The 72,089-nt window shown below is 37.2% G+C and overlaps 4 protein-coding genes and 3 long non-coding RNA genes across 9 annotated transcripts in view; 2 read left to right on the top strand and 5 right to left on the bottom strand.

The window, feature by feature from the left end:
• LOC138906353 (uncharacterized) overlaps positions 1–20 on the bottom strand; it is a 934-nt gene extending 914 nt beyond the window's left edge. The window contains exon 1 of the long non-coding RNA XR_011413615.1: positions 1–20. This exon is cut by the window's left edge and continues 28 nt beyond it. This is a non-coding gene — a long non-coding RNA (uncharacterized lncRNA).
• The window catches only part of LOC104105170 (uncharacterized), a 1,683-nt gene extending 136 nt beyond the window's left edge, over positions 1–1,547 (top strand). The window contains exons 1-5 of one of the 3 annotated variants that reach the window (XR_001971012.3): positions 1–83; positions 171–230; positions 313–546; positions 859–1,039; positions 1,440–1,547. The exon at positions 1–83 is cut by the window's left edge and continues 136 nt beyond it. This is a non-coding gene — a long non-coding RNA (uncharacterized lncRNA). Of the gene's footprint in view, positions 231–312; positions 547–858; positions 1,040–1,439 lie in introns of all 3 variants that reach the window. The other 2 variants (XR_688299.4, XR_011413614.1) reach the window with 2 other exon arrangements.
• On the bottom strand, positions 1,153–3,620 carry LOC104105171 (indole-3-acetic acid-amido synthetase GH3.6-like). The gene is made up of 3 exons (XM_009613427.4): positions 3,192–3,620; positions 2,107–3,029; positions 1,153–1,998 (listed from the first exon to the last, which is right to left on the bottom strand). Exons 1-3 carry the CDS (start codon positions 3,509–3,511, stop codon positions 1,412–1,414), a joined length of 1,830 nt encoding a protein of 609 aa, XP_009611722.1. The 5' UTR covers positions 3,512–3,620; the 3' UTR covers positions 1,153–1,411.
• A 3,593-nt stretch (positions 3,621–7,213) lies between these two features.
• On the bottom strand, positions 7,214–9,678 carry LOC104105169 (indole-3-acetic acid-amido synthetase GH3.6-like). Its single transcript, XM_009613425.4, has 3 exons — positions 9,221–9,678; positions 8,076–9,007; positions 7,214–7,964 (listed from the first exon to the last, which is right to left on the bottom strand). The coding sequence occupies exons 1-3, from the start codon at positions 9,538–9,540 to the stop codon at positions 7,378–7,380; spliced, it is 1,839 nt and encodes a 612-aa protein (XP_009611720.1). The 5' UTR covers positions 9,541–9,678; the 3' UTR covers positions 7,214–7,377.
• Positions 9,679–22,229: 12,551 nt separating this feature from the next.
• Positions 22,230–24,922, bottom strand: LOC104105168 (indole-3-acetic acid-amido synthetase GH3.6-like). Its single transcript, XM_009613424.4, has 3 exons — positions 24,365–24,922; positions 23,275–24,209; positions 22,230–23,158 (listed from the first exon to the last, which is right to left on the bottom strand). The coding sequence occupies exons 1-3, from the start codon at positions 24,694–24,696 to the stop codon at positions 22,572–22,574; spliced, it is 1,854 nt and encodes a 617-aa protein (XP_009611719.1). The 5' UTR covers positions 24,697–24,922; the 3' UTR covers positions 22,230–22,571.
• A 9,493-nt stretch (positions 24,923–34,415) lies between these two features.
• Positions 34,416–36,002, top strand: LOC117278983 (uncharacterized). The gene is made up of 3 exons (XR_004509374.2): positions 34,416–34,527; positions 35,025–35,094; positions 35,701–36,002. It is a non-coding gene; the product is annotated as an uncharacterized lncRNA (long non-coding RNA).
• A 7,245-nt stretch (positions 36,003–43,247) lies between these two features.
• Positions 43,248–45,131, bottom strand: LOC138904242 (uncharacterized). Its single transcript, XM_070192746.1, has 3 exons — positions 44,743–45,131; positions 44,276–44,513; positions 43,248–44,207 (listed from the first exon to the last, which is right to left on the bottom strand). Exons 1-3 carry the CDS (start codon positions 45,129–45,131, stop codon positions 43,248–43,250), a joined length of 1,587 nt encoding a protein of 528 aa, XP_070048847.1.
• Positions 45,132–72,089: the final 26,958 nt, after the last annotated feature.

Raw genomic sequence — 72,089 nt, 5'->3', positions numbered from 1 at the left:
TGTTTTATTTGTACTCTTTTTCGATACATCAGGGTTAACTATATTAAGGAGATGGTCTATTTGAGGTCCACCTGAAAATCAAGGTTTCATAATCTTACACTCTAATTGGGCTTCTTCATGATTTTTTTGGTAGAAAAAAGTGCTGACTGTCCTGACTTATTTAGTCACAGATGAAAGCAATTATACAGCAAACAGTTGACAGTATAACTTGTATTTCGATCCACGACTTGGTAAGTTCACATATATAGTAGCTCTTTTATTATTCTTTTTGTTTGACATATCTCATCTATTTTAATTGATTTTGTGTCACAGACGTGATTGAGCAAGATGCTTTAAATGAGATATCTTGTCTGCAAGTTCTGAAGATACTGATCACCAAAGTTGATTCAGAAATTTCTGAGCTTGAAGATGATATACTGATGCTCCTGAGCCAATTGGCCTGTATCGATGAGAAACGGTCTGGTATGTGCTTTGCTGCATTAAATAAAAAGATTGATTGATCACCTGGAAAGTTTGCCAAGGGCCTTGAAGAATGAGAATGAGCAGGTTTGCCTTTTGGAATTATCACATGCAGAGCTTATGGTCATTACAAGTGCATATAATGTTTTCAACATGTCAAGTTCTTGAAGCAAAAAAAAAATATACTATCATTGGTTTTGCAATTAGTGAAAGATGAAGTTGTTGTATATAGACTTTTTTTGGCCTTGAACAAATGGAACTCCATTATGTCCTTTTCAGGTTGTACATTAAAGTAGAAACTTTGTTGTGTCTTCTTCTTTCAGTGGTTTTAGGTAACTGAGTGCTTGAACCTATAGCCAGACATACTATTTTGACATAACTTTTAATTTTAATCTACAGCCTGAAGAACCTGGTGTCGGAAGTTCAAAACCTGCCTAAAGAATGACTTAACAAATTGGAAGCAATCAACAATCACATTTCAGAGGATATGAAGACTGTAAAATTCAAGGATAGTTTCACTATCCAGGCCAATAATTCAGTCTTGGCATATCAAGTTCAAGTGAGAAATCATCAAAAAACAGTACGTTGATTAGCTGTCTCCCTTGTTCCATTTTAAATTTTTAGATGCCGGGATGTTTATTCATATAGCAGACTTCAGAAATGCAATAGAAAAGACAAGTGAAACCACCAACATAATATGGGCACTAAAAGTGTCTACCAAACCTCTCTTTTTACTTCTTCTCCTCTTGTCTTTGCTCTAAACTACTCGACACAATAAAACCATTACAGAAATAAAAAGTGCCTTATTTTATTTGTGTCAAACACAAATCCATACCATGTTCACGAAAGACCAACTTAGCTAGGATGACGATTGACTAAATAATCCACAAATAGTTGTCTTTTTTCGGGATAGAGAATGAAGCTACAAGTAGAGAAATTGGAAGCTTGACATTTAACTAGTGTTGTTCCATTTCTTGTAGCCAGGAACCCATTTTGGACACATGGGACTGAAGTATCTGGACACGACCCTAGAGTTCAATAGCTCAATAAGGGGTGCATATTTGACACAACGGGGTGTCTTGTATTGGTTCATGGAAGCACCTAAGCTACTGCAGTAGTCCATGAGCTTGTCAAAAGTTCCAATTTCCACCACCCTAATTTCTAGAGGCCCGATGGATGCATTAGACGCACGGCCCTCGCGGTAGAAGTAGTTAAGAGATTCTTCAATTGTGAGGCAGCAATCTTCAAAGACTGAAGGAGGAACTGGGGTAGAGTCATTCGCATTCAGCTCCCAGAATATGACATAGTGGCTTGGAATGGTGGTAATATCGACATAGCTGGTGTACTCGGTTACCTGAGAATCAAATGGCATCAGATCGCCCACTGCATTTTTCACTGCGTTTTGTAGCTCAACTTCATTAGTGAAGTCAGCGCCAATGCTCAAGATTACATTTTCCCGGCATAGGAAGTTGAATCGAGGCGCGTTGTTCTTGTATCCAGCAACCCGAAGCACATCACCGACTCTATATCTGTAGAGTCCTGAAATGGCATAAATTCAAGCAAAGCTAAGCATCAGCAGACGGCATGTTTAACTTATAAATGGGAAAAAAATGTGCCAAGAGATTTTTATTTAGCATTTGAAAATACCAGAATATGTGGTAACAACAAGCTCGTACTCCTGGCCAATCTCGACATCAGCCAAATCAACCAATTGTTGTTGTTCTTTCTCATTAAGCGACTTGGGCATGGAGATAGAATCAATGACTCCACTATTTCCGTGATATGGTAAGAACTCAAAATAGCACATGGTGGGAATAAGGGTGTAAGAGACTTCACTGGGCTTACAAAAAGGGTTCAAGTTGATTCCAAAGTGGCATTCTGAGGAACCATACAAAGTACTGATAAGAGGGAGGCTATTGCTGTAATAATCAAGTATCGGTATATATTGTGACATGGATCCAGTCAAAATAGCATCCACATACTTGGTATTAGGCCACAACCTAGTGATGATTCCTTGCCATGAGTCTTTGCTGCATTCAGCCTCAATGAAATCAGCTAATTTTGGGTCAGGTTTGAGGATTTCCATCACTGCTTCTCTCACTGAAGGATCTGTAATTTGGGTGTTAATGGTTCCGTTTCGGATATCGTTACAAAGTAGAGACCAATGCTTCTCCAAGAAACGGATGCCACGAATGAAGCCGGTTGCAAAAAGCGAGCCAACACGGAGGACTTCTTGGTTTTGGCAGAGGCCACAGAGCATTTGCGAGTACATACTTTGGTAAGAGTCTTGGCAAAGAATGGTTGCCGTTGGACTAGTGAATTTCCTGCAGGGGTATCCGCAGTTGATATAAGGACTCTTGTAAAAACTAGTTGTAAAAAAGCGTGCTAGTAATCCTCCTGGGGTCTTCTGTTCAGAACTTATGAACATGAAATACATTCCTTTACCCTTTCCAAAATCTGGAGCCACTTGGCTCATCACAGACATCAGAAGTTTTAGAAGCTGTAATCTCCTCCCAAGCGCTGCCTCTGTTGATGGTATCAATTTGCTCTCCCCTCCAGACGTGCCAGAACTGCATGCAGTACATCAAAACTTTCCCTTTAGCAAAAAATAATTAAGAGCAACATGCCTGTATTGTTGAAGACATAATTAACTACTAAATAGAAGTGTGTTTTTCCTAATACAGATAAGTTTTCACTTTCTATTCGGGAAAAAGAAAAGAAAGGAGGAGAACCTTGACAATAATTCAGAGATGGGTTGGGAGCAGAGAATAGGAGATTTATCACCATAGGCTATACGTTTGATATCAGGCTGAATATCTTCATAAGTGATGACAGGTACGAGTTTCTTGAATGTCTCTCTATCAGTGCTGCCATTGAGATTATAGCGTTGCAAGTACTCAACATGTGCATTCTGGGAGAGGATTTCAGCAAGAACTCTGCATTGGACCTCATCAACATTGCTAGTCACCTCTTCAATGAACTCAAGATTCTTCTTGTAGTCCTCCACCATTATTGTGGCCTTTGGTGCCTCATTAGCTACACTTCTTTCCATAATTGTGAAAAACTTGTAAAGTACTATATTAGTAATTTGTACACACAAGGTGAAGAAAATGAATATTTGACTGCTGTATCAAGTGGGACTTTATATTAAGGAAGTTTTGGGGTTTTCCAGTACTAGTTCTAAATAAAATATACCCATGTCTCTCTCTCATTTTGTCAATTTGTTTTAGGTAGTTGAAACTTCAAAACGTTTAGCACCTCGCTTTCATACCATGTACAGTACTACTACAATAAAGAAATTGCTTTGAATCCAGATCTCTATCTTTGAAATGTCATAACATTTAATCAATTACACAGAGCAGCTCAGTTTGGATTATTAAATCTGAATTGATTCGTTAAGTTTTATTATTAAATGATTGTTTGACTAATAATAGTTATTATGTTAATATGTGATCCTTGTCTGTATTAACGTTTTACCTACCACATAACATGTTGCTAACACGTGTCTTAACAAAACAGAAGCAATAGACAATCACAGCTCAAAGGATATCAGGACTGTAGAATTCAAGGATGGTTTCACTATCTAGGCCAATAAATAATTCAGTCTTGGCATCTCAATCATCAAAAAACAGTAAGCTTATTAGCTGTCTACCTTGTTCCATTTTAAATTTTCAGATGCCGAGTTGTTTATTCATATAGCAGACTTCAGAAATGAAATAGAAAATACAAGTGGAACCACCAACATGCTAAAACATCTTAGCTTGAAGATATAGTCATTTAACCATGTCTGACCCCTAGGTGGATTTAAAGATAGAGGTTCCACCTTTGATTTGATGTTTAAAAGCCAAGATGATATTCAGGGACCAGCCCTATCTTCTTTCAAACTAAAATTAAACTTAAACAACCGTATTCGAGTAAATTTCATGGGTGGTCTTCAACTTTGTGTTCGTTACCCAAAAGTCATTTTTCTTTCTTTTGTTATGTAAAAGTCGTTCAACTTTATGTTCATTACCCAAAAGTCATTTTTTTTTCTTTTGTTACACAAATTATTTTACTATCCTCTAGTTATCACAATAATCATTTTGACCAGATTTTACAAATTATTCACCTGAAAAGTCTATATGCCCTTGACATTACAAGTCATCTCCTTTATGTAATATCTTCTATATTATATGCTATATAATATACTTTTACCCAGGTATTTTACTTATAATTAAAATAATTTTATATTATTTTATTTATTATTTTTATAATATATTTGTACATTTAATTTTTTCTTAACGTTAATTTTTAAGATACATAAGTAACATTATTAAATTTGTCAGTAATATTACTGTGAACAAAACTCAAGTCCATATTCTTAATCAAGCTTAATAAAATATTTTTAATGAAAATTATAAAATCAAAGTTTACTGCTTTATCAGCCAAGCCATACTCATTAATCCAATAAATAAAATACCCATATTTAGCACAATGACACATCAGATTAATACTTTCAAATAAATAATATTAGCATATAAAGCTTTAAAAAATCTTAATAGTAAACACAAATATTTTTGAATATTTATAAAACATATTTATTGACTATAAAAAACTATCATTTGTTACACAAATCTGTTTGTTATTATTTCAAATAAATATTAAAAAATAAATATTTTATTATTATTTTTATATTTAAAATATGTTCATGTTTAAATATGATTAAACAAAGTGAATGCCATGAAAAAAATTAAATGTATGAATATATTATAAAAATAATAAATAAAAAAATTTAAAGTTATTTTAATTATAAGTAAAATACCTAGATAAAAATATATTATATAGTATATCATATAGAAGGTATTACATAAATGAGAAGATTTATAATGTCAAGGGCATAATAGACTTTTCAAGTAAATGTATTATAAAATCTGGCCAAGGTGACTTTTGTGATAAATAGAGCAAAGTAAAATAATTTTTGTGTAACAAAAAAAAAGAAAAATGACTTTTAGGTAACGAACACAAAGTTGAATGATTTTTACGTAACAAAAAGAAGAAAAATGACTTTTGTGTAATATGAACACAATTCATTAATGACCGCTCATAAAATTTACTCATTACAATTCCTAGCTTTCTTTTACAATAGAACTTAAAGAATCTTACACTCCCAGTTCAGTTTTCGTTCATCGTCCAATCTCTTCTTGGTATTTTGAACAAAGGATTTTAAATTTTTATACGATCAATTTTTCTCCTAAATTTAGCATTTCAGGATAATAAATTGCAAATATTATGAATGTTACAGTTCTTAATTAAAGTCCAAGCATGAATAAACTACTTTAAGGTGATGCCTGTATTTGCTTAATTGAATAGCCTGCAGGAATAACTCTAAGAGGACAGGCATGCTTCAGAACAAGAAGCCAAAGAATATAGCAGCAGACGAACGCAGGAAGGAGTGAAGGCTGTTCAAATAATGATAAAAAACATCAAAGTATTTTGTAAAGATAAATATGGCCAGCATAAAATCTCCATGTCGAATAAAGGGACAAGAAGTTTTGCTGATTGTACTATAGAGGAATCACTGCCACATCTGTTGAATTCTAAAAGGAATGACAGAAGCAAGCCACTAAAAAAGCTAAAGAGGGGACAATACCATCAATAAAACTCAACTCGCTCGAGCCAAAAGAGCTGCTGCTGGTTTTGCAGATGCTAGTGCAATTTCTCAGTCCCACTCAAGAAACAAGATCAAGCGAATAAAGATAAGAGAAATGTTCGGAATAGGTTGGTAAAATCATATGGCAGAACAAGTCAAGAGCCGCGGGTCATTCACAGCTCCAGCTCCTATGATGACTGTAATGCTTATAATGCTAAAATTGTTGCTCCCATGTCATCTATTAGACCATCACCTTGTACTGAAGATATGTATAATATGACAGTGGTTCAACTCAGGGCCATGGCAAATCATCAACTAAATAAATATATGGGGTGTCCAAGTCTCGGAAGGCAGATTTGCAAGGACTGCTTCGCTCTGAGCTGCAAGCTAAAGATAGGTCATGTCAACAATCTCTCTATCTTCTTTTCATTAGCAGTGTAATATGAAACATATATTAGACTGCTTACAAGTTTATTTGTATAGGAAAAGAGGAAGAAATATAGCTCTATATATTAAAGAGTGAACTAGCAAATGATGTTCATGCGATCAACTGTACAGACAAATGAGGCTTGCTAACAGAGAAACATTTGAAAGAATTTAGCAAATCCTTGATTGATTCCAAGAATCAGTTTTCTTATTTCGTTCTTCACGTTGCAACTTACAAATCCTTTTTTTAATTGAAGTTGCAATTTACAAGTCTTTCTGTTATATTTCCCTGGTAATCAGGAGTCTTTCCTTTCAAAGCTTGTAAATGTTTGATAATCCAGTCTTTTAACACTTTTGCAGTAGTTTCCTCTAAAAAATTACTGTTGATAGATGGGTTATAGTTTTATAATGCTACTTGGTACAGGGTTGTTTCTCACTTGCCAGACTTGTAAACTTATGCCGAGACTGCAGGAAAATCTTAGGCCTAGTGCCGGCAAAATTGGATTTTTTCCTCATTACCCGTACAACCCGCGCAACATTACATGTCTTCTTTTTTTTCCTGAATATTACACGGGTTGGGTGAGTGATATTTTTTAGATTGGATAAAATATGGGCACTAAAAGTGACTACAAACCTCCTTTCTTTTTTTTACTTCTTCTCCTCATATGTGTCTGCACTAAACTACTTTAACACATTACAGAAATAAAAAGTGCCATATTTTATTTGTGACAAATACAAATCCATACCATGTTCACGAAAGACTAACTTAGCTAGGATGACGATTGACTAAATAATCCACAAATGGTTGTCTTTTTTCTGGATAGTGAATGAAGGTACAAGCAGGGAAATCGGAAGTTTGACATTTAATTGTTGCCGTCCCATTTCTTGTAGCCAGGAACCCATTTTGGACACATGGGACTGAAGTAGCTGGACACGACCCTAGAGTTCAATAGCTCAATAAGGGGTGCATATTTCAAACAGCGGGGCGTCTTGTATTGGTTCATGGAAGCACCTAAGCTCATGCAGTAGTCCATGAGCTTGTCAAAAGTTCCAATTTCCAACACCCTAATTTCTAGAGGCCCGATGGATTCATTAGACGCACGGCCCTCGCGGTAGAAGTAGTTAAGAGATTCTTCAATTGTGAGGCAACAATCTTCAAAGACTGAAGGAGGAACTGGGGTAGAGTCATTCGCATTCAGTTCCCAGAATATGACATAGTGGCTTGGAATGGTGGTAATATCGACATAGCTGGTGTACTCGGTTACCTGAGAATCAAATGGCACCAGATTGCCCACTGCATTTTTCACTGCGTTTTGTAGCTCAACTTCATTAGTGAAGTCAGCACCAATACTCAAGACTACATTTTCCCGGCATAGGAAGTTGAATCGAGGCGCGTTGTTCTTGTATCCAGCAACCTGAAGCACATCACCGACTCTATATCTGTAGAGTCCTGAAATGGCATAAATTCAAGCAAAGCTAAGCATCAGCAGACCGCATGTTTGACTTATAAATAAGAAAAAGAAAATGTGCCGAGAGCTTTTTGTTTGGCATTTGAAAATACCAGAATATGTGGTAACAACAAGCTCGTACTCCTGGCCAATCTTGACATCAGCCAAATCAACCAATTGTTGTTGTTCTTTCTCATTAAGCGACTTGGGCATGGATATAGAATCAATGACTCCACTGTTTCCGCGATACGGTAAGAACTCAAAATAGCACATGGTGGGAATAAGGGTGTAAGAGACATCACTGGGCTTACAAAAAGGGTTCAAGTTGATTCCAAAGTGGCTTTCCGAGGAAGCATACAGAGTACTGATAAGAGGGAGGTTGTTGCTGTAATAATCAAGTATCGGTATATATTGTGACATGGATCCAGTCACAATAGCATCCACATACTTGGTATTAGGCCATAACCTAGTGATGATCCCTTGCCATGAATCTTTGGTGCATTCAACCTCAATGAAATCAGCTAATGTTGGGTCAGGTTTGAGGACTTCCATCACTGCCTCTCTCACTAAAGGATCAGTTATTTGAGTGTTAATGGTTCCGCTTCGGATATCGTTACAAAGTAGAGACCAGTGCTTCTCCAGGAATCGGATGGCACGAACGAAGCTGGTCGCAAAAAAGGAGCCAACACGGAGGACTTGGTTGTTTTGGCAGAGGCCACAAAGCATTTGGGAATACATGCTTTGGTAAGAGTCTGGGCAGAGAATGGCTGCAGTTGGACTAGTGTAGTTACAATGGGGGTTATGAAGACGACTGTAGTTGAAGTAAGGACTATTGTAATAACTAGTTGTAAGAAAGCGAGCTATTAATCCTCCTGGGGTCTTTTGTTCAGGGCTTATGAACATGAAATACATTCCTTTGCCCTTTCCAGAATCTGGAGCCACTTGGCTCAACACAGACATCACAAGTTTGTGAAGCTGTAGTCTCCTCCCAATCTCTGGCTCTGTTGTTGGTATCAATTTGCTCTCCCCTCCAGAGGTGCCAGAACTGCATGCAGTACATCCTTTAGCAAAAAATAATTAAGAGCAACATGCATGTATTGTTGAAGACATAATTAACTACTAAATAGAAGTGTATTTTTCCTAACAGCTTAAGCTTTTCGATAAGTCACATACTCAATATGTACAACCCAAAATGTGAGATCGATACAGATAAATTTTCACTTTCTATTCGGGAAAAAGAAAAGAAAAGAAGGAGAACCTTGACAATAATTCAGAGATGGGTTGGGAGCAGAGGATAGGAGATTTATCACCATAGGCTATGCGTTTGATATCAGGCTGAATATCTTCATAAGTGATGACAGGTACGACTTTCTTGAATGTCTCTCTATCAGTGCTGCCATTGAGATTATGGCGTTGCAAGTACTCAACATGTGCATTCTGGGAGAGGATTTCAGCAAGAACTCTCATTTGGACCTCATCAACATTGCTAGTCACCTCTTCAATGAACTCAAGATCCTTCTTGTAATCCTCCGCCATTATTGTGGCCTTTGGTGCCTCATTAGCTACGTTTCTTTCCATAATTGTGAAGAAACTATATTAGTAATTTGTACACACAAGGTGAAGAAAATGAATATTTGACTGCTGTATCAAGTGGGACTTTATATTAAGGAAGTTTTGGGGTTTTCCAGTTCTAGTTCTAAATAAAATATACCCATGTCTCTCTCTCCTTTTGTCAATTTGGTTTAGGTAGTTGAAACTTCAAAACGTTTAGCACCTCGCCTTCCTACCATGTGCGTACTACTTACTATTTATAAATTGCTTTTGACAATTGTGACTTGTGAGCATGGATTACAGATCCGTTGACATTGTGGCTCCCTGTCTATCCAGATCTGGATAATAACATTTAATCAATAAAAGAGCTGCTCAGTCTGGATTCTGAAATCAGAATTAATTTGTTAAGTTTTATTATTAAAATGATTGTTGACTAATAATAGTTATTATGTTAACATGTGATCCTTATCTGTAAGAGGAAATGCTGGTGACAAAGGGGTTGCTCAGCACCCCACCTATAACTCTAGGGTCATTGTATACGGGTAGAACCGAGTTCTATGCTTGATCGAGGCATCTGAAACAATAGGTCAAGGCTCGGCACCTACATAATAGATCGAAGTTACAGATGCAACTGAGCTCGATATCGAGGATCGAAGTTCGAACAAGACCATCAGATTTGCCCTCGAGTTTATCAGGGGCACGACCGACCCCGCTTCTAACGAGCTCGGAGAAAAGCTTTGCCAACTCACACGACAAGTATCTGTGATTCTCGCCATTGACCAATCATTATGGCAGAAATTACGGGATTACGTCAAAAAGGGAGCCAACGGTCTACATAATTTCTTATAAAATAATGTCTTAAAGGTTTCATCTCCCCGTATATATAAAGGGAATGGAGCAATTCATTGGGGACATGGTAACATATTTAAGAGAACAAGATACTATTTTTTCCATCTTTGTTCATATTATTCTGGCTTCAATAATATCACATCTAAATTCGAAGGAAATTAACCTTGTGAGGCTCAAGTTGTTCAATCTGCATGGTATGCATTTATTTTTCTATTTATTCTTCCATATTAAATCTGATTTCTCACTTTGTATCAAATTAGATCACATATTCTTAAAACCGCGTATAAATTCAATTGTTATTCGATTTTGGGGGTAAACAGTTTGGCGTCCACCGTGGGGCTAAGGATAATAGTGGTTATTTGATACAAATCTTCATAACACGCACTACTTTACACTTACTCTTTGAAGTATCTTTAATCTCAGGCCAAAAATGACAAACTCTCAATTGGCACATCTATATATCGACAACGAGGCTGGTCATCAAGGTGAGAATAACAACATGGCGCCCGCTAATGCGGGGCCACCCGCTGAAGTCGTTGGAATTCAGACTGCAGATCCAATCGATGTAAATTCATATGTGGCTATCGACGCGAACCTGCGTATCGACCCTGAAAATAGCGTCTGTTATGGAGCCCGATTTGCAGCTCGAAACACATAGAACACTGAAGAAGACGGTATTAGCCTACGCATGATCTTCGAAATGCTACAAGCTCAACAGGTGGCGATAGCTCAGTTGTAGAGCTAAACCCAGGCACCGAGCAGGGTTGAACCCGATCCACCCCAAGAAGTCACGCACAGAACGGAACCAGCCGTGCTAAGATCGAATGAACAAGAGTCGTGGACTAACCCCAAAATTATAAAAATGCTCGAGGAGCTGACAAAGCGGATAGAGTTAGGGGAAAAGAAGACTGAAACGAACGATAAAAAGGTTGAAACCTATAATTCTAGGGTAGATCAAATCCCAGGAGCACCCCCGATATTAAAGGGACTGGATTCCAAGAAGTTCGTGCAAAAACCATTTCCTCCAAGCGAGGCCCTAAAACCGATCCCCAAGAAATTTTGTATGCCCGAAATACCTCAGTACAACGGAACGACCGATCCAAATGAGCATGTAACCTCTTATACATGTGCCATCAAAGGGAACGACTTAGAAAACGACGGAATCGAGTCTGTTTTGCTAAAGAAATTTGGGGAGACCTTGTCGAAGGAAGCCATGATATAGTATCACAACTTACCTCCTAATTCTATTGACTCATTTGCTATGCTTGCAGACTCTTTCGTAAAAGCACATGATGGTTCCATCAAGGTCGAAACCAGGAAATCGAACCTTTTCAAAGTCAAACAGAAGGAGAATGAGATGCTTAGGGAGTTCGTGTCCCATTTTCAAATGGAATGAATGGATATGCCGCCGGTCGCTAATGATTGGATTGTTCAGGCTTTCACTCAGGGACTCAATATTCGAAGCTCGGTGGCTTCACAACATTAAAGCAAAGCTTGATAGAATACCCTGCCGTTACCCGGACCGATGTACACAATCGGTATCAGTCAAAAATCAGAGTCGAAGATGATCAACTCGGGGCACCTTAGAAGTGTACATATCCCGCCAGGATTCTCGATAGAGCCAAAAGGGATATCGATCGTGAACCATAATCAAACGGGAATCGATATCGGCACTATAATGGAGATCAAAGGAGCAGTGAATCGGGGCGGAACCCTGTAAGAAATTACAAGAGAAATGACCAAGGTCGAAGCAACCGGGGGCTCATGACCAAAAATAGCTTTGACGGGACATCGGGCCTAAAGAAGTACCAAAGTTATCAGAGTACAACTTTAATATCGATATTGCCGCCATCGTATCTGCTATCGGGTGCATCAGTGAAACCAAATGGCCTTGACCTTTACAATCTGATCCAGCTCAAAGGGACCCTAACCAAATGTGCAAATATCATGGCACTCACGGTCATAGAACGGAAGATTGTCGACAACTGAGAGAAGAAGCAGCTCATTTATTCAACAAATGGCACCTTCGAGAATTCTTAAGCGACCGAGCCAAGAACCACTTTAGAAATAGGGATTCTAACAAACAGACAGGACAAGAAGGTACTGAACCTCAACACGTCGTAAATATGATCATCGGTGGAGTCGATATCCCACAAGGGCCAATGTTGAAATGCACCAGAGTCTCCGTCACCAGGGAGAAACGAACTCGAGACTACATACCTGAAGGAGCCTTATCCTTCAGTGACGAGGACACGAAAGACATCATACAACCTAACAATGATGCACTGGTAATATATGTACTCATAAATAAAACTATAATCAAACGTGTGTTAATTGATCCAGGAAGCTGGACCAATATTATTCGATCGACGGTCGTAGAACAGCTCGGTCTACAAGATAGGATCGTGCCAGCAGTCCGGGTCCTAAACGGGTTCAACATGGCATGAGAAACCACAAAATGGGAGATAACATTACCGGTCAATACCGGCGGAATCGTACGGGAGGCCAAGTTTTATGTAATCGAAGGGGACATGAGGTACAACGCCCTTCTCGGAAAGACATGGATCCACCACATGAGGGTAGTACCCTCGACTCTTCACCAAGTGTTAAAATTTCCAGTCCCATGGGGGATCAAGACAATCTACGGGGAACAACCGGCCGCAAAAGAGATGTTTTCCATCGAAGAAGCAGTTCCGATATCAACGCTCACAATACTGAAGGGGCCGAATTCTGGCACCGATCCAAAGGCCAAATATCAATTACCGATTCCGGTAACGATCCAATCAGATTAGCAAAAGACTTACGAAGACGATGATTATGGGGTTCCCCGATCTTTTATAATTCTGATGACTCCGACTTAACCAAATGTAAACTTCCATCGATTTTCTTATTTGTTCTTCGAACATCCGATTTACTAGGTGTTGGTATGTGGCACCGGCATTTTTTAATCCAAACGAAATTACATTATAAAAGTATGTGTCATTTTTAGTGATAAATGAGGTTTAATCTCTGCGAGCAGAGGACCATTTAAAGCATTTGCAGGAAACCTTCGGTATATTGAAGAATTACAACATGAAGCTGAATCCGAAAAAATGCGCGTTCGAAGTCGGATCAGGTAAATTTTCGGATTCATGGTATCCATCCGAGGAATCGAGATCAACCCCGACAAAATTAAAGCTATCGAAGATATCACAGTAGTGGATAACGTGAAGGCCGTTCAAAGACTAACCGGGCGCATTTCCGCCCTAGGGCGATTCATCTTGAGGTCCTCCGATACGAGTCATCGATTTTTCTCGTTGCTGATAAAGAAAAAAAACTTCACATGGACCCCGGAATTCCAACAGGCCTTAGAAGAACTTAAGCTATATTTATCGAGTCCGCCACTGCTTCACACACCGAGGGCAGACGAATAATTATATTTGTATTTGGCAGTATCGGAGGTAGCGGTAAGTGCAGACCTAGTTCGGGAAGAGCATGGTATGCAATTTTCGATTTATTATGTTAGTCGGACTTTGGGTGAGGCTGAAACTAGATACCCCACCTAGAAAAATTGGCGTTCGTTTTACTAAGCGCCTCCAGGAAATTAAAACTATACTTCCAATGTCACCCCATATGTGTCGTAACTATATACCCAAACGTTATGCATAAGCCCAAACTCTCAGGCCGATTGGCCAAGTGGGCCATGGAAGTAAGTGGTTATGATATTGAGTACGACCCCGGACCGCCATTAAGTCATAAATTTTGGCAGATTTCGTGGCCGACTTTACGCCGACCTTAATACCCGAGGTCAAAAGAGAGTTATTGATTGACTCGGGGACTTCTTCGGGAATCTGAAGTTCGTTCGAAAATGCGATGGATGCCAAAGGCATGCTCCGATGATTCATCGAGCAGGAAAGCCATTACATTCGGCCTTGTCACCATGGCCATTCATGAAATAGGGATGTACATCATTAGCCCCCTTCTACGGGCGCCCAGTAAGGCCCAATTTATTTTATTTATGACTGACTATTTTTCTAAATGGGTGGAATCACAGGCATATAAAAAGGTCATAGAAAAAGAAGTCATCGATTTTATCTGGGATCACATTATATGTCAATTCGGAATACCGGCCGAGATTGTGTGTGACAACGGAAAATAGTTTATTGGCAGCAAAGTAAGCAAGTTTCTTAAAGACTATAAGATCAAAAGGATCTTATCCACTCCTTACCATCCCAGTGGGAACGAACAAGCAAAATCCACCAACAAAACCATAATCCAGAACCTCAGAAAGAGGTTGATCGACGCCAAATAAAAATAGAAAGAAATGCTACCTGAGGTCCTAGGGGCGTACTGTACAACCTCGAAGTCCAGTACCAAATCCACACCATTTTCTTTGGTTTACGGCACCGAAGCTTTAATACTGGTCGAGGTCGGAGAACCAAGCATCAGATTCCGATATGCAACAAGGCAATCAAATGACGAGGCTATGAGTATGAGCCTGGAACTATTAGATAAAAGGCGTGAAGTCGCCCTTGTCCATTTGGCTGCCCAAAAACAGCGGATCGAGAGATATTATAATCGAAGGGACAACCTTCGGTATTTCAATACTGAGGACTTAGTATTAAGAAAAGTTACACTGAACACCCGAAACCCGAACGAAGGGAAATTGGAGCCAAACTAGGAAGGATTGTACCAAATTATCGGGATCACCGGAAAAGGATCCTACAAGCTGAGAATAATGAACGGTGAACAATTACCAAACAACTATAATGTATCTCACTTAAAACGATATTATTGCTAAGGTACGACCCCAATTCTTTCTTCTATTTATCTTTTTTACATTTCAAATCGACACTTGCAGGCAACTCACAAAGGATGATGCGAGATCCTAGGTCTAAAAGCACGCGTTGCACTCTTTTTTCCTTGTACTGTTTTGTCCCAAATTAGTTTTTCGGCAAGGTTTTTATCGAGGCAACAAGAAATCATGCTAACTTAGAAATCGAAGGCGGGCTACAAATCGGTGACAATGATCACGACAGCATTCGAGGCCTCTCATCGGTCAACCTTGAACATTGAGGGCAATATCCTCGGATAACGGATTTAACAAAGCATTCGATTCCATAATTGAAGGGTTTCGACCTACAGGATTTATTGTAAGGTCCAAACGGTCAAATGAATTGTTCCCTCTCAAATTATTTAAGCCCTGGAACAAAACGTGTATACATGTACAACTATTTATGCATAGGAATAAGAAAGGAGACTCTTCTTTGCATATAAACATCTCATCTTCAAAAACGTCACTTGCATTTTTTAGGGAATTTCCTGCAGATATCAAGCCCAAGGGCCACCTTAACCCGCGTTCGAACATTCACTTCGCTCGGGGACTATAGGCATTGCCTAACTTAAAAGACCAAGGCCAGCCCGAGTTAATAAAACTCGAGGGCATGAAGCTTATTTAGCATTGCCCGAATTTAAAGGTTAAGGACAGTCCGTGTTAATCAAACTCGAGAGCATGAAGCTTATTTGGCATTGCCCGGATTTAAAGGCTAAGGCCAGTCCGATTTAATAAAACTCGAGTGCATGAAGCTTATTTGGCATTGCCCGAATTTAAAGGCTAAGGTCAGTCCGATTTAATAAAACTCGATGGCATAAAGCTTATTTGGCATTGCTCGAATTTAAAGGCTAAGGCCAGTCCAAGTTAATAAAACTCGAGGGCGTGAAGCTTATTTGTCATTTCCAGAATTTAAAGGCTAAGGCAAGTCCGAGTTAATAAAACTCGAGGGCATGAAGCTTATTTGGCATTGTCCGAATTTAAAGGCTAAGGCCAGTCCGAGTTAATAAAACTCGAAGGCATGAAGCTTATTTGGCATTTTCCGAATTTAAAGTTAAGGCCAGTCCGAGTTAATAAAACTCGAGGGCATGAAACTTATTTGGTATTGCCCGAATTTAAAGGCTAAGGTCGGTCCGAGTTAATAAAATACGAGGACATGAAGCTTATTTGGCATTGCCCGGATTTAAAGGCTAAGGCATGTCCGAGTTAATAAGACTCGAGGGCATGAAGCTTATTTGGCATTTGCCCGGATTTAAAGGCTAAGGCCAGTCCGAGTTAAAAATACTCGAGGATATGAAGCTTATTTGGCATTGCCCAGTTCTAAAGGTTACCCTCGGCAAGGCTATAAACTTAAAATATTTTGGGGGAAATTATCGACAACACCGTACCCCTACAAAGCCTTAACCCAAAAAGGCAATAAAGGCAAGGTTTGTTTGAACCTTCGACCACAGCCTAATTATTTCATATTAAGGCATCTCGATCTTTTTGAAAATAAATAATAAAGCAAAGAAGAAATTCGAAAGCTATGAAAGAGGCCTTATATATATATATATATATATATATATATATATATATATATCAAAGATGTTTACATAGGCTGAATAGCCCCGTTACATGTCATATACAAAGGCCAAATTGCCTCAACAAAAGAAACAGTACAAAATTTGAATAGCCTAATCTTCATCGGGGGTTGCGTCATCGCCTTCAGAGTCTCCCTCGCCACCGGACTCTCCCGACTCTTCAGACACATTGGAATCCTCCTCGGGAAAAGCTAGCCTTCAAGCATTGGCTTCACATGTCTTGGCGTTCTCAATTTCGTTCAATATGTCGAAATTCTGGGCATGGACTCCCTCGAGGGTCTTCCTTCGGGATTCCCACCATGCATGCTTCACCATACTTTTTTCCTGCTCCTATATAGCCTCGGCATCATCTTTGAGTTGGTCCACCCTTTTATCAGCTTCGTTTCGGGCCGTAATGACTTCTAACTTGGCAGCCTCGAGCTCCTTAGCCAGATTCTCTCGGACAGAAACAGCTAAACTCAGCAGAGATTGGAGTTCCTCGATCGTTTTGGCCTGCGCTGAGTTCTTCTCCTTTGCTGCCTGAAGCTAAACCTCAGCAGAAGCCAATTGTGCCCGGGCAGTTTCTTTTTCCGAGGCCAGATGGTCCATATTTTTCTTCCATTTTTCAGCCTCAGCCTTCACCGCGTCCATCTCTGCCTGAAGCTGCTCGACCTAGTCAAGTCTCTTTTGAGCCTGTAGTTTCGGGTCATTAGCCAAAGTATCTGAATCATCATCGCTAAGATCGAATATTCGTATTACCTGCTCGAGCAAACCGACATGCTTCTTCCGAGCCGCTTCTAACTCGGCCTGAAGCTTCTCACTAAGAAGCTTGTAAGTATCCTTCTTCTCGGCAAGCTCCCGAGTCTCGGCCTCGTGACGCTTGAACTTCTTTCGGTATCGGAGAAAGGCCTCATGATGAAGCACTGAGGCCTGCAAACACAAAGGAAGATGTTAGGATTATTCACTATTGAATCTAAGTATATAACAAAGGGATATGCGAAATTACCTGATTCAGCGCCTATTGCGCTTCGTTGAAAACTAGGGCGCCTCTACCTCGTTCATTTTGATTTGATCCTCTTCGGTCACCAAACACCGAAGGTAACTAGCAATTCCCACCGGGGCAAAAAGAACCTGGGCGTCCTACGGGGTGGACATATAAATTGCTCGCCTCTAGGTAGGATCAGCACTCGGAGCAGGGAACTGGTTCACTAATTTCGGGCTCGAAGAGGACCCACCAGCTCCCGGGGACGATATCTTCCTTGTTACCGGTAGATCGCCCAAATCGGTAACATTCTCCGAAGCAGTGGAATCTAGGCCTTCGAAAAAATTATGGAAAGAATCGGCTACTCCTTGGGCCCCTTCGCCGAGGTTACCTTTCAACGCCTGGGCCTCGTTTATCATAGAAGTTGTAAACGAAGGCGACCCAGAAAGGTCAATCACCCCAAGCGCCTCTTTGGGTACATTATCTTGTGACAGGGATGTACCAATCACATTTTCTTTCTCGACCTCACTGGCTCGGGCCAAATCGGTCTCGACCCTCTCGGAGACTTCAGCCACTGCTTCTTCTACGGCCTCCACGGTTCGAGGTATTTCGGAGCCACTTCTCACACGAGCCACAAACTCAGAATTTTATTCTTTCTCGAACTTATCCCTCAACCGATTGAGTAAGTCCGATGAAAGTTCTCGGGCGTTGGTTTTCTTAGGTTTCTGCACAAGTCGCTTCCTAGGTCTTTTCCTTTCAAGGGCCGAGGGACTCTGAGCTTTTCTTTTCTTCTTCTCTTTGCCCTATTTTGAAGTAGAGGGATCGGCGTGTATATCATCGTCAGCTGATGGAGGCCTCATATCGACGTCCTTTCCTAAACCTACAAAATGAAAATATAACGGATCAGGGACTGATGATAAAAAAATGAGATCATATGTATTATTAGGGGAAAACCCTTACCATGATTACGGGCCTCCCATCGGCCCTCCGAGAGCTCACGCCATAAGCGTTCGGAATAAGGTCTCTATGTCACAATGCCCTCGACCCACTCTTTAAGTTCGGGGACAGGGTTCGGCATCTGGGAAACAGTTGCATCACATAATATTGATGAGAAACCAAACGGAATGAAAAGCAATAAAAGGAATACCGAAGGCAAAGCTAAACTTATGTTTCATGTTCCATTTCTCAGGGAACGGCATGTCCGCAGCCGGGATTAAGTCTGAGGTCCTCACTCGAACAAATCTACCAAACCAGTCCCGGTCTTGATCCTCGTCAATACTCGAGAACAAGGTCTTGGTGGCTCGACGTGCAAGCTTAATTAATCATCCTCGGTAAAGTCGAGGGCTGTACAGGCGCATAAGATGATCGATGGTGAATGGACATCCCTCGACCTTGCTCACAAAGAATCGAAGTAGAATAACAATTCTCCAAAATGAAGGATGTATCTGCCCGAGCGTCACATCATACCTTTTGCAAAAGGCTATGATAACCGGGTCTAGAGGTCCCAAAATGAAAGGGTAAGTGTAAACACTTAATAAACCCTCCATGTAGGTGGTAATTTATTCTTCAGGGGTAGGAGCCACTATGTGTTTGCCTACCCAGTTGCAATCCTCTTTAACCTTATTGAGGATGTTGTCTGTGATCGTACATATGTACCTCGAGACCGGTTCGCATCAACTCGGTACCATGGGTGTATTCTCAACCTTGAAATCAACCATAGTAGGGCACCCGGTTGGGATGTATGATCTCAGAGGGGGTTCCTAAGTAGCAGCGTGAGGAGCGTTTTCAGAAGGTTTTGAAGAAGAAGGTGCTTCTTTTTTAGGAACAAACTTTGAAGTTTTTGCCATTTTTATAAAAAAAATAAAGGAAAGAGATTGTTGATAAGGGGAAGCTTTGAGGTTGGCAATGAGAAAACCAGAAGATGAAGAAGATGAAGTTCTTAGAACGCAAGAAGGATTTGAGCGTAAAAGTTATAACAAACGGATTAAAGGGTATTTATAGGTTCCTCAAGCGGCGGTTCATCTCCTGAGGTAGCCGACCGTCAACTGAAATACATTTAATGCCTCGAAGACAGGACTGACGGGACGTTTCCACTATTATTATCACCTATGTCATGTACCCGTCGTCTTGATTTATCGAAGTAAGGATCGAGGGTTCATATCGTTTTTAATCGCTTACTCTCCAAAAAATAAGGGGACTATCTGTATACGGATAGAATCGAGCAGGCTTGATCGAGGCATCTAGAACAATAGGCTAAGGCTCGGCACCTACGTAATAGATTGAAGTTACAGATGTAACTGAGCTCGATATCGAGGATCGAAGTTCGAACAAGACCATCAGATTTGCCCTCGAGTTTATCGGGGGCACGACTGACCCCGCTTCTAACGAGCTCGAAGAAAAGCTTTGCCAACTCACATGACAAGTATTTGTGATTCTCGCCATTAACCAATCATTATGGCGAAAATTACGGGATTAAGTCAAAAATGGAGCCAACGATCTACATAATTTCTTATAAAATAATGTCTTAAAGGTTTCATCTCCCCGTATATATAAAGAGAATGGAGCAATTCATTGGTGACATGGTAACATACTTAAGAGAACAAGATACTATTTTTTCGAGTTTTGTTCATATTATTCTGACTTCAATAATATCACATCTAAATTCGAAGGAAATTAATCTTGTGAGGCTCAAGTTGTTCAATCTGCATGGTGTGCATTTATTTTTCTATTTAATCTTCCATATTAAATCTGATTTATCACTTTATATCAAATTAGATCACATATCCTTAAAATCACGTATAAATTCAATTGTTTTCAGATTTTGGGATAAACAGATTTATTGTAAAATTTGTAAAGATCAAGTCAAAATCATGACACATACGGCAGCAGGTAAGGTAGTTTCCTGATACTTTATATTTGACCAACATCTAATTCTTCTCCATAAATATGTCCAGTTTTCAGCTTATACTATCAATAAACTTCCTCGTGAATTTATAACTTATTATTGCGGATAATTAACTGTAGAATAATTTGTGAGAGTATAATCAATTCAGGACTAAAAGCCATAGTCCATACCTGAGCTACAATAGAAGAATCTATAATATTCCCTGCTATCCCAATCCATTTTAACATAGCAACTGTAGCATTTATTGAAGAAAAAAAAACTAAAAAGTTTATAGCTTCCTAACCAATGAAATATAAGCCAATCAACAAATTTTGGAAAATTGGTATGTGAGTTTGCTGAATGCAATAAAGATAATCATAAAACCTTCAAAGCACTTAAAAACCTAAGTCAACTTCCAGTGGCAATAGTATAGACTATAAACCTCTATGTACAGAGAAAAGCAAGATGCAAAATAAGATCATTAACATGATCTTGATTACAGCTAAAGATAGATTTGAATCTCCATCAAATCCCACAAAATCATGTAAGAAACTATATTAATTAAGGAACAATCACATTAGTATCCCTAAAATGTCTCCGCGAAATCTGCCCATCTTTCAACAATAAAAAATGCAGATGTATACGGAAAATAAACAAAGTTAGCATCATATCATTTCTCTATCTTCTTTCACTTGCAGTTATATGAGTAGCAAAATATATAAAGAGACAATTAAAAAGTTGATACAGGTGTGTCTCGTGGACACCTGAGCTGACATGGCAAAATGTTTGATTTTCACGCAACGTTCGGCGCGTGAAAACTCTAAAAATTATATTTTTGCTTTTTTTTCCATGTGGGGCCCACTTTCTTCATCCTTAATCAAGCAATAACAAGCACCACCCTTCTGCCACCATAGCCGCCGCCACCTTGGCAGCGGACCTTCCTATCTCCACCATTTTCAGATCCAATTTTCATCGGCCAAAAGATGTAGGCAAAGAACATTCTCTTCGCCATCGTCCTCCATATTTTCTCCATGAGCGCCACTCGAAAACCACCAAAAATGCCGTGAACCACCACCATCTTCTCCGACCTATCACCAAAAATTTCAGTTTCTTCCTCTATTAACCCCATTTCTCCAAGAACCAATAGCCTCATGTATTACCACCAAAACGCTTTTACTCCATCATAACACAAAATACCATATTAGCTCCCAAGTTATCCTCCAGTCCAGTCATCAAAACCACGATTTTTTTCAAAATATCCAAAGCACCTCCACGGTTGTTATTTTATCTAATTTGCAGAGAAACATTTGAGGTCATTTCTTGTTTTTAATTTCTATTTTGTTTGTGTTTGTGATATAAAAGTGTTTGGGTTTGTGATAATTAAATTTTTAATCCACATAAAAAGATTAAATATTTTTTCAATAGAAATTACATGTGTCATTCACTGATTTGTTTGTTTGCCACGTCATCCGCGGTTGTGTCTCACGCATGTAATCTTCCGGATTCGGGTGTTCATGAGACACATTTAACTTAGAAGTATCTATATGGTCATGTAGACACATGGGCCAACTTTAGTATTTTGCCTATATAAAATATACATTGGACTCTTCTCAATTTTTTTTTTATAGGAACACAGCGAGAGATAGAGCTCGTTCAAGCTAGATATTACAACAGATAAATACTATAATTCAGTTTAGTAATTTAAATTAACTAGAAGCATGAAGGAGGAGGAAGAAGGAGTAGAAGAAGAAGAGCGTTTAGATAGAAGCGGCTTCTGCCGCTGGGTCTATATTAGCAAAAGTTTTTTTAAATGAGAACAAAATATAAAGAGTGTCTTAAAAAAGGGGACGTACAGTGCCATGTTTTGTTAAGAGTAACATAGTTAGGATGATTTTGAATCGGTAAAATAATCCACAAATGGTTGTGTTTATTTCTGAATAGTGAATGAAGCTACAAGCAGAGAAATCTTGACATTTAACTGCTGTTGTTCCATTTCTTGTAGCCAGGAACCCATTTTGGACACATGGGACTGAAGTAGCTGGACACGACCCTAGAGTTCAATATCTCAATAAAGGGTGCATATTTCACACATAGGGGCGTCTTGTATTGGTTCATGGAAGCACCTAAGCTAATGCGATAGTCCATGAACTTGTCAAAAGTTCCAGTTTCCACCACCCTGATTTCTAGAGGCCCAATGGATTTCTCAGACGAACGGCCCTCGCGGTAGAAGTAGTTTAGAGATTCTTCAATTGTGAGGCAACACACTTCAAAGACTGAAGGAGGAATTGAGATAGAGCCATTCAAACTCAGCTCCCAAAATAGGACATAATGGCTTGGAATGGTGGTGAAATCGACGTAGCTGGTGTACTCCGTTAAATGTGCATCAAATGGCATCAGATTCCCCACTGCGTTTCTTACTGCATTTTGTAGCTCAACTTCATTAGTGTAGTCAGCACCAATGCTCAAGATTACATTTTCCCGGCATAGGAAGTTGAATTGAGGGGCGTTGTTCTTGTATCCAGCAACCCGAAGCACATCACCGACTCTATACCTATAGAGTCCTGAAATGGCACAAAATTCAAGGAAAGCTAAGCGTTGGCGCAAACATGCATGTTTGACAGATAAATGGGAAAAAAAATGTCAAGAGCTTTTCATTTGGAATTTGAAAATACCGTACCAGAATATGTGGTAACGACAAGCTCGTACTCCTGACCAATCTTGACATCAGCCAAATCAACCAACTGTTGTTGTTCTTTCTCATTAAGCGACTTGGGCAAGACTATAGAATCAATGACTCCACTGTTTCCATGATATGGTAAGAACTCAAAATAGCACATGGTGGGAATAAGTGTGTAAGATACTTCAGTGGGCTGACAAAAAGGGTTCAAATTGATTCCTAAGTGGCATTCTGAGGAAGCATACATGGTACTAACAAGAGGGAGGCTATTGCTATAATAATCAAGGGTCGGTATATATTGTGACATGAAGCCAGTCACAATAGTTTCCACATACTTGGTATTAGGCCACAACCTAGTGATGATCCCTTGCCATGAATCTTTGCTGCATTCTGCCTCAATGAAATTAGCTAACTTTGGGTCAGGTTTGAGGATTTCCATCACTGCCTCTCTCACTGAAGGATTAGTTATTTGGGTGTTAAGAGTTCCAGTTCGGATATCGTTACAAAGTAGAGACCAGTGCTTCTCCAAGAATCGGATGGCACTAATGAAGCCGCTTGGAAAAAGCGAGCCAACACGGAGGACTTCTTGGTTTTGGCAGAGGCCACAAAGCATTTGGGAATACATGCTTTGGTAAGAGTCTGAGCAAAGAATGGTTGCAGTCGGACTAGTGTAGTTAAAGTGGGGGTGATGAAGACGGCTGTAGTTGAAATGAGGACTCGTGTAAATACTTGTTGAACCAAAGACAGCTGGTAATCCTCCTGGGGTCTTCTCTTCAGACTTTATGAACATGAAATACATCCCTTTGCCCTTTCCGAAATCTGGATCCACTTGGCTCATCACAGACATCAAAAGGTTTTGAATTTGTACTGATCTCCTCTCAAACTCTCCCTCTACTGTTGGTATCAATTTGCTTTCCCCTCCAGACGTACCAGAACTGCATGTAGTACATCAAAATTTTCCTTTTAGCACAAGAGCAACATGCATGTATTGTTGACATACTTAAATAAAATTGTGTTTTCTCTCCGATGTGGGTCACATACTTCAATAAATTTTTACTTTCTATCAAAAAAAGAATGATTTGAGGAGAACCTTGTAAATAGTTCAGAGATGGTTTTGGAGCAGAGAATAGGAGATTTATCTCCATAGGCTATACGTTTGATATCGGGCTGAATATCTTCGTAAGTGATGACAGGTAAAACTTTCTTGAATGTCTCTCTATCAGTGCTGCCATTGAGATTATGGCGTTGCAAGTACTCAACATGTGCATTCTGGGAGAGGATTTCAGCAAGAACTCTGCACTGGACCTCATCAACATTGCTAGTCACCTCTTCAATGAACTCAAGATTCTTCTTGATTTCTTCTGCCATACCCCATGTGGACTTCTTGGGGCTCTTTGTTTCCTCAGCTATGCTTCCAACCATATTTTATAGATGGACAAGTGTTGTGTGGGAGGGAAGGCTGAGTCGAGCGATAGTTCCACGATCCCGACGAATAACTTCTTGATCTGTTACAAGGTGAAGGAAATAAATATTGAGCTGTAGGGGTAGTGTATAGAACCTGTAGAAGTGGCTTTCTCCTTTTGTCAATTTGGTTTAGGTAGTTGAAACCTCAAAATGTGCTCAGTACCTCGGCTTCATACCGTGTACAGTACTACTTACTATAATAAATTGCTTTTGACATTTGTGAGACTCTGTCTATCCAGATCTGAATCTTTGAGCAGTAATAACATTAATCAATTACAGAGCAGCTCAGTTTCGATTCTGAAATCTGAATTAATTTGTTAAGTTTTATTATTAAAATGATTGTTGACTAATAATAGTTATTATGGTAACATGTGATTCTTATTTGTACGAGGAAGAGCTGGTGATTAAAAAAAATGTAAAGCATGTTTGGCCAAGAAATTGCTTTAGGACGAGCTCTACTAAAACATGTTTGGCCAAGTTTTTCTAGAGCCAAAAGCATTTTTTTTTTCAAAGTTAGAAGTGTTTGGCCAAACTTTTAGAAGAAAGAAAAGTGATTTTGAGTAGAAGCACAAGTAGTTTTGGAGAAATAGAAAAAAGTAGCTTTTTTTTTAAAAGCACTTTTTAAAAGGTTGGTCAAACACTAAACTCAGAAATATTTTTCAAATTAATTGGTCAAATACAAACTGTTTCTTACCAAAAAGTACTTTTGAAAAAAACACTTTTAAAAAAATACTTCTCAAAATAAGCTGATTTTTTTAAGTTTGGTTAAACATGCTTAAGGGTGTGTTTGGTTTGAAAAATATTTTCCTTGGAAATTTTTGTCGGAAAATATGGGATTTTCTTACTTAATTTTTGGTGTTTGGTTAAGTAACAAAAAATATATTTTTGAAAAATATTTAATTTAGAAAAACACTAGGAGAAACGGAATGGGATAATTGTAGGTCGGGGTTTAGGACCACATAACACAAAAATTATTTTAAAAAAAAGTCATCCACTTCTTGTGCAAGAATGAAATGGTCAATAGTTCCACGGAAAGAAATTGATGGAAAAAACATGTCAAAAAATGTGGAAGGAACAAGTAGTTCTCTATTCTTTCGCGTAAACAATAATTTAGACCGGGCAGCTAATAAAGCCAAAACTTCATTATAATTCGTATTAGATGATTAGTAACCCTATCTCAAATATATTGTATTGGTTGTCTACCCCATTCCTGTGATGCTCCCATAACTTTAATTCCCTCATGTTAGAAATACCAATCGTATTAAAATTTTACTGTATTAACGTATTATATATCTTTAGGGGTGTTCATAAAAATCCGAAAAAATAAAATCAAACCCAAAACGAATCAAACCGACTAAAAAAATCGATACTTTTTCGGTTTGGTTTTGAATTTTAAAAACAGATCAAATTTGGTTTGACTTTGGTTTAATCAAAATATAACCGAAAAAAACCGAACCAAACCGAATATAAAAGTAGTTATTTAAAATTTATTATTATACCTATATATATGTATATGTTTATACAATATTTCTAAAATTTTATGTTACATTTTAATAGTTTGCACTTTTAATCTAGTTCTTTGCCTTTACATTCTATTTGATTAGTAGTTTTCTTTTGCTAAGTACAAGAATTTATTTCATATTAAAAATAATTTATTTTGAGTCCTAAAATTATTCATCACTATTTGGTTCAATTATCATCAATATATCTTGATAAATGATAGATTTCTCAAAAAGTAATTTATTTGATAGTGTTATGTTGAAAATATAGTCGCCGAAATATGTGTTTGGTAGTGTATATCTCATATTTAAGAAAAAATCGATAAATAATCGAAAAAATCGAACCGACAAAAATCGACATACACCGAATCGATAAAAACAGACTTAATTGGTTTGGTTTGATTCAAATATTTGAAAAATTGACTTACTTGATTTGATTTCTTTTTAGAGAAAAATCGATCCAAACCAAAACACTACCTATCACATAAATATAGAAACATCAACGACCTGCATAATTTTGTGTAATATGATAAAAACTTCAAAAGCCCATTACTTTTATTCAATAGTATTATATACACTATAAATAACATGATCTTGGTTACAGCTAAGGAGATTTGAATCTCCATTGAATCCCACAAAATCATGTAGGAAACAGAACGATCACATTAGTATCCCTAAAATATCTCCGCGAAATCTGCCCATCTTTCAACAATAAAAAATGCAGATGTATACGAAAAAAAAAACAAGGGAAAATTTCACATAAAAATAATTGGGCTCCCTATTTTTTAATTTTATAACTCATATTTCAATTTATAACTGAGTAGCCCAAAAATAACAGGTCCATATCCGAAAAAGGGGCGTTATTTCTATTTTTGGGGATTCAAAACCGGGATTTTCTCTCTTTTAGCGGGATTTTCTTTCATTCTTTCCATTCTTCTTCCCCAAATCTACAAAAACGCGATATTACACTCAATGTAACTCCAAAAAACCTAAAAATTCTTCTTCATCTCGAATTAACAGCAAATCAAACACGAAAAGTGAATTTTTTTTGCTGCAATCAGCGTGATTTTCATTTTTGCTGCAATTTTGATTTTAACTTTTTGTTCGATGGAGCTTTAACTAGTTTAGGTTCTTCATAGTGGTGAATGGGATGACAACAAATTTATCAATTTCGTCGGCGATTCTGAGTTTGAAGCAATTTCGAAACAGATTAGAGTTGATTCTGAGTTAAATACATTAGAGATTAAGTTTCTCTCAAAGGATGGTTTGCCATCGATTCTGATTTACAACGATGCTGGTGTTCGGGTGTATATTGAATTAAAGAAGAAAAACTTGGATTTCACTGAGTACTCGTTGTGTGTGACTGTGAAAGAGATTTATGATAATTGTTTGATTGCTACAAGTTCAAGTTGTATAGATAAAGGCAATCGTGTAAATGATATTGAAGATGCATCCACAATTGATAGCATTGAGATTATGCCTGATATCGAATTTATTGAAAACACTGATTATGGTATAATAGATAATATGTTAAATGAATTAGTTGAATAGGAATGTAGGATCAAGTTTATAAAGATAAAGAGACAGTTGTCAGTGTGATGAAAAGAGGGAATATGAACGATTCATATAAGGAGTTGGTGAGGTATTTGTATATGTTGGAGCATACAAATCCAGGAACAGTTACAAAGTTGCACAAATCATAAGATGGATGCTTTCTTTACGCATATGTTTTGCTATATGCATCTATCAAGGGTTCGGAGCATTGCAGGCCGATAATGGTTGTTGACGGAAGTTTCCTTAAAGCATCATATAAGGGTACTATATTGACTGCTTGCACACAGGATAGAGCTAGTGAGTTGACTACATCTACTTTGTTTCTGCAGTTTGTATAATATATGTTGTAGTTTCATGTATAAACGTGTATAGGATTTAAGAGCTATTATTTTTATAAAATTTGCAGTATGTATAAAGTTGTATATTCGTGTATAACTGTGTATAAGATTTGTATAATTGTCTGAATCCTAATATCTACTTTGTATAAACAGGAAAAATACTTCCACTTGCATATACAATTGTAGATTCAGAGAATAATAAATCTTGGGAGTGGTTCTTCGTCTAGATAAAGGGCACTTTTGGTGTTAGGGAATGGATGCGTATAGTTTCAGATAGAAATGAAAGCATCTTCTATGCCACAAAAGTTGTATACCCAGAAGTTTCACATTGTATTTGCATGTTTTACTTGTGGCGGAATATCAAGCGCACATTCAAGAAATATCACAAACAATTGAAGGATATCTTCTTCGCTTTGGCCGGAGCTTACACGATAGAGAAGTTTGACTATCATATGACATAGATGTGCAAAATTAATCCGAGGGTGCAGCCTTACTTGTTCAAAATTGGTTACGAAAGGTGGTCTAGGGCATACTCCAAAGTTAAAAGGTCGATGGTAATGACTTCCAATATTGCAGAGTCAATTAATGCAGCAAGCAAAGATGCTAGAGAGCTACCAATAATGCGATTGTTGGAGTACATGAAAAATTTGCTACAACAATGGAATAACAAAAATAGAAAAAGTGTAATGGAGACATCTACAGAGCTTGGCAAAAAGTACAACAAACTCCTTCAGGAAAATCTTATTGCATCGGAGCAAATGACGGTAAAATAAATTAACTATAATGATGCATAGCACTACTGACTTGCATTTTATTGTTTGTATAAGGATGTATAACGCTATATAATAATGTAAATGTGCTTTAACTTCTTCTTTTTTTAAAAAAAAAAAAAAAAAAAACTTTTGCAGGTGAGGCCTGCTACGGAGTAGTTATATACTATGCTTGAAGGGGTAAGGCGAAACATAGTGTGCCTTGAAGAGGGAACATGTAGTTGCGAAAAATTTCAAATGGATGAACTTCCATGTCCGTATGCTTGGGCGGTTTTGAAGAACCAGCAGCTGAAACCTGGCCAGTATTGCTCTTTTTACTACAAGAAGGATAACCTCCTTAGAACTTATGAATTTTCAGTGAATCCGATGCTAGATGAGAGTTTATGAAAAATCCCAATAGAGGTGTTGGAAGATGTAGTCCTGCCACCAAAAGGGAGAATAAATGCAGGAAGGCCAAGAAAGGAAAGACTCAAACCGGCTTCAGAGAAAGAGTATAAGATGGGGTTTTCATGTTCTCTGTGTGGACAAAATGGTCACAATAGAAATACATGTAAGAATCGACCAAAATAAATAGTTGGAAACATAACACTTCCTATTACATATGTTGCCTTGTTGAGTAGTTAAGTTTCACAAATAATTGAGTTACAAATGTCAATAAAAATTATAATTTACACTATAGGTTGTAATTATGTTAAATATGTTTCATTATCCATGTTTTGATTATCCAATAATATGTGTTACTGCTTTTAATGGTGCTAAATATATTGATAGATTGTACAAATACAAAACAGGACTACAAACAATCAATGTCATTATATGTATACAGATGTATAAATGAGAGTATAAATTTGTATAAAATTATATAACTATGTATATTATTGTATACATATGTATAAACCCTGCAATATTGACAAAACTGCAACAATAACGAAAATACATACTTTTTAAAGAAAAAAGCAACTGAAATATTCATTAAAATGTAATTCATTCACAGCCACAATGTGTAATGACCACCACAAACTACACAAATAAAGTCATCTACATTAAAATGAAAACAAAAACAGAACTACTTTCTCGGGCGTCACCTCTTCCTCTTCCTGAAAAGTCTCCCTGTGATTTCATCACCGCTAATTGCACCAGACTGTTGATTTTTCCATCCATAATCCCACAACAGAGATCCCCACCTGGTGCGAAGTGTCTCAATGTCAAAAATATCTTTTCGTATTTCCTTACCTAGGATGAAATTCTCAGCAAAGCCAACAACAAAAGCACCACAATCACTGTAATTAAAAAAATCAGATTCTTTGTACGTTACTGTAAATAGGTACACAAATAGTAAAACAACTAAGATTAACCTACCATTTGATCTGTTGTGGCACATTATTAACCAGACTAATCTGCAAAGCATCAGAATGAGATTTATCGGTATATGCACTATTTTTCCAATCAATGGCCTTCTTCTCGACATAAAAATCAGAACTGTTCAAGAAGTAAGGTATCAAAATTGCATAAGGTAATGCAGCATCCAAAGCAAGTATGTCATTAATAGCTCCACGGTTAGAGTCATAGATGTGGATGCACCTATCTATGAACGTAAACAACCCCAAAACCCAGTGGCCCAATTTAGCTCTTCCACGCTTGACATAAATAGGGAATAACACGTGGTCAATAGTGTGCCACGCTACATTTGCATCACAATAAAAGCCTCTAATGTACTCATCTATTTCATGCCCTTCAGGAATCACAGAAGGATCTTGCTTCACTTTAAAATCTTTATACACTGAATTGATCTTGTTACCAAAGGCAAAGTCGGTTCTATTACACCTTACGAAAACATTCGGCCCATATTTTTTCCTCTTCCACAAATAGTAAAAGATGACATCCAAGTGGTGAGGCAAGAAAAATAAAACAAAAATAATCATCACTACTAAATGATTCAAAGTACTACAAAAAAGCAATATATGATGCAGATTTTTTGAATATACAAATTTATACAGTAATATACAGAGTTATACATATTTATACAAGGTTATATAAGCTTATACCGTAATTATACAAATATATTACATTTGATTATACAAAGTTATGTGTACACTATGAGGGGTCTCAAACAATAAAGATACGCAACAAAAAAAGGCATTAGGACAGAAAGTTACTAAATATCGTGTCAATCAAAGGCCGACCACAATACGCAAGCGAGTGGAACCAATCCTTCGTGGTCACATGAGCCAATTTTCCCAAATTGGAACAAAACTCAAAAAATAAATTATACTAAAAGTCGAAATAATAAAGCATGCAAACTAAAACTCCAAGTTTAGGCCCAGAATAAAGATAGAAGGAACACAAAATTGAAAGGAAAACACAACAACATTGTAAAACAAAAATATTCAAAATCAGAAAAGCCAAAAAATTAAAAATAAAACAAAATTTAAAACGAAAACAGTGGTAAAAGCATAAAATGAAATGAAAATTACCTTAAAATAAGAGTGAAAGCTCGAAAAATCACTTGAGACACAACAATGGAGGACGGTTGCCTTCGTACTTCTATGAAACGAGCGTGAGAAGAAGAGAGAGAGAGAGAGAGAGAGAGAGAGAGAGAGAGAGAGAGAGAGAGAGAGAGAGAGAGAGAGAATTTTTTTTTTAAAAAAAACTAAAATACCGTTAATAATATTTGTGGGCTACCGGGTGAAAACAAAATTTCATAACATATACAATGTGGGTCAAACCAGGTTAGGGCTTCAAATGTGGACTATTTTCTAATGGGTTGTATGGCCCAAGTGATATATGATGTAATTTTGTCAAAAAATAAAGGTTGGGGTGGGTGGGGTGTGATTGGGAGGAGGGGGTTGGGATTTTGTGGGGGGTGGGGTGGGTGAGGGTGAGTTGGTGCTATGAGAAATAAGGTGGTGAATGTTGAAAAAGAGTTTTGAAAAATATTTTTCCTATTTTTGATAGGAAAAATATTTTTCTCCAATTGGAGGAAAATGAATTGACAAGGAAAATATTTTTCAAAATATTTAAGCCAACCAAACGTGAAAAAATTGGAAACTATTTTTCGAAAAGTATTTCCCTTCGTACCAAACACACCCTATGATTATTAATCCTATCTCAAATAGTTATCTACATCATTCCTATGATGCTCCCGTAATTTTTCCTCATGTTAGACCTGCCATTTGTATTAAAATTTTACTGTATTTTTGTTTTACATGTCACATAAATATAGAAATATCAAACGACCAGCTTAATTTTGTGTATATGATAAAAACAGGAGAAATTCAAAAAAAAGCCAGATTTACAAGTGGTAATTGAAAAATAGCCACAGTTTCAAAAGTAATCGAAATTTAGCCACTTTTTATGTAAATATAAATTTGAACGAAAACACTGTTAAAAATTCGAAAAATATTCCAGTATAATATACTGGAACTCCAAGACGCGGGTGAACTGCCGAGATTCTTTGCAAAACCAGACAGGATGCTGAGGCATATAATGTGGTAGTCATAGGTATTACTGTTGTCCATATGGTATTCGTATGTGTCCTTATTTTTAGCTTTAAATTTAGAACGGGGAGTCGGGTCTCTTAATGTGCCATACGTGGTGACGATCCTAGTGGGGAGATTATATTTGTGGATAGAGTATATAGAGAAGGTGTGATATTTGTTCACGGAAGGGACACTATAGTCACTTTACTAATGTTTCTGATGTCTGACTTTAATATTACTATGTGTATGGATTGAGTGGTGTCGTGCTATGTGACGCACAATTGCCAGGTAAATAATATTAATTAGTTGTTTCTTATAGTCTTAGAATGACATGGAAATGTGTTCACGATTGCCTTGGGCAAGGAAGTTCCTTATACGAAGGTTTTACATGAGATGAATAGAAAGTGTTCAATATATCTAACTATGATTTAAGACACTAGAGTAGAGATTCTAACTCTTGGGATAGTGATAGTTGTTAACAAGTTCTCAAATGAGTTACACGAGGCGTATGTAGTGTAAATATGAAAATACAAGATAAGTGTAACGATGAAGTATTCATACATTTCTTTTCTAGGGTATAACTTGCTTAACATTCGAGGACGAATGTTCTTCTTAGTGGGGGGAATGTAATAACCCGAATTTATTTTTTCTATATACTAATTAAATTATGAGACTAGAAAATTAATTTATTTTGTAGCTATTGAAGAAGTACTAAGCTAGTAGAAAATAATCGATTATAATATATAAGATAATGCACTAAATAAATAGCTAGTGGGCCTATTTTATAATTACGCATGCTAATTAGCAAGGTAGTAATTTTAAGAGAAATTTTCAGAAACTACTATTGTTTAGTGGATATTAACTTGCTATAGCTACCATTTACTTAATTACTTCCTACAGTTATCTTTTCACTTGTTATAGAGTGTATTCGATGTATTCAAGCTACTGTATTCATGAATACAGTAGCAAAACTCGACGAAAAACAGGAAAGTCCAGCTAACATAGACTATATTCATATGTATTCGCGAGCTGTATTTGTGAATACAGTAATGGAAATCTACGAAAAAAAAGGTCTCTCCAGCTGTTTAAAAACGGTAAGTAAATCAATTAACGTGATAGATTCCTAATATAACTCAACAAACTCAATTATACTTATTACAGTGACTCTTGACTGTTGTATTTATATGTATTTAGATGTATTTTATTTTATTCAACAACTTTTTAAAATACACTATTTATTCTAGTTTTAGTTATGTATTTCAACTAACTGTTTTCAACTGTATTCTCAAGCCAATTATATTCTGTTGTATGTATTTGCTGTTGAACCTGCAAGTACATGTTCCACTTGAGTGATTTGCAAATCGAAAGATGGCTCTTCGAAATTGAGTGATTTGGTGGGTATATCTCGGGTAACCCTCTCCTTAGTTGTTGAATCAGCCATTGGATATGAAATTTCGAGTTTTCTGGTGAAATCATAACAATGGTGATTATTTATTAAAAAAAATAGTAAAGAGAAACAGAAGAAGCATAGTACCAGCGAAAATCTAACAACTTTAACACTTACCACAACTTTTTGGAGTAAAAAATATTAAAAATTGAGAGAGACAATGGAAATGAATCAGTGGAGAATTGTGGATATAGAATGGGGAAGAGACTGGCGTTGTGAGAGAGAAATAGTGGAGAGAGATCGTGGAGGGAGAAGTTGGATACTATATGGTGATCTTGTGAGAGAAAGAACAGAAAGTAGGAGAGAAAAAAATATTACACATCGTATTTAATGGCTTAACGGTAGGAAGTGACCATAAATACATATTTTGCTATAAAAACTAAAAGATAGCTATAGAAAAAAATATTTTAAAAGGGTATTTATTTATAATAAATAAGGTGTAAAATTTTGCTATAGGAGGTAAAAAATTTTAATTTTAAATAATATGGATAAAAGAAGTGGGCTTTAAGCCCATATCTTATGCGGCTACTTTTAAGACTTAGGGGTTAGAATATATATTTACAGTTAGGTTTTTGGAGAGAGAATAGTAGCAGTAGACAATATTGGGGGAAAATACTGTGTCTTCGGCAACCTGCATTATAAGCCAGACAACTTGTACCAATTACTGTGCAGAAATCCTTATAAAAGAATCCAAGTTACAAGGTATGCATATATCTAATTTTTACCTACCGCAACCAATTCAATAAAAGTGGAGTGATGTAATATATGGATAATGATTATGAGACATAATGATGGAAGGAATTATTATGGCAATGACTAACTTGGGTGTAATATTGAAATTTTAACAATGAATACTTATGTATTTACGCTGCATCAGTGGGAATCCATGGCACGTTACTTTTTGTTTGATGCTACTGTACAAATCTTAATTTTTTAAATAATATAGATTCTGACTTTACTGTTTGGTTACTATCTTTAGAATTAAAGTACTAACGTACAAAACTGAATCTAATATTGAGTTAAATTGAGGGTATTACTTTAAAAGAATTGTAATTGAATATTATGTTTAGATTAAGATATTGGGATATACTTTTATTAAGGTGTAAAATATTAAGAGTTAGTTTGAGATTGAAAGTTAGTGAGATTGAGATTTGACCCCGAATAGCGCATTTGATAATGTTAATTAATATTTTGCATAGATCGAGGTTATTAGAGACCGTTTGATTGGTGTTCTAGACGTTGCAAGGTTGAGAACTTTCCGTTAGCGAGGTAAGTGAGACTTTAACCTTTGGTGCTTGTTTTCTAAAACTCATTTTGAAAGTATGTTTTGTCTGCCTGGTTCATGTGTTGGGATGAGCGTGCGCTTGGTAGAATCGGTGGTCTTTGACCAACCGTAAATATATATTATTTTGTAAAAAGTTAAAATTATTTAATAAGTGATTTGTGATGTGGTGTAGCCTCGTGCTATGGTGTTGGGGCGTTAGAAATTATTTCTTCGCCGCTGTGATATATTTGGGGCATTGTGTATGCCGCCGTAATATAGTTGGGGCATTGTGTATGTCGTCGTGATAGATTTGGGGCATTGTGTATGGTGTCGTGGATTCGTTGGGGTGTATGGTTAATTTCCTGCACTGCCGTTAATAACAAGTCCTTAGTATAAATTGTGTTGAGATATATATAATATTATTGTTGAATAATTGTTTGGACCTTATAAAGTAATTATATGGTGAAAGAATTTTTGTGCATATTATTTATGTGTTCGTTGTGTATTTGTACTTTCTAACACTTGTTCCAGAGGTATTCAGAGTGGCGGGGCGAGGATCTTACTGAGTTATATTTACGTATAACTTACTCTTTACCTGCATGTCCATGCAGATACTGTTGTTGAGGGCGAGGCTAGTGGCTAACGAGTTCGCTGAGTGGATCTTATTGCTGAGGTGAGCCGCCACATTATTCGTGGAGGTCGTTGTTTCAGCTCTATCTATCTTATGTCTATTATTTCTTTCGAGTTTGCATGCCCGTTACTTAAACTTCTATTACTATGTTAGATGTTCCACGGTCTTAGTATGGAATTTGGGTTAGAGATTTATTATTTGGGTGTTCTTTAGATTTATAAATAAATTATGATTTTAGTCGAATAATTATTTCGTATTTAGTAATATTTAATGCGTTTGGGCTAGTACGTGTTTCTCTCAATGCTTATATAACAGGTTAAGAGTACATGAATTGGTTCGCCTAGCGGGTAGTATTAGCTACGTGTCAGTCACATTTAGGGGGTCGTTTGGGACGTGACAATTATACTGGAGTTCCAATATACTGGAACTCCAGCATATTATACTGGAGTTCAAGTATATTATACTAGAACTCCAGCATAATATACGGGAGTTCCAGTATAATATACCGATCCAGCATAATATGCTGGAAGTTCATACACAGGTGCTCCAATCTCTAGTATATTATGCTGAAACTTTCAATGTGTGTTGGAGTTCCAGCATAATATGCTGAAAGTTCATACACATGTGCATCAATCTCCAGTATATTATGCTGGACCGGTCCGCGTTGCAGTAAAATAGTAGCTATTTTTCAATGACTTTACAAACGATGACTATTTTTAAATTACCAGTCCGAAAATTAAATAACCCGTACTATTTTTAGTATAAAAACTTCAAAAGCCCAAATTACTTTTATTCAATAGTGTAAAGTATAAATAACATGATCTTGGTTACAGCTAAGGATAGATTTGATTCTCCATCGAATCCTACAAAATCATGTACGAACTATATTGCTAAAGAACAATCACATTCGTATCCCTTAAATATCTCCACGAAATCTGCCCATCTTTCAACAATAAAAAATGCAGATACATACGAAAATATGAATAAATCTCTACTGGCATCATATCATTGGTTCTAGCCAATTTTTGAGATCACTAAACTTTTTGCCTCAGGAACATATAATTGAGGGTAATGGTCAATTTTTGCTCTGACTAAATTAGTGTTCTCATTATCCAATAGGCAAAGTCACTTCAAGCTCAAGAAAAAGGGTAGAAAAAAGAAATAAAGCATGGCAAACGAGTAGTTGAGAGACAATGTAAAGAATTTTTATTTTATTAGTAGATGCAAATATGTTATAATATCAGGTTTTGGATAACTAATCAACAGGTACCATAAGCGTGATTGTTAACTTAGTTTAACCAATAATTACATAATTAAATTTATATAATTATGTGTTAAACTTAGTTAACAATAATATTTCTAGATGTAGCTTCCCAGGACATAATGTTCATTTGTAAGAACATACTTCGACAAAAAGATTCTCTCTCTCTTACTTAGATACAAACACCACTTTTTCATTGAGATTCTTATCTATATTATTCCATATATTTTCTATCAGATCCGAGAATAACTCGAACATTCAAGGATTTGTCTGTCACTCATCATTGTCGGGAGGAACAACCGTCTAGTTCACCCTTTATTGGGTAAATCATTCCTCCTATTTTCTTAAATGTCATTTACTGTTATTCATTGCTATTAACTGCTACATTATTGCTCATATTTTTTGGAATAGCTGTTACATATTGTTATCATTATTTGACCAGACTCATCTAATGTTTATTGTGCTCTCGAAAACTACATCTAGCAATACTATTGTTAACTAAATTTAACTCATAATTACATAAATTTAATTACTTAAACCAATAGCCATATTTTTGATCAAACAGTGATTACATGTAACTATCTCTTACTTGACGTAATAGCATAAATACTTCTTTACCGCATCGTGCAAAAACTTCAATAGACTACTTCACACGTAAATATAATACTACTATAGTGAAAAATTATACATACGATAGCCTTAATAGACTACTTCACATTTTTTTAAAAATAACTCTCTATTTTAGAGTCCGGAACTAAAATGTGGTTCTTTTGGACTCAAAAAACAAAAATATATGAAAAAAATACATAGTGACAATAATATATATAACGTCTTTTTAAAAGACGCTATACCTTAACGGTCGTTTGGCCAGTTAAGTATATCGTATTTTACAAAGATGCTATATGTGAACTAATTTAAGCGGGAAACTATAGCGTCTTTTGTTAAAACGCTATATACATAGCGTCTTAACAAAAGACCCTATACATATAAATATATCGTCTCCTTCCCTTCACCCAAAACAGAACCGTCCCCCATCCCCCTCCATTTTTAATCAAACAAAGCTTGTGTGGAGCCCACCCGTCCTACAAAAAGTAAAGATTCTCGATCCCACATGCTAGCTAAGGCGTTATCTCGGACATTGTTGCTTGTTTCGACTCCAAATCACAAAATCTTTGACTTTCTAAAAATCTTAAATCGAGGTATTCCGACTTAGTTTTTGTTAAAACTTGTATAAAAAATGCATATTAGTTATTTTTATGTGCTCTATGTTATTTTGTAATTGTTTTGTAATTTAACTAATTTGTTGTTTTTTCTCCGGACTATAGTTTTAGTGTGCTAAAAATATTCGTAAAATAGAGAAATTATTATTAGTTGTTAAAAAAATGTTAATTAGTTAGTTTGTACTGTGGTATATGTATTTTCGTGATTGTTTTGTGATTAAATTAATTTGTTATTTTTATCCGATTTAGATTATTTATTTACTAAAAGATTAGTAAACTAGATAAATTGTTAATTTAGTTCCCTGTAGTGGTATCTTGTGGCCTAATGTAGTGCCCTTTTAGCGTAGTAAAATGTAGTGCTTTTTAGCGTAGTATCCTTGTAGTTATTGAAATTAATCATTTAAGTATCTATTATACCCAAAAATACGTCAAAATAGCTGATAGTTCAAACACAAACTCTGTCCAATTCTAGTCAACGATCGTAAGAAAATAACATGAAAAAACAACAATATTTTTCGGATAACTTGGTGCTACTGGGCCTCAAATATCGAGCCCGAAACCCATATGTGAATATTTAATAATTAAATCTTGTATAATTATGAAAATTAATTATTTACTTTTATTATAATAAAACATAAGTCAGTAACAAACAAACAAACATATAAAATAATAAAACTAACATATTAAATAATAAAACTAACATATAAAATTAAAGACATGTTGAGTGAAAAAATGAAAAACTTTTCTCATCATGAACATAAAAATTCGGGATACATTGGTGCTACTGGGCGTTAAATATTGTATCCGGAAGCAAAATATGAATATTTAATAATTAAATCTTATATAGTAAAAAATAGGTGAATAACTAACAAGCATATAAAATAATGAAACTAATATATAAAATTATAAAACTAACATATTAAAGTAACATATAAAATATAAAATTATAATATTGAAAATGTATCAAGTTAATTAACAATATAGTAAAAATATCAAATAAAATTTAATATTCAAGGTATTGCAATATATTTAAGCAATGGAAAAGAAAAATAATGTAATTAATTTTGTTCAATTTACAGTAGTCGTCATGAAGGTTCCGCCTTTGCATCCCGGACCTGCCTCCCTAGAGCTACTATTGCTATAGACAGAGCATAGGTCTTCCTACATATGGGAGGGGCAGTTATTGGCCCAGACTTTATGTTCTAGGAGAGTAGACGATATGTGGGACTTTCTTAAGACCCGCCAGCTCCATCCCCGTATAGTTAGACGCCTGCAGGATACAGGTTTCTATAGGATCATTGAGATCGGCCGGCTGTAACTAGATTGATCGTTGATCACGGCTCTGATAGAGCGGTGGCGACCAGAGACGCACACATTCCATTTGCCCATTGGCGAGGCCACTATCACGCTGTAGGACGTGGAGGTTCTGTATGGGCTGCCGGTTGATGGACTTCCTGTTGCTTTGCCGCATGCCATGAGAGATTATACGAGAGATCAGTACCTAGAGACGTTACAGCGGCTCACCGGTTTTCGGCCAGAGGAGGAAGGTGTATTGGTTGGGGATAGTCGTCTTGCGTTGACGCCCGTCCGGCTGCATTTGGAGGCCATGCATGATGACATTACTCATGATACACCGGATCTTCATATTAACCGGTACACGAGGTTGTTGTTGCTGCTTATGTTTGGAGGCGTATTGTTCCCGAACACTTTGAGAAACCTAGTCAGCTTGAGATTTCTTCATCATCTTGAGCGGCTAGATGATTTACATTAGTACAGCTGGGGAGCTTTTGTTCTTGGCTACTTGTACAGGCAGATATGCCGGGCATGCATGGGCACCCAGCGAGACATTTGCAGGATTTATGCCACTGCTGCAGGTGAAAACATAGTCAAATACTCTCTTCATTATAACATACATCATTAAAATATACCTTAAACTTTACGTCCAAATTGTATATTAGGTTTGGGCCTAGGAGCGGTTCCTGCAGTTTCAGCCACCTCTACCACCCATAGCTCAGGATGCACTACCTCTACCATTTCTCCCTTTGGCTAGGAGGTGGGTTGATAGGCGGGGACACAGACGCGGGTACGAGGCTCGGCATAATCTCCCCTATTGCAGGGATTTGTTGGATTTGCTGGAGGACGCGTAGGTAATTCTATACTTAAGTTTACTTGGCCTGGATTCATATGTATTGCGTATACTCACGGTTCATGTTTTTACGTAATAGTTCATTTGGAGGACATACAATGACGAGCTAAAAGCTAGTTTTCCCGATTATTGCTCGATCGGGCGACTTATCTGGAGCTCTTCCGTCCCGTTGATGTGTCTTGATAATGTCGAGCATCATGCCACCGAGCGAGTCCTTCGCCAGTTTGGTCGACCGCAGCTTGTACCTCCACCGTCAGCTTGGCTTATGACACATTACCAGCGGGATGATTGTTCGAGGGTTGACCAAGCATATGAGGAATGGCTAGAGTTGCAGATCGAGATTTGGGACCAACGGCCTGACCTGATTCTGCCACCCATTCCACCCGATATATGGATGGTGAGCATGCATATATGGGCTGGTACCGCAGCATTACCTGACTTTTCGTCAGGAATCCCGTTCATCGAGCTGGCGGTCGGTTCGTTCCATACGCTTGGAGGCATGAGGCATTGGTATGTTATTTGGTATACTTAGTTATAATGTTAACATTATCGTTTCGCAATTAATATGTTGCATGTTGTGCAGGTTATTAGTCTACATCTGTTCCATCAGTTGGGACTGTAGATGCAGCAGCATACCGGCGAGGGAGCGGCCGCTTTGCACGACTATGGCCGGCAGGTTACAGATTTAGCTTCCCGGACATTGCAGCGAGCCCGGGATGATGAGCGCTTAGGACAAGAGGCTGATTATATGGCGCCAGAGCAGTGCCATCGTGGGCCAGCAGTGCAGCCTGCACGTGGTCGACGTGGCAGGGGTGTCCCACGAGGTAGGGGTGTCCCACTAGGTCATAGGGTCGGGGAGGAGGAGGTCCCAAGCAAGGGGGTGTTGAGGCACCTGTTGAGGATGTTGGAGTTGATCATCTGGGTGACCACCCTGAGCCACAGTCAGCTCCTAGTGATATCCCGTCATTTAGGTTGGGGCTTACTCCAGGGACTTCGCAGGTGACCCCGTTAGCTCCATTGATCGCGGGCACGGCCTTTACCTCACATTATTGGGATATGTATTTTCCTGACCCTCCAGAGGCATCGCCTGTTGCTGTTGTTCGTCGCCCACGAGATGTGGATAGTGGGTGCCGACTGAGTTATGGCTCATCATCGAGGAATGCTGAGGATCTTTCACCGGATTTGGTTAGTTTATATTACTATTATTTATATCTGTGTTTATATCATTGATTAGTCATAAATATCTAAAGCCTATTATTTTTTTTGAAGCCATCTTCCTTGCCCGTCACGGACAGAACTAAGACGGATGATTATAGTGAGGAGGCCGATGAGACCATGGTAAGACATTTTAATTTTTTTTAGCTAACACGTGCATTACTAATATATATTTCATATACTAAAATATCTCATTATTCTGTAGGTTACTGCTGGATCGACGACCCCTTCTACCGAGCCTGCCAGCCTTACTGAAGATCATGATGCAGCGCATCCTCCGATTAAGAGGCGACGTGATGAGGATGATCCTGATAGCGTAGCCGGGCGGGATGGGATGCGCCTCAGGCCAGCGGCTGCTTTAAAGCATAAAAGCTATGGGACACATTGATTTTTTTATTTTATACACATATGACAATCAATAAATAATAGCAACTTTATCTATGGTTTAGCATTATATGCGTATTATGTTCTTATTTCTCGGTTTCTTTGTTATTTTAATACTAAAATTGGGCAAAACAAATATAGCAACTTAACATAATTTAAATTCGATACAACTAATAAAAATAGATAAAACGGAAAATACAAAGATAAAATACCACACTCAATATATACATGTGTTTGTTTAGTCACTACCACCCATTATCCTCTACTCCAACCACTTAAATTTCTCTTCCATTTTATTTTTTTCTTCTTCCGCCTCTTTTAGTTTCTCCTGCAGTGCCGCAATTTCTTTTTGCATTTCAGAGATCTGGTAATGGTATTCAGCGTTCATATACCAAACATACTGCAAAATTGATTTGTAGTATTCTTGGTTAATGGATTCATCATACCATTCCTCAAACATATAATGATTTCCGTCATTACCTCCAAACCTGTATAGACACGTCCAGTATCTGCGCTCAACATTACTATCGGACCAACATGCCTTCATAATCGCATGTTTGCCACAATTGCACCTTGGTTGGTCATTGCGTCCAGACATTTGTTAATGCAATAAAAATAAAAAAATTATGGAAAGTTTTGCTATTTATTTTGGTTAAGCGTAGATAATAACTAAAATGTGCTAGTCATTTATAGGCAAGAAAAAAATACACAATGTGGTATGTAATCGCGTTATGCTTCACGTGCTAATGATTCTTTACGGTACAATAATGCTTTTCCAGAAGACAGCTTTTCCAGAATGGCAGCTTTATCAGGTTGACAAGACAATACACATAACGTGGTATGTAACCGCGCTATGCTATGCTTCGCGTGCTAATGATTCTATACGGTACAGTAATGCTTTTTCAGAAGATAACTTTTCCAGAACGACGGCTTTATCAGGTTGACAAGACAATACACATAATGTGGTATGTAACCGCGCTATGCTTCACGTGCTAATAATTCTTTACGGTACAATAAGAAAGCTTCTTAAACTGAACCAAGTCATATGTATTTCAAAGACCTTTTGAATAAACATTACAACATCCATTAAAAAAATGCCACTATGTGTATTAATGTTAAATATCAAAAAGATTATTTTGAAGGTTGTTTTTTTTAATGGGTTTATGTTAGATTGTTGTACTGAAGTATTAATGTTAAATATCAAAAAAATTTAACAGCAATGGAAATATAATTTTATTTCATACATTCGGCAAGATAAACAAGTACATACACTTATTATAACCACATAACGAAAAAAAATACTACGTGTATCCTTGATTGTTGGGCACATTAGATGAACTTCCACCAGGAGCAGGATTACCACCGACACCCAAACCAGCTGAAGGACATTTACGACAGTCGTGTCCTGTTTGCGAGCATATGCCACATTTATGCGCATAAATGGTATCACCAACATCCATTTGGTTCCGTATACGCGTTCTTTTTTGCACTTGTAGCTTACGCAAATACTCCTTATTACATACCATTTTAAATGGTTCCGGCTGCCAATAATGCTCAGTACCTACTTGCTGCAACTGCCCACTATAAGTGTTTAAGTATGCAGCAGCACTATATTTCTTATCAACGTACTGGGTTGCCGCGAAACCTGTATGTTGAAAGAACTTCATGGCATGTGAGCACGACACGTGGTAGATGGACCATTTCCCACAAGAACATAAATTTATGGTGTGTGTAGTATTCCCTTGGTTTTGATGGATAACAGTGCGAACTTCAAAAATATTTCGCTCGTTGCAATACTGTAAAAATGAATGCCAATGTGTTCGCCTCCTATATTTCTCAAATATTTTCATTGGTATTGGCATAAATTCAATACCTCTCTCCATCAATTCTGATGCACCTCTATTCCTTTCAACAAACCTCTCCGCCATCTGTTTGAATGACATCTGCACCATGGCAGTGACAGGAAATTCACGTGCAGACTTCAATAAACTGTTGAAAGACTCTGGCACATTTGTAGTCAGGGTTCCCCATCGTCTGCCACCATCCGCATGCAATGTCCACTTGTCAAGCTCATATCGCATCAACCAATCATAGGCTCTTTCGTCTTCCTGCCTGATAGATTCCATGCGCCTCCTGAATTTACACTCCTGGTGACCAGTTGCAGCCATCCACATTAAATCATGCAAGTCCTTGTTGGGACATGTCTTCTGGAAATTGGCCTTCAGGTGCCTCACACAGTCACGGTGGTATGCATACGGTTCCTGCCATTCAGACAAATGCTGTACAGAACTTAAAATACCTCCATGCCGATCAGATATTAGACAAATACCTGACTTTGTTTGACAACGTGCTCCTTCAAGTGGTTCAAAAATAACGTCCACGTCTCTTGGCTTTCATTGGCACAAATAGCAAAATCTAGGGGAAATATTTGTCTATTAGCATCTATTGCAACAGCGATCAACAACTTAATATCATACTTTCCATAGACATGAGTGTCGTCTATGGATATTATCGGCCGGCAATGCACAAAACCATCAATTGATGGTTTGAAGGCCCAGAACACGTATCTGAATATATATTCTGGTATTCCCGGACTTTGCTCAAGTTTCCATTCAACAACAGTCCCAGGGTTAAAATGTTGCAATGCGGAAATGTACCCGGGTAGAGATGCAAAGACTTATCCCAGTCATCGTAAACAATTTCAAACGCACGTTTGCGCCCGAGAAATGTCTTTCTTTTCGTAATGGTACACCCATATTTCTGGTGGATAGATGTAATACACTCTTGATCTTGTACCTTATGGAGACTTCAATGTGTGGAATCAAGACAAGAGAAATCAAGTCAACATCCAAGTTAAAGTGATTCTCGCTGAATGTGTCCATTTCACAATTGTGGGTGCCAATGTATTTACCCACAACCCACATATTTATTTTCTTCTTCCTCGCACACATCATCCAAGTACAACCCGTAAACCATCTACGACAAACAACCTTGTATACATCCGAAGATGACTCCCATACCATCATCTCACGGCACTCTTTTACGCTGTATATTTTCACTGCCCTGATTAGGCGCGCCTTATCAGGAAAAAACATGCCCTTTGACAGCACCGTTGGTCTAAATTCATCCCACATTGCTGACCGAATTTTGTCAATATCCCTTGTGAGGGCATCCACATCCGGCATATTTGGCAAATGATCAAGGTAGGGAATATGCCTTGAATGAAACTACATGTGGAACTCGTATACTCTTGGCCTAACGGGAGGTGGAGCATGCTCCCTCGTCAAATCAGGTTCGACATTCTCTTCCTCCTCAACATCATCCTCGTCAGGGAAGGGCGTGTCATATCCAGACTCATCGGTATTGTTGTTATAATCACTATTCTCTTCTTGACTCTGTGCATCTACCAGATCTCGATTAAATACGTCGTCTTCGGGCAATTGAGTAAGGACATGACCATCAAGTTGCTCGTTTTCACAGCGCAACCAAAGAAATAATGAGTTGCTCAAATTGGTCCAAACAATACATATAACTTTATATATTCACTTACAAATCATAATGTGTTGATATCCCATGATGCAAGATATCTTGTTGATTCTGACTCCCAAATGGACCACCATGATCCAACACACCAAAACTCGGCATATTCCAACTGACCGTTGGTTCATAACTTATAAAATTCATATCTGGTCGGTACCCTCTGTGGAATATATGAGTGTTAATACAAATACAATATACAAAAATATACATTATAACACGGTAGGAAAATTAAAGTTTACCACTGTGCTTGTGGATTATGTATACTAGGGGAGAAATTATTTCCTCGCTCCTCATTCGCCCGTGGAGATAAGTTTAGATCCGGCCAAACTCTTTCAGCCGGAACCTGTTCGGCTAAAACTGCTCCAAAATAACCACCCGATGATTGAGGAATTTCCCTACTTTGCGCAACCACATTATTGCGAACGTCTTGAGCCTTGACGTACATTTCTAATATTTTTATCACAATAAATTCCTGGTATTCATCCGCAGTCCTCAAAAAATCTCTCAGAGTTTCATCGTCTTCGATTTTAAACTCAGCATAACAAGCAACCCCTTGCGGAGTCACAGAATACGGATATCTTCCGGTTATTTTAAAATTCACTGAACGTTTGCTCACACTCATTTTTTTTTACATAACAACGATACCAATGTATCGTATCCATTGTAAGTGGCAACTTAACATGAGACTGTGGAGATAAACTATAGCTTACTGAGTTATTCGCCACCACAACCTCACCCCACCCCCCACCTCCCACATATAATGAAACTCTAATTCTTTGCTCTTCAGACATTATGACACTTGAGAGTATTTCTGGATGATTTTTTTCAAAATCCTTAACGTCCTTATATAAGGCAAAAACTAGTTAGGGGGTGAATTATTTGAGGTATAGCGTCTTAGCTTAAGAGGTTATACCCAATTAAATTATTGTTATATTAGTTAAGCCCAAAAGAATTATTTGTGGGCCAACATAATACATATAGCATCTTAGTGAAAGACGTTATACTTAACTGACCAAACGGCCGTTAAGGTATAACGTCTTTTGAAAAGATGCTATATATATTACTGTCACTATGTATTTTTTTCATATATTTTTATTCTTTGAGTCCAAAAGAATCACATTTTAATTCTGGACTCCGCTATTTTACATACTTCATTATAATACTATTCTCACTCTCTACTATTCTCACGTCCTATCTCTCCTCTGTTGTGGTGTACATAAACTAAGAAACCGAGGCTTCTATTTATAGCAAAAGGCACCGCTGCTTTAACCAATCAAAACTGATTGGTTCTGACACCTGTAACTTACTTTGCCAAATTTGCAAATTGATTATACACGTTACAACTTATTCTGCTGCCAAATATAGCAGGCGCACACCATTGCCTTTTCATTCTTCAATTATATTATTTCTCTTTTTTCAATCTTTTTATTTGACTGAATTAATTAGGGGATAAGTTAACTATGTATGCTGAACCTCCAAGCAACTAAGGCATTTGTCTTAGGTCCCAAAAAATATGAAGCCCCATAAATTACTTCTAATATTTGTGTGGAGTATACAATTTATAAATTATTAATGACAAATAAATTTTTAACGTCCAGCAGCGAAAAATAATGTTATTTTGCTTGTTTATAAAATACTACTATCTCTTGTAGGTAATTAGTTGCAGCATACTTATATTCAGGGACGGCTCAATAACATTCGAGGCCTAAAATGTGTGTGTGTATATATATATATATATATATATATATATATATATATATATATATATATATGGTCCCAAAAAATATGAAGCCCCATAAATTACTTCTAATATTTGTGTGGAGTATACAATTTACAAATTATTAATGACAAATAAATTTTCAACGTCCAGCAGCGGAAAATAATGTTATTTTGCTTGTTTATAAGGTACTATCTCTTGTAGGTAATTAGTTGCAGCATACTTATATTCAGGGACGGCTCAACAATATCTGAGGCCTATATATATATATATATATATATATATATATATATATATAATAGGCATCATTTTTTGAAAATTAGACAAGCGAGGATGTGAAATTAAAAAAATGAGAATGTGATTTTATAAAGTACACAAAATTGAACGAATTTAACGTTGATTGCATCACAACTAAAATGGGGGAACCCAGAAAACATACTTTCTTCATTCCAACTTATGTGACTCCTTTTTTTTTTTTTTTTGGGTCAGTCCCATTTCTATATTTGGTAAAAAATCAACTTTAGATTATTTTTTTACCCTTAATGAGATGATTTCTAGTCCACAAATTATTTCTATGATTTATTTTTAAATTAAAAGTTTCAAAAATCTTCCTTTATTTCATAAACTCCACGTCCAGTCAAACACTTTCATATAAATTGGGACAAAGAGAGTATAATTTATATAAGAAAAATAAATGATAAGTTAGATTATTAGATATAGTTACGTGACTAACTAATGAATAGATAAATATAATTCAGTAGAAACGTAAAATAAGATTGACAGAAAACTATTTTGGTTAATTAGTGGAAGAAATTGAGTTATTAAAATTAATATGACAATAAAAAAATAAATTTATCAACAATAAGAAATAATTATATAAATAATAAGGGAAAAAACAGGAGTACCTATAAAAGTTAAAATATTTACCCTGCTCTGCCCATAAAATAATTCTACCCATTAAATAATTACAATCCCCTACCCATTTAATAAACAAATGAGTATCTCAAAATAACTACCCCGCGCTAATGCCCTACCTATAAAAACGCAAAAGCTACTCAAAATTTCAGAAAATTAGCGCACAAAAATTGAGATTTTCACCAGCATCTGTTGAAGATTTGAAGATCGCCACCCTAATTTGAAGATCGGAAGTGTGAAAAAACAGAGCGAAGATGCTGATTTCTATTTAAAATTCGAGTTTTTCTCCTTAAATTTTGTAGAAGTTGCTCATTTGACTTTGGAAGATGCTAAAACTTTTGATGCTCAAATTCGCATCTTATTTTTCCGATTTTGATTTCGCAGATTACAGAAGTTTAGCGCTCAAACTTATGAATTTTTAGCTAAAAGTTCTATTCTCGGTTTGGATATCTGGGGATCTGAAGGTTTGAATCATAACAACTGATTTGATTTCGAAAAATCTTCTGTTGAAATTCAGTATTTGACATCAATACTGTTGACATTTGCATTGTCGAGATTCAATTTTGGACATAAAAGTAGTTATAACTTCAGAATCATGGAAAATATACCAATTCTGCTGCAGCATAGTGGAGAATGGGATGATAAAGCATAATTTCATAAACATTCATGTTGATGCAATTCTAATAAAGACCTATTGAAAATTTGAACAATTTCTTGGAGAAATTGCAAAGCAACTGCAAAAGGACAGTAACACAATAGTTATTCAGTATGCTATTGCTCAAGGATATCCACTAATTACAATTTGTAGCGATATGAGTGTTAGTGTTTACATGAAATTGAAAAAATCAAGTGCACGGATGACAATACTCCTATTATGTGTGTCGTTTGCTAAAAATACTATAGCTGCAAGCACCTCCAGTTTCGATGTTGCTATAATTTCATCAGAAATTGCACAATTTGAAAGTAGTGATATGATTAGTACTTTTGATGTGTAAGAAGAAGACGACACTGGTATAGAACTTGATGATACAAACATCATAACTGATCAATTTCATCAAAAAGTTGAAAAAGGATAAATTTACAAAGACAAGAACCTGTTGGCTCTCGTTATGAAACAATATGTCGTTAGAGAAAAATGTCAATATCGGGTTACTAAATCATGCCCAAGAAGGTTCGTCTGCATTTTTTCAAGTAAAAACTATGTGATACCTATATAGTATATCATGATGCTATATCGGTATACTATGTGAGTATAGAATTTTACTGGTTTGTGTGTGTATTTTTTATCGGTAAAACATGATACCGATATAGTATATCACTATGCTATATTAGTATACTATGTAAGTATAGAACTGTATTGGTTTGTGTTTGTATTTTTTTATCAGTAAAAGATGAAATAGATATAGTATATGAATATGCTAAATCAATATACTATGCGAGTATAGAATTGTACTGGTTTGTCTGTATTTTTTATCAGTAAAAGATGATACTGATATATATATAAGTATGCTATATCAGTATACTATGCGAGTATATAATTGTACTGATTTGTGTGTTAGTTATTATCAGTAAAACATGATACCAATATAGTATATATGTATGCTAAATCGGTATACTATGTGAGTATAGAATTGTGATGGTTTGCCTATGTTTTTTATCAGTAAAATATGATATTGATATAGTATATAGGTATGCTATATGAGTATATAATTGTACAGATTTGTGTGTGTGTTGTTTATCAATAAAACATGATATATAAATGTATTTGTATTATAAACAAGTATACCCTTGAATGCATGGATGAAAGATGCACATGGAGACTTAAAGCATCAAGCCTGCGAGTATCAAATCTTTTCAAAGTAACGGATTTCAATTATGTCCACATTTGATTATATGATAAGAGATTTTGTTCACAAAAGCAAGCTATCTCAGCTTTTGTTGCAGTTATGGTACAAGATAAACTTGTTGACCCGAAAACCATATATACACCAATAAATATCTAGAGAGACATCCAAAAAGCATATGGTATGGACTTAAGCTACATGCAAACATGGGGATCAAAAGAAAAGGCAATGCAATTGTTGAGAGGAACACCAAGTGAGTCATACAAGAAAATACCAACATATCTTTATATGTTAGAGTATGCTAACCCAGGATCACTAACACGACTACATACTGAAGTAGATGGGAGCTTTTTGTATACATTCATAGTTATATATGCATTGATTAAAGGATGGGTCTATTGTAGGCCAACATTTGTAGTTGATGGAAGTTTTTTAAAGTCAACATATAGAGGGACCATACTCACGGCTTCCACGTAAGACGCAGAGGGTAAGAAAAAAAGTTATTTCATAATCAATATTAAATAATTGATGTGCTTTACTATTTTAAAAATACAATCCAATTACATTCAGTTAAAGCAGCAAAAACGATTTTCAAATATCATATGAACCAATATGGTATACAAGTATACCAACAAAGTATATAATTATTTTGCTACATACATGCACCTACCTATGACTATACTACTATATGAAATGATAAATTAACATGGTGTGTTATAACTAATATTTTTTCCTTTGATTTTACAGGACAAATTCTACCTCTTGCATATGCAATTGTTGATTCGGAAAATGATGCATCGTGGGAGTGGTTCTTTGTGCAGTTCAGAGAAACCTATGGACAAAGAGAGGGAACGTGCATTGTATCAGACATGCATGATAGTATATAGAGAGCAACTTCGATTGTCTATCCAGGAATCCCTCATTGTGCATGTATGTTTCCATCTATGGAACAACATAAAGATAAACTTTAGGAAGAGCCAAAAATAAATCAAAGAAGTATACTTTGTGCTAGAAAGAGCATACACTATTGAAGAATTCAACAGGTATATGGCAGAGTTAGAATCAATTGATAGTAGAGTGAAAACACACCTGATGGATATTGGATATGATAAATGGTCCCGGGGCGCATTCCAAGGCAAATAGAACCATGACCATGACATCGAATATTGAGAATCAGTAAATGCAGCAAACAAGCACACAAGAGACCTCCCAGTTGTGAATTTGCTTGACTTTATGACAAGATTGATTCAGAAATGGAATTACACCAATCAGAAGGATGCATTGGAATTATTTATGAAGATCTGTGTAAAGTATGAAAACATATTGGCAGATAATACTATCTTATCACAAAAGGCGACGGTATGCATTTTCAGAATCATAAAAATACTGCACGTACTGTAGTTTTACTTCTGCACCTTAGAGATTTCACTAAATAACTGCATATTGTTATTAAAAAAATACTATTATTTCATATAACTAATGACTTTTCTTAATTAAAATTATATTAGGTGTTGCCATCAACTCAATTCTTACATTTAGTAATTGATGGCCAAACAAGAAATGTGGTGCGCCTATATGAAAAAGCAGCACTTATGGAAGGTTTCAGCTAGACAATATTCCATGTCCACATGCAATGGAAGTTATACAAAAATTCCATATGGATTCATACAAGTATTGCTCAGATTACTACAATATAGACTACTTCTTGAAAACATATAAGATACCAGTAAACCCTTTGCCTGATGAAACAACGTGGCAAATTTCAGAACATGTCTCTTTGCAGGTGGTACTGCTACCAAAAGGAAAAATCAAACCAGGAAGACCTAAAAAGAACAGAGGCATAGGAGGTTGGGAGGGAAATACAGTTACATGTGCACTATGCGGGAAAAAAGGACACAACCGGAGAATGTGCCGAAATATTCCAACGAAAGATTGATATAATGCTTCAATGTTTTTGTAGAACTCATATATCGTAGAATCATATCATTTGAATTGCAAAGAAATACAATGCATGTCTTGCACTAGACATATATTTGGTATGGTGATTCTTTGCCAAATTATTTTTTGGCAAAAATTTTATATGGCTACTTGTGTTTTCAATAAGAATCTGTTTATTTTCTATTTTAGTATATAAAAGTGGGATGCATTTACATCTAGTTATTGCAGGAAAAAAAGATGCTAAAATATAATGTGATACCCAAGTGGTATATTTGTATACCTTATTGGTATATCTGTATACCTTATTGGTATCAAAATATGTGCAGAAATAGAAGTGGTGCCCCAAATGCAACATTTGTACATACATCATTAACAAAATGGGCACGCTTTGCAGCTCATGTCAGTATTGAAGTATAACAAATTGGAAGTCATTTACATGCAGTTATTGTACAACATCAGGTACTCAAATGCAATGCGATACCCAAATGGTATATTTGTATATAGCTTATTGGTATATAATTATATTGCACTAATATGGTTAAACTAAAATATATGTAGAAATACAAGTGGTGCACCAAACAAATGCAACATTTGTACATACTTTCTTAATAAAATGGGCACACTGTGCAACTCATGTCAATATTGAAGTATAACAAAAATCTACTCAAATACAATGTGATACCCGAATGGTATATTTGTATACCTTATTGGTATATAGTTATATCGTACTAATATGGTTAAACCAAAATATGTGCAGAAATACAAGTGGTACACCAAAACAATGCAACATCTGTGCATACTTTCTCAACAAAATGTGCACATTTTGCAACTCATGTCAATATTGAAGTATAACACAAAGGTACTCAAATACAATATGATACTCGAATGGTATATTTGTATACCTTAATGGTATATAGTTGTATTACACTAATATGGCTAAATCAAAATATTTGCAGAAATATAACTGGTGCACCAAAAAATGCAACATTTATACATACTTCCTCAACAAAATTGGCACACTGTGCTACTCATGTTAGTATTTACATCTAGTTGCTGTAAAAAAAAAAAGGTACTCAAATACAACGTGATACCCAAATAGTATATTTGTATACCTGATTGGTATATAGTTCTACTGCACTAATATACCTGAACCAAAATCTTTGCAGAATACAGTTGGTGCAGCAGTGCAAAATCTGCACACAATTTCGTAGATTCAACTACAACTAAAAATTACTCTCAATACAAATTCAAAACCAGTTCACTTTCTAAAAATATTTCTTCTCATTCAAATCAATGCTCGCCCTATTCTTCAACCAAATAGCAACATAGTTCCTCTTTTTGAACGTCATAACTCCCTTAAAAATACATATCTAAAAACAACTTCTACTGGTGTATTATAGGGAACTAACAATGCTCCTACTACTACAAATGGCAGTAGGAGTAGGAACTAACAGTGTTGCTGTAACAGCCATGTTCTGCACTAATGGCTTGACTTCAAGTGCTGAGAAAATTTTGTCTCCGAAAGGCACTCCTAATAAATGAACAACTTTATTGAAGAAGCCTAAGAAAAGACTAATAAAACAAATTGAAGATAGATTCCAACATTAAAACAGTTATAGTAACATATTGTACTATTACAATTGTATTCCTAGAACACACTTTTAAAAGCTAGTATTTTTATAATTTAATAATGCAAAATACCATACTTTACCAAAAACTATTAAAATCCTGCAAAGTTTTCATGCTACGATTAACTAAAAGCAAAAAGAGACCTATACTACTTCTTGCGCTTCTTTCCATGAGTCTTTTTTGTTGCTACTGGAGCCTCAGATTCACTTGATTCTCCATGCAACTGCTTGTTCCTCCCATAGTACCACAACAGTATACCAAACCTAGCTCGAAGACCATCCACATCAAAATTGGCAATAGGGATTGGAAGACCTTCAATAATGTACTCAACAAAGCATGCAGCATATACTCCACACTCTCTGAAATAAAATAAATGAATAGAATATAAAAATCGATTAGTAGTGAAAAATATTGATATGAATGAGGAAAACAAAGTAAAAAAAAGTAACTATTCTTACAAATTTTGTTGTGTTGGCAGATTTGTAATCAGTTCAATCTCAAATAGATCAGTCAAGTCCTTTCACATGTGCAGACCATTTTGTACTATAATGTCACTTCTTTGGTTATAAAATTCAATGCTAACTAGAAACAGGGGGATCAACACAGCATATGCCTCTTTCACCTTTTGAATAGCTTTTTTGTCCTTTCGACTACGTAACGAGTCATATACATAAAAACATCTCTAATGGAATGATACACACCCCAATATCAAATGCCATTTTTCTGCCAAATTAATTGGAAAGAGGACATGATCAACCTGGTGCCATGGAGTATTGCAATGTATCCTAAATCCTTTCATGTACTCCATGATATCGTCTGTTCTATCAATCAAATGATCTTGTTTCCCACTTTTTACAAATTCTGTGTAAACCTTTTGAATGATATTATTAAAAAGAGTATCCATAGTTGTGACTTTGATTGGCATATTAATTTCATATTTCGCCTTCTTCCTAAGATAGTAGAATATAATATTCAAGTGTTACAAAAATGAGTGGAAGAAAACATGACTAACACTAACAATATGCATGAACTAATACAACAACAAAAATAAAAAGCAGTACACATACCGAACTAGACAGCGGCCTGCCAGAATAGTTTAATGTATAGAAAAATATCTTATCATCAATCTGTTCAACTTAAAAGTCAAAACAAGGGTCCAACTTTTGATCACCAGGTAAATACACTTCCCTATTTCGTATAAAAGAAAATACGGATAAGAAATATATCAACAAAAATTAAGAAAATATGAAAACAAAAGTATATGGAAACGAATGCGCACTCTCCCAATTGCATGTTTGCTTCAACAAAGTTTGAGAATGCAGTCGTAAGCTTATAATCAACATCCACAGAAATGTCATTTACAAATGAAAATCTTTCTTTGATAACCTTTAAGGATCCCCCAACTGCACTAACACCAGATTGCCAGTCATTCCTATACGGCGACTGTTTTACAGCTGCAGGGTGTCTTCTCCATGTGAAAACTGCAGAAGTTGTTTCAACATCTGTTTGTGTCTGGACAACCATTCTTGTTACCGACTGATCAGGTTTAGACTTATTTACATCACGAGTTGTCAGTTCATTTCCAGATTGATTTACATTATATCTCCCTCCTTGTGTAATGGCATCAAGTTGAGAATCAGTATATTCAAAATCAGAATCCAAGTCAAGAAGTCACGACCCAAATTCTCCCTCCGTGAAACGTCGTGACGGCACCTAGTCTCTACGACTAGGTAAGCCTAACACGTGCAAAAATAAAATAAAAAACATGAAAATTAACAACTAACAGTAACAAATATTTTTAATAAGCAATTGAGATGTCGCTCGGCATATACAATAATCAACTCTCGAAATATAAATAACACTCCCAAGACCCGAAACACCGTAAGTCACAAACTTCTACGAAGTTCTAACTATTCTATACATCAGTGTCTATAGAAATAAGAGAAGAATCAACATAGGGGATAGAGGGGGACTCCGAGGATCTGCGGGCGCGGGCAGATATACCTTGAAGTTCTTCTAAAATAGCAGCGATTGCAACTAAGGACGAGATTGGTAAAAGGAACCTGGATTTGCACACGAAAAAACATATGCAGGAAAGGGCGTGAGTACACCACAGTGGTACCCAGTAAGTGCCAAGCCTAACCTCGGCCGAGTAGTGTTGAGGTCAGGTCAAGGCCCTACTGGTATATAATAAATAAGCAAGAGAGTATAACAATATAATAAGAGACTGGAATTTAAACAAAGAGAACATAGCAAAGTAGAAACGCAGAACACAGGGATAAACAGCAGGGGATCTCCCGAGATACCGTCTCGTAGTCCCAAAATAAAAGTGCAAGAAGATCTCCCGAGGTACCGCCTCGTAGTCTCAAAAGTAAATGTGCAGGGAGATCTCCCGAGGAACCGCCTTGTAGTCTCAAAAGTAAATATACAGGGGGATCTCCCGGGATACCGTCCCCTAGTCCCAAAGTAAATACCCAACTCAAAAAATAAATATAATAGCTACAACATGAAACCTATAATTTAGACTAAGTACAAGTCAAGAAAGAAGCAGGATATACTAAACATGCTGCAAAGAGTTCAAATAGGCAATTAGGACACGTAGACATACTATTCCAAGCTAACAGGATAACTACACATATTAGTATACTTAGATAAGATGAAAACATGCTATTACTCGGTACAAATAAGGTTTTTCTACAAATAGTCCATGTACGCACTCGTCACCTCGCGTACACGGTGCTCATATATCATAATAACACCAAATCCTAAGGGGATTTCTCCCACACAAGGTTAGGCAAGCCACTTACCTCTAACCAAGCTCAATCAATCTGTAACAATGCTCTTTCCACGAAAATCCGACTCTGAATGGCCCAAATCTAGCCAAAATCAGTTACATATCATAAATATAACTACAAGGAACCAATCTAGCTACTGAAATCAAAGCTAAAGCAAGAAATAGGAAAATCGCCCTAAAAGGTCTCCCCGGGGCCATGTCTCGGAATCGGGTAAAAGTCACAAAATATGAACACCCATTCACTCACGAGTTCACTTGTACAAAAATCATCCAAACCCGATGTCAAAATCTTAGTTGAAGAACTAAGATTTTGAAGAACTTCTTAGTTGAAGAACTTCTACCATTTTCCCCCAAATTTCTCAACCAGATTTCTTAATTAGATAATGAAATAAACCATAGATTAGAGAAATATAATCATAAAGGAGTTAAGAATCGTTACCCACAAGATTCCTCTGAAAATTTCTTGAAATATCGCCTTAATACGAGCTCTCAAAGTCCCAAAAATTGAAATGAGATAAAACCCTCGATTTGGTCCTTTTTCTGCCAGGAAACTTGCATCTGCGAGCCTTCAACCGCACCTGCGGTACCGCTTTTGCGGCTAAGACTCCTCACCTGCAAAGTTTCATTAAACTCCCAGGCTTTGCACCTGCACACTACCCTCCGCACCTGCGGACTCACTTCTATGCTCACTCGTCTGCTTCTGCGGAACCTTAGCCACCTCAGCTTCCTCCCCAAATTTGCTTCTGCGACCACCACACCGCATCTGTGGATGCGCAGATGTGGCCCTCATATCGCATCTACACTCAAAGGATCTCATGACCAAAAGCGCATCTGCTCCCTTCTCTCCGCATGCGCGAGTCCGACACCAGAAACTAGCAACATCAGAAATTGCACAAGTCAGATTTTCCATCCGTTGAGCATTCGAAACACACTCGAGGCCCCCGGGACCTCAACCAAACATACCACCCAATTCTAAAATACCATACGAACTTATTCGATCCCTCAAACCACATTAAACAATGCTAAAATCACGAATCATCCTTCGATTCAAACTTAAAAAACTTGAAACTTTCAAATTTGACAACCGATGTCGAAACTAACCAAACCACGTACGATTGACCCCAAATTTCGCACACATGTCATACTCAACCCTACGGACCTACTTCAACTTCCAGAATCATAATCCGACCCCGGGATCAAAAATTCCACTACCGCTTAAAATCTCCAAAACTTCGAATTTCGCCATTTCAAGCCTTAATGAGTTGCAGACCTCCAAAACACAATCCGGACACACCCCTAAGTCTAAAATCGCCTAACGGAGCTAACAAAACCGACAAAACTCCATTCTGGAATTGTCTTCACACAGTTTCGACTACGGTCCAAATCCTAAGGCGTAAACCTTCATTTAAGGACTAAGTATCTCAAAACACTCCAAAAACCAAAAAAAACCCTCCCGGCAAGTCACAATAGTAGAAATAGATATGGGAGAATCAGTTAATAGGGGATCGGGACTATAACTCTCAAAACGATCGGCCGGGTCGTTACACAAGATCACCCTCGTGTCGACATGGAGCTTAAATTAGAAAATGCTAGTGAATCAACAAATATACAAACTTAAGAAATTTAAAAAAAAAGAATGAAAATTTATATATATAAGACATTACCAGAAGGCAAATTAACATTACTGCCACCAACATCCACTTGACCAACACCATCAACCCGAGATGCTGAACACGTAAAAGCATTATCAGCATCACTATTTAAATTAAAAAAACTATCAAAAATCTCTCATTTACATACTAACTTCAGAATTAGTAACATCGACAATCGTACCCTATGAAGCAGTATTAGACTCAATAACATCATCTGATCGTGTCTGTGCAGGGATTCCTGACGGCAATGGAGCAGGTCCAGGCTTTTTAACATCATGATATGTGTGCTTATATTTTGCTTGTTGTGTAATGGCGGTGATTTGATCAATTACAGATGCAGACAGTTCAAAGTTAGAATCCAAGCCAAAATCATGCTCATACGAAGGGGCTGAAAAAAGTTTAAAAAAAGGTTAGTGAACGCACAAATACATAAAGTTAATAAATAAAAAAAGAATAAAAAATTACATATACAACATTTTACCATAATATAAATCATCATTAACTACGCCATGCCTTGTTGTGACATTCTTCACATTGACTCCACAGGCACGACCCTCTCGACCAACCCCTCCAAAACCATACACTAAACATATAAAAGTATAATCAAGAGTACTATTTTCAAAAAACAACAGCAAAAACAAAAATTAAATTTGTGATTTACATACTAGAAGGCGCTTTGGGCGTGCGCTATCTCCAATAACTATAGGATCATTCCCACCGTCGCCCCTTTCAAACTGGTCATAATCATTATGCATCTCACCAAAGTAAGGATGATTATCCTGTTGCTTATGCTGAAACTGAGAAAATAATAATTTTATTATTATGTATATAACAAGAATACTATGTGCACTAAAAGTAAAGAATGGAATAGTATCCTATAAACATATATTGCATCTTTGAACAATATACTATAGCATTATATTATAGAAAAGATCAATACCGCTGAATTTCCCTCTGGTTTCATTGACTGCCTACCAATAGCTGCAAATACCTCCTCAAAATTGGTCTCTACAAAAAGCTTCAAACCTTATAACTCCTTCATTACCTCAGCGTTGGTAGGTTCGCAATCACCTCCAGCACTTTGATGCATACTTTGTGTCTTTGGCAATTGAGTGCCAAAAACCTGAAAGCTATCAGGCTGACTGTCAGGGCAATCAACTTCAATTTCAAAGTTTAGACCACGCACATCAAATAGTTACTTCTCAGCATCAGTTGGGGTGATGTTCTTTAGCTGCAATTATTAAGCACACTAGTTATAAATAGAAATGATAATAAAACATAGAAAGATAAAAGATCTTTATTACCATATGATACCAATATGGTATACATGTATACCAACAGAGTATATCATTGATATGGGATATTGCTACAACTACCTGTGACTAAAATATTGCACCAAAACATTAAAAGATGCAATAAAAGTATGAGAAAATTAAAAGTATAAGTAACAAAAAAGATCCATATTATCATATGATACCAATATGGTATACATGTATACCAACAAAGTATATCATTAATCTGGGATATTGCTACAACTACCCGTGACTAAACTACTGTACCAAAATATTAAGAGAGGCAATAAAAATATGATAAAATTACCTGCTCGCGTTGCAAGCTAAACATTTGCAAAGCAACTCGCTCATTCTGTATTTGACCCATGACTACCCAATTCAGAATTCGTGGAAGTTTGTCCCAATATGATCAGCAAAGTGACCATCCAAACTTGGGCAGCAGTCATACAACCAAATCTATAAAGCCAACGGGAAGCCACCGAGTCTATAAAAATAAGGCTTATCTTGAAACTTGGTAGAACACGAGTCTATTGCAGCGTTATAAATATCTATACCCTAGGGATAATTATTAAAATCACCACACTCAACCAAGTCAATGTAAGACCGTGAAATAATCTTTGTTTTGAGCAGAGAAAGTGAGAAGTTGTTCACAAAATAAAGAATTGCTATCTTCGACGCATCATCATATGTTTCCCATTTCTTCTTCGTAAAATAGTCTACTAGTTGGGCCAACGTCACAGATGAAGTCCCAAAATATTTTTAAATCAACCTATTCTTTTCTACGCTCTCTATATTTGTATCACCCTTACATTTCAACCCAGTAACGAGTGCAAATTCACCTAAAACAAAATGCAGCCTAGAATCACTCACTACAAACCGCATCTCATTTTTCACCTCATGATGTACTTCTCTAATAAAGAAATGGTGCATAACCCAAATCTGCACAATAACTGGTGGCGGATCCAAGCAATATCCAAAGCATATTTTCTTAAACATCTGAAGTTGTGTCTTTGATAAATTCTCTTTCAACAGACGAATAACATGGCAATTGGTATCCCAATCAACCTTTGGTTTATAATATATGTCCACAGGCACAAGAAAATTCCAAAACTGCAAAAGATGTTCATATAAATAATTTCAGAAATAAAATTCACTTAAAAATGCAACAAAAACAAACAAAAATATTACAACTACCATACGATACCAACACGTCATATAACTATACCAACAGGTTATACAGTTCTACTGGCTAATTCCCGGCAACTAAAAATGATTATACTACTATTACATAACAGATAGGCAAAAAGAGAAAAAGCAAAAAGGTATGCAGCCATGAAGTATTTTTAAGATATTGTACGATACTATTATTATTAAAGGAAAAACAAATAGCCAAGACAGCCAAAAAGGATCCAAAAGCATATGATACCAATATACCAATATAGTATATAGTTATACTAACATGGTATATAGTTGTACTGGATTGTTCCAACAACTTCCTATAACTATAAAAAAAAAATATTACGTAACACACATACACTATGTCTATAGGCACAAGGGAATCTCAACAATGTAAAACATGATCATATAAATTATTTCAGGAATAGAATTCACTTAAAAATAACATAACTGACTATAACTATAATATAATACAAAAGCATACCAGGAAATAAAAAATGTTACAACCAAAACAATCAAAAATTTTATAACTACCATACGATACCAACACAGCATATAACTAAACCAACAGGGTATACAATTCTACTGGCTAATTCCCGACAACTATAAATGACTATACTACTATTACATAACAGATATGCATAAAGCGAAAAAGAAAAAAAGGTATGCATCTATAAAGTATTTTGAAGATATTGTACGATACTACTACTATTAAAGGAAAAACAAATAGCCAAGACAACCAAAAAAGGATCCGAAAGCATATGATACCAATATACCAATATAGTATATAGCTATACTAACAGGGTATATAGTTGTACGGGGTTGTTCCAACAACTTTCTATAACTATAAAAACTATTACATAACACACATACACTATGTCTATAGGCACAAGGGAATCTCAACAATGCAAAACATGATCATATAAATTATTTCAGAAATAGAATTCACTTAAAAATAACACAACTGACTATAACTATAATATAATATAAAAGCATACCAGGAAATCAAAAAATAACAATGTACTATACATTCAAAAGCACAAATCCTAATTTTAAGAAAATTACCTTCTTGGGTGCGACACTAATTTTTTCTTCTTTAACTAAGAATCATTGCTACAATCAACAACTACTGGTTGAGTCTTTGTTTCAAGCACGAATCGCCGACTTCCCCCTAACTCAGAATCCTCAACAACTTTACCTTTTCCCTTATCATTCACAACATCACCTACTATGACTAGTTCGGAATTTGTGTCGGGTAAAGACTAGTAGGGAGTTTCATCGACTGACGAAGCATCAATATTGTTGCCTTTTCCATCCTCTAATTCTAAATTTTCAGTTGTGTTTTCAACACGACTACTGCTAAGGTTAAGACTAAACACAGACGGAGAATCAGAAAATAATGAAAAACTAGGACCAGTCATGACTGAGGCAACAGATTCAACAACTACTTGGGTTGAAGAATGATGTTGTCCACGACGCCACCATCTACGCGCACAATGCTTCCGACCTATAGTAAAAATAACAACTCATAGACATTGATTCACAAAAGTACAAAGAAAAACACAAAAATTCTATGATTTTGAAAACCCACTTTCACTAAAATATACTTTCACAAGCAAAACTTTCACTCAAAAATTACTATTAGACGAAGAGATAGAACGGAATCTAAAGAAAAAATTAAAAACTCGAATACGGATGAAATATGGGCTCTCATGGTTTGGCTATGGAGACTTGGAAACTGTCTGTAGCGTTAAAGGATGAAGACAAAATAAATGAGGCATTAAAGATGGTAGGTATGGGATCCACTAATTGCGTGGGCTGCTGGGTGAAATAGCTTGGGTCGGGTATGAGAATCCGCTAATAGGTGGGTCGCGTAAATTGTCTGGGTCATATGGGTAGGAACAGTAAATCGTTTGGGCCTGAGTATTTAAAGGTAAATAGTTTGGGCTTAATAGGTATAAAGTGAGATTTTCTCTAAATAATATACTGTTATATATAGAGAAATAGTAATTTTGGACCTTAAATATTTGGGACCTAAAGCAAGTGTGCACTTTCTTTAGGGACTGGCTGCCTAAGTTACATCCATTGTGTTACGGTTTACCTACATATGGTTTCGAGTTTCGACATGTAAGATCTTGAAGACAGGTAAAATATTATCATTTGTTTTGTAATTAGTGGAGGATTAAGTTGTAAGCTCATTTAAACCGCTCTATAAGTGTCTACCAAACCCTCCTTTCTTTTTTACTTCTTTTCCTCGTATATATGTGTATACAGTCAAAATCGGATTCGCCTCTTGTGTGACTAATCCAGAATAAAATATGGGAGGTTAAAGTTCGATATCGAATTATATCGAACCGAGGTGCGAAGTTATATCGTTAAGCTCGAGACCATGTCATCGAACAAAATCAAGATTAGACGAGATCGAGGAAAATTTGCCGGGCCGAATAACAGAAAGACGAAATATCCGTGATCGGTTGTATATCATGGCAAATATTTTGGCACGTATCAAGGATAGGCCGATTGATTAGCAAATCATGAGAGTTTTTACCTTGTATAGAATTGTATCAAGAATATGACTCCCCTAATATATAAAGAGGGTCTGATCATTTGTAAGGCAGAACACATTACGCAACATAAAGCAATATACTGTCATTTTCTAGCTTTTATCATCTTGTTATTCTATTCATACATCAGTTGAGACATCTCGTGGTTCAAGAGTGATCGAACTCGAGGGCCAAGACTGTTCGATTAGGTAAACAATTTGGCGTAAGGCTGCTTGATTTGCATTTATTATTTTATAGTCAATTTCAATTCTAATATGTTTCTTTAATTTGTATCAAGTTATATCACGTATCCTTAAAATCGAATATAAATTCATTTGTTATCCAATTTTTAGGGAAAATTGTTTGGCGCCCACCGCAGGGCTAAGGATAATAGTGATTATATGGTACAAACTTTCATAACATACACTATTTTACACTTGTTCTTTGGAGTATCTTTGATTCTAGGATCAAAATGTCGAACTCTCAGTCAGCACCCCTACACTTGGATAATGATTTCGATCACCACGACGAAAATGAAAACATAACACCAGGGAACGACGTACCTCCAGTTGGCCACGATGGAGTTCCGACTGTAGATCCAATCGACGTCAGCTCGCATATAGCCATCAATGAAAATTTGGCCGTCGATCCCAAGAGTAGCATCCGTAGAGACGTTCGATCAGCCGCTCAAAGCACACATGACGGCAAAGAGGGCGGGATCAGCCTGCGGGTGATCTTCGAAATGTTGCAGGCTCAACAAGCACTGATAGCCTAGCTCCAAAACCAGAATCACCCACCGAGCAGGATCGAGCCCGAGATGTCCCACGAAGTTGTCCACAGGGTCGAATCAGTATCAAGGAAATCGAAATCGAATGAGAAGGAATGGGGGGCCGATCCTGCAATCATGAATATGCTCGAAGAACTAACAAAACGAATTGAGTTGTGTGATGACCCAAAATATCATCTTTAAATTTAATGATTAATTATGTGATCTAAGCACTATTTACCATTACTCGACTTGCGTGTGCAGTCCATGAAAAAAATTTTCGGAAAGTTTTCAGGTGAAAAATGGATTAAAATGTGAATTAGATGTTTAAAACATAACTGAGTTGACTTTGGTCAATATTTTGAGCAAACGGACCCGGATCAGTATTTTGACAGTTCCGGTAGGTCCGTATCGTGAATTGGGACTTGGGCGTATACCCGGAACCAAATTCCGAGGTCCCTAGCCCGAGATATGAAATTTTGATGAAAAATTTAAAGTTTGAGTTCAAATAGTGACCGGATGTCAAATTATGTGCAAATGACCCCGGAATAGAATTTTGATAATTCCAACAGCTCCGTATAGTGATTTTGGACTTAGGAGCGTGATCGGAATTTTATTTGGAAGTCCGTAGTGAAATTAGGCTTGAAATGACTAAAATAGGAATTTAAAGTTTGAAAGTTTGACCGGGGAGTTGACTTTTTGATATCGGGTTCGGAATCCAGTTCTGAAAAGTTTTACAGCTCCGTTATGTCATTTATGACTTGGGTGCAAAATTTAAGGTCAATCGGACTAGATTTGATAGGTTTCGACATCGAATGTAGAAGTTGGAAATTCTAAGTTTCATTAAGTTTGAATTGGAGCATGATTCGTGATTTTAACGTTATTTGATGTGATTTGAGGTTTCAAATAAGTTTGTATGATGTTTTAGGACTTGTTGGTGTTTTGGGTTGAGGTCCCGAGGGCCTCGGGTGAGTTTCGGATGGTTAACGGATCAAAAGTAGGAATTAGTTGCTGCAATTTTTCTGCTGGAAATGCTGTCAAAATCGGGCTGCCTGTCAAAATCGAGCTCCCTGACAAAATCGAGCTCCCTGACAAAATCGAGCTCCCTGTCAAAATCGAGCTCCTTGACAAAATCAAGCTCCGTGACAAAATCGAGCTCCATGACAAAATCGAGGTCCCTGACAAATCGAGCTCCCTGATAAAATCGAGGTCCCTGACAATCGAGGTCCCTGACAAAATCGAGGTCCTTGACAAATCGAGGTCCCTGACAAATCAAGGTCCCTCACAAATCGAGGTCCCTAAAAAAATCGAGGTCCCCGACAAATCGAGATCCCTGACAAAATCGAGGTCCTTGAAAAATCGAGGTCCCTGACAAAATCGAGGTCCCTGACAGATAGAGCTCCCTGACAAAATCGAGGTCCCTGACAGATCGAACTGGACAGATCTGTAAGTTATAAAAACAGTGGCATTCAACATTTGCCATTTTTGACAAACTTGAGCTTGAACAGAGGCGACTTTTGACAGATTTTCAAGGAAAGACATTTGGGGTAACTGATTCCAACTCGGATTTGGTCTATATACACAAATATATCATTATTTTCACCATTTAATTAGTGTTTTGAGATTGAAATTTGGAAAATTTTAGAAATCTCATACAAATGAATTTTTGAGATTTCGGTGTTGATCCGGAGTCTGATTGGAGTGAAACTGGTATGGTTGGACTCGTAATTGAATGGGTTATCGGATTTTATAAGTTTCGCCGGATTTCGAGATGTGGGCCCCACGGGCAAATATTGAGCTAATTTCGGATTTTATTGAAAAATGTAGTATTTTCTTATGAAATTGATTCCTATAATTTTTGTTGACTGTATCGAATTACTTATGACTAGATACGAGTCGATCGGAGTCAAAAAAATTGAGGAAAAAGCATAATACTTGGTTAAATTGGAGCAAGTCGAAATAAGTGACTTGTCTAACCTTGTGTGGGGAAAATTTTCCTAGGATTGGTATTAATTGTAATATGATGAAAGTCATGTACACGAGGTGACGAGTGTGTACACAGACTAAATGTGAAGGATTATGTGTTCAAATTATGAAGATCACTGTTACATATTAATTAAATTATTAAATCTTGTTACATTCTCCATTAATGATTTGATTTGTATACCTTAAATTTGCTTGACATTTTCCTGCTAATTGTTTTACCTGTTTGATTGAAACTTAGTTTCTTTTATACTGTGCATTATTTGAAGGTTGATTTTTCTTTAAATTAAGTATTATTAATATGAAATATTATTTTCCTGAATTATTTTATTCCTGATTATTTTCGCAAGATTTTTGGTACACATTTGTGATGGAGCCGTGAGCTCTTTATTGTGGAAAAATATTATTTTTGAATTATTTTAGCATGAGCCGTGAGCTCTTTATTATTGAAAAAAATATTGTTGTTGATTTATTTTTGGAAAATTGAAATATTATGCACTTGGGGTGCAAATTGTGATATATTGTGATATTGATATGCATGCGGTGGTATAAGGTCTGGGGATTCAAACGCATGCGGTGAGATAAGGGTGGCTTGATACGAGTGACTAGTAGGGGTGACTACTAGAAGTCATGCGGTATGATAAGGGAGGCTAAAACGCGGGATGCTATTTCGGGAAAAAATATTTTTTAAAATAAATTTTGAAGGCTCCCGCGGTGATATAAGGAAATGAGATATTGTGAATTTATTTATGATTTGGGACTACGAGGTGGTACCTCGGTAGTGCCCTTGTTGATATTGATTTATGGTCATTGTTGCCTTCGATTATATGTTGTGATTTTCATAAAGCTGAAAGGAAATTCTGTTTTGATTTTACGAGATATTATTTGCAATTAATTGGTGTCATTAAATGTGACATACTATTTGATTCATTTCCGCAGTCATTTTTATCTTATTAAATTATTTAAATATTTTTGTTTCCATGTCATTATCTATTTTCCAGTAGGGCCTGACCTGACCTCGTCACTACTCTATTGAGGTTAGGCTTGACACTTACTGGGTACCGCTGTGGTGTACTCATACTACGCTTCTGCACATCTTTTTGTGCATATCCAGATACATCTTACCAGTTTAGACATCAGTGAAACTACCTGCGCACGGAGACTTCGAGGTATATCTACCAGCGTCCGCAGACTCCGGAGTCCCCTTCTATCATTTTATGTTGCTTCCTTATTTTTCTTTATACCTTGATACATAGAAATATTGAGAATAAATTTTAGAAGCTTGTGACTTATTTCTACCGGGTTTTGGGAGTTGTAATTATTTGAATTGTAGTTTATTTATTTCAGATATTTATGATTATTCCGCATTGATAGGCTTACCTAGTCTTAGAGACTAGGTGCCATCACGACCTCCTACGGAGGGAATTTGGGGTCGTGACAAGTCGAGGGAAAAGAAGATCGAGGCAAACAACAAGAAGGTGAAAACTTACAACTCTAGGGTCGATCAAATCCCGGGGGCACTACCAATATTGAAGGGTCTGGATTCCAAAAGTTTCATGCAAAAACCCTCCCCCCTTGAGTGCGGCTCCCAAATCGATTCCCAAGAAGTTCCGCATGCCCAATATTCCTAAATATAATGGAACGACCGACCCAAATGAGCATGTCACCTATTACATATGTGCTATCAAAGGGAATGATATAGAGGATGACGAGATCGATTCTGTCTTGCTAAAGAAATTTGGGGAAAGTATGTCAAAGTGAGCTATGATATGGTACGATAATTTATCACCTAACTCTATTGATTCGTTTGTCATGCTTGCAGATTTGTTTGGAAAGGCACATGATGGGGCCATCAAGGTCGAAACTAGGAAGTCGGACCTTTTCAAGGTAAGGCAGAAGGACAACGAAATGCTTAGAGAATTCGTGTATCGATTCCAAATGGAACAAATGGATCTGCCACCGATCGCCGATGATTGGGATGTTCAAGCTTTCACCCATGGACTCAATGTTCGAAGTTTAGTGGATTCACAACAGTTGAAGAAGAATTTGATAGAATACCTGGATGTTACTTGGGCCGATGTGCACAATCGGTATCAATCAAAGATCAGGGTCGAAGATGACCAGCTTGGGGTTCCTTCCGGGTCCGTTTATCCTATCAGGCCCTTTGATAGAATCAAGAGGGACATTGATCGAGAACCGAGGTTGAACAGAGATCGGTACCAACCGTATAATAGAGATTGTAGGAGCAGCCGATCTAGGCGAAATCCTGTACGAAATGAAAGGAGAAGTGATCAAGGTCAGAGCTCTCGAGGTCTTATGAGTAAGAACGACTTCGACAGGCCTATCGGACCTAAAGACGCACCACAATTATCAGAATATAACTTTAATGTTGACGCAACCTTCATCATATCAGCTATCGGATGCATCAAAGATACCAAATGGCCTCGACCTTTACAAACTGATCCAACCTAGAGAAATCCCAACCAAATGTGCAAATATCATGGCACTCACAGCCATAGAGCGGAAGATTGTCGACAGTTGAGAGAAGAAGTAGCCAGGTTATTCAGCGATAGGCACTTGGAGGGTTTGATGTTACCCAAAGTCCGATGTTAAAATGCACCAAGGTGTCAATCACGAGGGAGAAATGAACTCGGGAATATATACCAGAATGAACCTTATCTTTCAACGACGAAGATGTAGAATGAATCTTACAACCCCATAATGATGCATTGGTAATATTTGTACTGATGAATAAAACTCGAGTTAAAGGTGTGCTAATTGATCCAGGTAGTTCAGCCAACATCATTCGATTGAGGGCCGTAGAACAACTCGGCCTACAGGACAAAGTCGTGCCCGTGGCTCGAGTGCTAAACAGATTCAACATGGCATGTGAAACTACTAAGGAAGAAATAACATTACCAGTGAACACAATGGGGACCATCCAAGAGACTAAGTTTTATGTGATCGAAGGGGGCATGAGATATAACGCCCTGTTCGAAAGACCGTGGATCCACAACATGAGGGATGTGCCCTCGACCCTTCACCGGGTGCTAAAATTCTCAACACCATAAGGGATTAAAACAATCTATAGAGAGCATCCCGCCGCGAAGGAATGTTTGTCGTCGATGAAGTGATTCCAATATCGACACTCTCATTGACAAAGGAGTCAGATTCGAAAGCAAAACAGAAAGCCAAATAGCAATCACAGACGTCGACCTCGACCCAACTAGATAAGCAGGAGACTGACGAAGGCGATGATTATGGGGTTCCTCGATCCTTCATAGTTCCCGATGATTCCGACGCTACCACATCAATGGTCGAAGAGCTGGAGCAGGTCATACTGATCGAGCATCTACCCGATCGAAAGGTATACCTAGGTACGGGATTGTTTTGCTTGGTCCCATCTCGACATGACAGGAATCCCACCAGAGATCACTACTCATAAACTGAGCTTGGACTCGAAATTCCATCCGGTGAAGCAGAAAAGGAGACCCCAGTCCGAGATCAAGCATGCCTTCATCAAAGACGAGGTAACTAAGCTCCTTAAGATAGGCTCCATCCGGGAAGTCAAATACCCCATATGGCTAGAAAACACTGTAGCAGTCCCTAAGAAAGGGAACAAACTAAGAATGTGTGTGGATTACAAAGATTTAAATAAGGCATGCCCCAAGGACTCTTTTCCTTTGCCTAACATCGATCACATGATCGATGCCACGGCCGGCCACGAGATCCTCATTTTTCTCGATGCCTATTCCGGGTACAACCAAATACAAATGAACCCGGATGATCAGGAAAAGAACTCCTTCATCACTAAGTATGGTACATACTGCTATAACGTAATGACATTTCGATTGAAAAATGTTGGTGCCACTTACCAATGCCTAGTAAACTGGATGTTCGAAGAACAAATAGGGAAATCTATGGAAGTTTACATTGATGACATGTTAGTTAAGTATCTGCGGGCAAATGACCATTTGAAGTATTTACAGGAAACCTTCAGTATATTGAGGAAGTACAACATGAAATTGAATCCAGAAAAATGCACGTTCAGAGTGGGGTCAGGTAAATTTCTTGGATTCATGATATCCAACCGAGGAATCGAGATCAACCCCGACAAGATTAAAGCTATCGAGGATATCATGGTAGTAGACAACGTGAAGGCCGTGTAGAGGCTAACCACGCGCATAGCCGCCCTTGGGCGATTCATCTCGAGGTCTTCCGATAAGAGTCATCAATTTTTCTCGTTGCTGAAGAAGACAAATAACTTTACATAGACTCTGGAATGTCAACGGGCCCTGGAAGAACTTAAGCGATACTTGTCAAGCCCGCCATTACTTCACACGCCGAGGGTAGATGAACAACTGTACTTATATTTGGCAGTATTGGAGATAGCGGTAAGTGGAGTTCTAGTTCGGGAAGAACAAGGTATGAAATTTCCGATTTATTATGTTAGTCGAACCTTGGGTGAGTCTGAAACAAGATATCCCCACCTAGAAAAATTGGCGCTCGCTTTGTTAAGCGCCTCTAGGAAACTGAAACCGCACATTCAATACCACCATATATGTGTTATGACAACTTACCCATTGCGAAATATAATGCATAAATCCAAACTCTCAGGACGATTGGCCAAATGGACCATGGAAATTAGTGGGTACGATATCGAATATCGACCCCGAACAGCCAATAAGTCTCAAATCTTGGCAAATAGCGTGGCCGACTTCACGTCGGCCCTAATACCTAAGGTCGAAAGAGAGTTGTTGGCAAACTCAAGAACATCCTCGGGAATCTGGACCCTCTTTACGGATAGTGCATCGAACGCAAAGGGTTCCGGACTTGGCATCGTACTGAAGCCACCCATGGGCAACGTGGTTAGACAATCCATTTGAACTATGAAGTTGACTAACGAGGACGAATATGAGGCCATGATTGAAGGTCTCGAGCTAGCTAAAAGCTTGGGGGCAGAGGTGATCTAAGCTAAGTGCGGCTCCCTCCTTATGGTGAATCAGGTTAACGGAACGTTGGAAGTCAGAGAAGAACAAATGCAAAGGTACCTAGATAAGTTACAAGTAACATTACATTGGTTTAAAGAATGGAATTTGCAGCACGTGCCTCGATATCAAAATAGCGAGGTCGATGCCCTCGCAAACTTAGGGTCGTCGGTCGAGGACGACGAGCTCGACTCAGGGGCCGTTGTGCAACTCACGAGGTCAGTAGTCGAAGAAGGTCACGCCGAGATGTACTCCACAAGCCTATCCTGGGATTGGAGAAATAAATACATAGAATATTTGAAGACCGGGAAACTTCCCTCAGATCCAAAATAATCGAGGGCCCTGCGCGCAAAGGCAACCTGATTCACCTTGTCCGAAGATGGAACATTGTTCAAAAGAATGTTCGATGGCCCACTAGCAATATGTCTAGGACCGGGAGATACCGAGTATGTTCTGATGGAAGTTCACGAGGGCACTTGCGGAAATATTCAGGCGCCGAATCATTGGTTCAAAAGGTAATCAGAGCCGGCTATTACTAGATCGCCGTAGAAAAAGATGTGAAGGAGTTTGTTCAAAAATGTGACAAATGCCAAAGATATGCTCCAATGATTCACCAACCCGGGTAACTGCTGCATTCCGTCTGGTCACCATGGCCGTTCATGAAGAGGGAAATGGACATCGTTGGCCCTCTTCCATGGGCACCAAGTAAGGCTCAATTTATCTTATTTATGACAGACTATTTTTCTAAGTGGGTTGAAGCACAGGCATACGATAAGGTTAGGGAGAAGGAAGTCATCGACTTCATTTGGGACTACATCATATGTCGGTTCGGGATACTATCCTAAATTATGTGTGACAACGGGAAACAGTTTATTGGGAGAAAAGTGACCAAGTTTCTCGAAGATCATAAGATCAAAAGAATATTATCGACACCTTATCACCCTAGCGGGAACGGGCAAGACGAATCAACCAACAAAACCAAAATCCAAAACCTTAAGAAGAGGTTAACCGGTGCCTAAGAGAAATGGAAGGAGATCCTACCCGAAGTCCTTTGGGCATACCACACGACTGCAAAATCCAGTACCAGGGCTACTCCGTTTTCATTGGTTTATGGCGTCGAAGATTTAATACCGGTCGAAATCGGGGAACCAAGTATCAGATACTGATATGCAACAAAAGAGTCAAATGACGAGACCATGAATACGAGTTTGGAACTATTGGATGAAAGGCATGAGGCCGCCCTTGTTCGATTGGCTGTCCAAAAATAATGGATCGAGAGATATTACAATCGAAGGGCAAACCTTCGATACTTTAATGTCGGGGAATTAGTGCTAAGGAAAGTCACCCTAAACATCTGAAATCCGAA

This window comes from Nicotiana tomentosiformis, chromosome 2 (assembly GCF_000390325.3).
Source record: "Nicotiana tomentosiformis chromosome 2, ASM39032v3, whole genome shotgun sequence".
In the NCBI taxonomy this organism is placed as follows: Eukaryota; Viridiplantae; Streptophyta; class Magnoliopsida; order Solanales; family Solanaceae; genus Nicotiana; species Nicotiana tomentosiformis.
This window is presented reverse-complemented; position numbering and strand designations above follow the sequence as displayed.

Excerpts from the sequence above, each read along its gene's own strand:
- LOC104105171 (XM_009613427.4), bottom strand. The coding sequence starts at position 3,511 with ATGGAAAGAAGTGTAGCTAATGAGGCACCAAAGGCCACAATAATGGTG. Across the intron at positions 3,030-3,191 it reads ATCTCTGAATTATTGTCAAG|TTCTGGCACGTCTGGAGGGG; the intron begins GTTCTCCTCCTT and ends TACTGCATGCAG. Across the intron at positions 1,999-2,106 it reads TGTTGTTACCACATATTCTG|GACTCTACAGATATAGAGTC; the intron begins GTATTTTCAAAT and ends ATGCCATTTCAG.
- LOC104105169 (XM_009613425.4), bottom strand. The coding sequence starts at position 9,540 with ATGGAAAGAAACGTAGCTAATGAGGCACCAAAGGCCACAATAATGGCG. Across the intron at positions 9,008-9,220 it reads ATCTCTGAATTATTGTCAAG|TTCTGGCACCTCTGGAGGGG; the intron begins GTTCTCCTTCTT and ends TACTGCATGCAG. Across the intron at positions 7,965-8,075 it reads TGTTGTTACCACATATTCTG|GACTCTACAGATATAGAGTC; the intron begins GTATTTTCAAAT and ends ATGCCATTTCAG.
- LOC104105168 (XM_009613424.4), bottom strand. The coding sequence starts at position 24,696 with ATGGTTGGAAGCATAGCTGAGGAAACAAAGAGCCCCAAGAAGTCCACA. Across the intron at positions 24,210-24,364 it reads ATCTCTGAACTATTTACAAG|TTCTGGTACGTCTGGAGGGG; the intron begins GTTCTCCTCAAA and ends TACTACATGCAG. Across the intron at positions 23,159-23,274 it reads TGTCGTTACCACATATTCTG|GACTCTATAGGTATAGAGTC; the intron begins GTACGGTATTTT and ends GTGCCATTTCAG.
- LOC138904242 (XM_070192746.1), bottom strand. The coding sequence starts at position 45,131 with ATGCCGGATGTGGATGCCCTCACAAGGGATATTGACAAAATTCGGTCA. Across the intron at positions 44,514-44,742 it reads CACATTGAAGTCTCCATAAG|ATACGTGTTCTGGGCCTTCA; the intron begins GTACAAGATCAA and ends ATATATATTCAG. Across the intron at positions 44,208-44,275 it reads ACGTTGTCAAACAAAGTCAG|GAACCGTATGCATACCACCG; the intron begins GTATTTGTCTAA and ends TCTGAATGGCAG.